Source organism: Oncorhynchus kisutch, linkage group LG6 (assembly GCF_002021735.2).
Source record: "Oncorhynchus kisutch isolate 150728-3 linkage group LG6, Okis_V2, whole genome shotgun sequence".
NCBI lineage: Eukaryota > Metazoa > Chordata > Actinopteri > Salmoniformes > Salmonidae > Oncorhynchus > Oncorhynchus kisutch.
Window position 1 is genome coordinate 50,499,969 of NC_034179.2, and position 72,089 is coordinate 50,572,057.

General features: G+C 41.1%; 2 protein-coding genes across 6 annotated transcripts; both read left to right on the forward strand.

The window, feature by feature from the left end:
• Positions 1-1,564: 1,564 nt before the first annotated feature.
• On the forward strand, positions 1,565-19,093 carry LOC109892953 (voltage-dependent anion-selective channel protein 1-like). Of its 4 annotated transcripts, XM_031826905.1 has the most exons (11): positions 1,785-1,929; positions 3,693-4,244; positions 4,997-5,073; positions 5,344-5,413; positions 6,326-6,375; positions 8,603-8,755; positions 9,138-9,190; positions 9,421-9,648; positions 13,889-14,039; positions 14,225-14,282; positions 18,095-19,093. In XM_031826905.1, the coding sequence occupies exons 3-11, from the start codon at positions 5,056-5,058 to the stop codon at positions 18,184-18,186; spliced, it is 873 nt and encodes a 290-aa protein (XP_031682765.1). In that variant the 5' UTR covers positions 1,785-1,929; positions 3,693-4,244; positions 4,997-5,055; the 3' UTR covers positions 18,187-19,093. The 4 variants fall into 4 exon arrangements, with proteins under 4 accessions (XP_020341468.1, XP_031682764.1, XP_031682765.1 ...); XM_031826904.1 differs by lacking the exon at positions 3,693-4,244 and having other exon boundaries at positions 1,731-1,929; XM_031826906.1 differs by lacking the exon at positions 4,997-5,073 and having other exon boundaries at positions 1,787-1,929.
• A 538-nt stretch (positions 19,094-19,631) lies between these two features.
• On the forward strand, positions 19,632-50,933 carry LOC109892954 (keratinocyte-associated transmembrane protein 2). Of its 2 annotated transcripts, none has more exons than XM_020485880.2 (3): positions 19,632-19,798; positions 42,007-43,115; positions 49,345-50,933. In XM_020485880.2, exons 1-3 carry the CDS (start codon positions 19,687-19,689, stop codon positions 49,477-49,479), a joined length of 1,356 nt encoding a protein of 451 aa, XP_020341469.2. In that variant the 5' UTR covers positions 19,632-19,686; the 3' UTR covers positions 49,480-50,933. The 2 variants fall into 2 exon arrangements, with proteins under 2 accessions (XP_020341469.2, XP_020341470.2); XM_020485881.2 differs by having other exon boundaries at positions 19,658-19,798; positions 42,010-43,115.
• Positions 50,934-72,089: the final 21,156 nt, after the last annotated feature.

Consider the following 72,089-nt stretch of genomic DNA (forward strand, 5'->3'; position numbering starts at 1 on the left):
TAATCAATTATTACAGAAATTAAATGACAAAAACAGGTCCTACTTACTTTGAGGAATTAGCTCAAATGAAATAACATAAATGCCACAAAGTATTATCAATTAAAATAATAATTGAAATGTTGCTATTAAGATTAAGGCAAATGTAAATGAATCGATCAGATGGTTAGGTAGCTACATAACACTGAAATCATTTTCATAGTAGTCGTTATGTTCTGGCTGACAGTATGAGAATGTTTACATAAATGATTTGAAAATGCTGAGACTTTTTATTTAATTTGAGGTGTTGCTATTTTATGTGATATTAATGTGTTTATTAGTCAGAGAAATACAACATGTTCCTTATTCTTTTCAACTGAGCTAAAACCCAACAGTATATGTTATTTTTAGCAGTATATTCATCTTATCATCTAACATTGAAACCAAATCGATTTTCTTTTTTAGAAATACAAATAGTTTAAGTTCATAGAGTAACTAACCTTTTCTAATCAATCAAATAACTTCAAGAAAATACTAGATGAATATTTCGAGAGTGACTGATTACCACAACATATCAAATTATTCAAATGAATTTGAAGTTTTTCGTTTTTTTTAAATTTGAGGAGACTTTCACTGTGCTTTCTGGAAACAGAGAGGAGTCACATTACATTGCTTACACTGTCACCTACTGGCCAAAGCAGCTCAAAGCCTCTTCCATTCCCTCATTCAGTTTGCGGCCTCTCCTTTGGTTCTTTGATTAGGCAGTTTCATGGTCTCCTTGTCCTCTGAAGATATTGTAGTGCTACTAACCTTCCTAGAAGCCACTCTAGCACATTTGGTATTGCAAATGTTCATAAATGCTTTCAAAACAAACCGCTTTCCAAATGTCTTTATTTGTAGGGTATTTTGCCTGTTTCGTAGCAGCAAAGATAGAAACATAATTCGATAAAGGGAGACATAATTACCGTAGGTGCATATCATAGTTTCGAAGATGAGAATGCTCTCTATTGGCCTAGCTTTGCATTTCTACTTCCTGGGTTACCTGTGTGCCTATAGACACGTACTGTAACCAGCGATTTAATTTATATTTAAAAATATATATATATATAAAATATGTTATCTTGAGCATAATATAACTGATCTGACATCAAACGTGAACCGCTATAGACATTGTACACATTGTAGTTATTTTCACTAGATAATACCTGGAGGTATTTGCTGCCAGCTGCACCCTAACTATGACAGAGGAAGTGATGGGGTTTGGCAGGGTTCCACACAACCACTTCCACACTATTCTATGAAAACAAGTTACACACTACTTCACAAAAAGCTTTGCACCCATGCTGCCATACACTACACTCATAAGGCTCACAAGAATGCAGAACACAGTATGAATACTGGCACTGAGGTGATTTGTATATGACAAAAAAAAGTTCAAAATAGCAACTGCATGATAGGGTTACAGATACAAAGGCCTTCACAATATGCACATTTTGATTATATAAACTGCGTTAAACAGCCAGGATTTGCTGGGGTTACAGATAGTGCCGTACAGAAGTCGACTGTGACGAGTGCTCAACGTCACATCCTGGCTCTTCTCTTGTGCAGCGTTGATGCGACATTCCTGCATTCCAGCGATTAGACTACTCGTTGACTATGGACGGTTTTGTTATAAGCACATAATGATGGGGATTGGTGATGAGGTGGGACGAGCTGATTCTAGATCGGTTGTTAAAGGTGGCGGGGTTTGAAGCCTACCGATGACGCGCTATGCGGACGTCAAACGATCAACAGCGCGTGCGCCACCAAGACAACGCCAGAGTCATGCCTCTTTTTTTTCATACGCTTGTTTGACTTCTAGCGTGTGTAACGCTGTTGCACCTCCTCTCACCCCTCCCGTTGTCTAGTTGACAGGAATCTCCTCAGGCAGGATTGGAAAGCACTGACAGAGAGGTATGTTGAAATGAAGCTAATATTGTGGCATATTATGGTGCACTATTGTATCCCTGTTGTGATAGACATGGACCTCTTTCTTGGCTTGAGGCAGCACGCTCATCCACCACCAGTAACGTTGCGTTAGAAGCTGTCCAGGAGGAGAAATGCTGATCAGCATACAGCTAGCTAGCCTGATGAGTTAGCTCTGTGGCTAGCTGGCTATGTGAACATGGCCTCGAGTAACTAGCTAATAACCTGACTCATTATTATTTGAATTTAATGAGCCTAGGTACTGTTCTCTGCAATTTGATTAAAGTTACTCGCTATAGCCAGCGATCATGTGCAGTATGCGCTTGTCCCGCTCTCCACCAATTGCTTGCTAACCTCAGCAGCTAACTAGTTTTCTACTTCGTTAGCAAGTAAGCTAAAGATGTTCAAGCGCAAGCAGTGATGTGTCTGCCGCGTTGTTGCATAACCCCTTGGACATCATCAGGCAGCCAGGAAGAAGAACTGCTCGTATCAGGCAGCAGGTTGCAGACTCTGTGACAACTGTCTGGGAAACATGTACATTGCATTTCCATCTCTCTAGTGCATGTGGAACGTGAAACCTGCCTGACACGGGTCTAATGCAACAATGCTAACGTTCTCAATCTCCTATCTCAAGGTCCTTTCAGTCGACGTTCCCTTAATATTTCTGTTCAGGTATGCTTATTTGAAAATTAAACGACGCAAGAAAATCTAGCTATAGTAAAAGCTATCGTCTGATGAGATTTCATTGACTTTCTGCAATGGAGTATTTCTGTCTCAAGAGGGACCAGAAGGACACATTGTGTGGCTTTCCTTGAAGACCCGGTTATGTAGACTAGTGCATTCCTCAAGACTTTCTCTGTATGGCCTAATATTCTAACCTCTCCCACCAATAATGATCCTCAAAGGTTCAGTGCTCCTCCCTGTGTGTGTATTCTGGAATGCCTGATGTTTGACACTTCCTGTCTCCTACCGTGGTCCCTTTCGAGCGAGTGCCTGTTGGTCACTGAAGGTGGCTTGTATTAAAAACTGAATGCCTTCAACTGAAATGTGCCTAACTCATTTAACCTAACCCCAATGAATCAGAGAGGTGCGGGGGGCTGCCTTAATCGACATCCACGTCTTTGGCATCAGGGGAACAAATCTGTCGTTCTGCCCCTGAGCAATGCAGATTTTTACCTTGTTAGCTCTGGGATTCGATCCAGAAACCTTTCGGTTACTGGACCAATGCTCTAACCACTAGGCTACCTGCCACCCCACTGAATTTCAAAGCGTGTAGAAATGAGAGCTGTGTAATAATTGGTTTTGATTTTGGGTGTCACTAAACCATGCATTTACACTGAACAAAAATATAAACGCAACATGTAAAGTGTTGGTCTTATGTTTCATGAGCTGAAATGAAAGGTCCCAGAAATGTTCCATATGCACATTATTATAATATTTTTCTTGTTTTGTGCACAAAGCTGTTTCCATCACTGTTAGTGAGCATTTCTTCTTTACCAAGATAATCCATCCACCTGACGGGTGTGGCATATCAAGAAGTTGATTTAACAGCCTGATCGTTAACAGCCTGATCACTGCACCCTGTGCAGGGAACAATTTTTAAAAAAGGGTCACTCTATAATGTGCAGTTTTGTCACATCACGATGCCACAGATGTCTCAGGTTTTGAGGGAGCATGCAATTGGTATGCTATTGCCAGAGAATTTTATGTTCATTTCTCTAACATGTACCACCTCCAACATCGTTTTTCAGAAACCGTCTCAGGGGAGCTCATCTGCGTGCTCGTCATCCTCACCAGGGTCTTGACCTGACTGAAGTTCGGAATTGTAACCTACTTCAGTGGGCAAATGCTCACCATCGATGGCCACTTGCATGCTGGAGAAGTGTGCTCTTCACGGATGAATCCCGGTTTCAACTGTACCAGGCAGATGGCAGACAGTGTATATGGCGTTGTGTGGGCGAGCGGTTTGCTGATGTCAACTTTGTGAACAGATAACCCCACCACCACTATGGGGAAATTGGTATGGGCAGGCATAAGCTACGGACAATGAACACAATTGGATTGTATCGATGGTAATTTGAATGCATAGAGATACTGTGACAAGATCCTGAGGCCCATTGTCGTGAATTCATCCGCTGCCATCACCTCATGTTTCAGCATTATAATGCACGGCCCCATTTCGCAAGGATCTCTACAAAATTCCTGGAAGCGGATAATGTCCCAGTTCTTCCATGGCTTGCATACTTACCAAACATGTCACCCATTGAGCATGCTTGAGATGCTCTAGATCGACGTGTACGACAGTGAGTTCAACGACTTCGCACAGCCATTGAATAGGAATGGGACAACTTTTCACAGGCACAATCAACAACCTTATAAACTCTATGCGAAGGAGATGTATCGGGCTACATGAGGCAAATGCTGGTCATACCAGATACTGATTGGTTTTCTGATCCACACTCCTACCCTTTTAGTTTAATATATCTGTGGCCAACAGATGTCTTTATTCCCAGTCATGTGAAATCTATAGATTAGGGTCTAATTAAAGTATTTAAATTGACTGATTTCCTTATGAACTGTAACTCAGTAAAATCTTTGAAATTGTTGCATTTAAATTTTTGTTCAGTGTATGACCTGGAGAAAGGTGTAGTAATTATCATTAATATTCTATTAAATAGTATTTGAAGGAAGTGATCGAGGCTGTAGGCTATGTGGCATGCGCTGATGTACAAAATAGCCATTTGGGCTATAGGCTATTCTATTTGCAAATTAGCATTGTGCACATGGGCAGAGGGCAAGTGTTCCAGTTTAAGCCTAGTCTTGGATGAAAAAGCACGATCAATGCTGAAATCCTTTTTGGAATCTGCAACAAGCAGATTTTTTCCTCCTGTTACTCAACATTGAAGTCTCTGCCCACACATTCTCGTATAGTAAGAGTGGAGTTGAGGTCATCTAACAAATATTAAATCACGTCTAACCTTCCATTTAGAAATCACTTATTGATTCATAAGCTGACCCTTCTGTGTTTTGTGTTTTAATTTGGCTGTCATTTCAGGTTTGGCTGCTGTTGTGAAATCTCTAGCCTGGCAAGGCAAGCACATCACTCTTTTTCTGATGAGTCAGAGCAAACGGGTTAGTCTGTTCAGGCAGATGTGAGGCATGTCTGCCTGCCCCTCCCCCTACCGGCCCACCCCGTCCATCAATGACCTCAATCCTCTCCCACCTCCTCCCCCACACGCAGTGCTCTCTCCTCAGTTGCTATGTCAGTGAAGGCCTAGCACACTGCTAATGCTTTATGTATGCCATTGCCCCATTGCTATCTCACAGCGCTTTGTGCTAAGCAGTAGCCTAACACAAAGCTGTCTCCTTTTTTTCTTATGATTTTTATTTTATTTTTTACAGATAATGGCCGTTCCTCCTACCTATGTTGACCTTGGCAAGTCCGCCAAGGATGTCTTTACCAAGGGATACGGTGAGCACTGAGCAGTACTACTTTCTACACACTATTTCCTAGATCATTCTTCAACTCAGCCTTTGCTCCTGTCCTGCAGAGAATCAGGAGTGGACTGTAGTCGTACTAGCCTAGTGTTATAGCCATTTGGTAAACCCTCTAGTTTAGACTGTCTGTCCTTAGGCAGCTTATTGACTGAGAGACACACAGCTGTACTGAGCTATTGAGGTCTAGGCCTTACTGTGGGGATTTCCAGGTAAATCCCAACCAGGTGGGGGTGGGACGACCAGCACACTGCCTCCCAGAGATGGATGGGAAGGAAGCTGAGGCGGTGAACTGTGCCTGACGTGACAATGGACTCCAGTTTAGAAACTAGGGCCGGGAAGATACCAGTATCGCAATACTTGTTAGTATCGTGGCAAGGAAACAAAGCAGATTTAACTTTAGGACAACAGCCCAAATGTTGGGAAACAAACATCCATTATGTAGTCATCCTGAGTCACATTTCTGGAAAAGAATATTGTGATACTGGTATTGTCACAGCCCTAGTAGAAACCACATCAAATCAATAAACTCTATCTATCAATGTTATGTAATAGTTGTAATGTGTGATAGCCTAGACTGGTATTTCTCAGAGAGGGATTTATTGAACAGTGGTTTACAGTGCATTCGGAAAGTATTCAGACCCCTTGACTTTTTCCACATTTTGTTACGTCACTTCATAAGCACTATGTGTTTATGAAGTGATAAAATAAGTCTGCAAGAGACGGCATGCTTATTTTGAAAACAACAGAGGCCATGCGTTAACGGGAATTGCTAGGAATGTTAGTGGAAATAATGAACTGAACAGGAATATATCATCAGTTTAAAAAGCACTCATAGAATATGTTGTAATTACAACAGTTTGATTTCATTTTCTTCCATGCCTTTCAGGTTTTGGTCTCATCAAGCTGGACTTGAAAACAAAGTCAGATAATGGACTGGTAAGTTCCACTGCAGTCCGTATACCCCTTGAGCCAAAAGAGGTGAACAGGTCAGGGATCCATAGCCGCAGGCAGAACAGTTGAAAATGGAGTAGCAGCACGACCAGGTGGACTGGGGACAGCAAGGAGTCATCAGGCCAGGTAGTCCTGAGGCATGGTCCTAAGGCTCAGGTCCTCCGATAGAGAGAGAATTAGTGAGAGAATTCGAGAGAGCATACGTAAATTCACACAGGACACTGGATAAGACAGGAGAAATACTCCAGATATAACAGCATATAATAGCATCCCGGCACAAACTATTGCAGCGTAAATACTGGAGGCTGAGACAGGAGGGGTCGGGAGACACTATGGCCCCGTTTGACAATACCCCCCCGGACAAGGGCTAACGGGCATGATATAACCCCACCCACTTTGCCAAAGCACAGCCCCCACACCACTAGAGGGATATCTTCAACCACCAACTTACCATCCTGAGACAAGTCCGAGTATAGCCCACGAAGATCTCCCCCACCGCACAACCCTTCGGGGGGGGTGCCAACCCGGATAGGAAGATCACGTCAGTGACTCATCCCACTCAGTGATGCACCCCTCCTAGGGACGGCATGGAAGAGCACCAGTAAGCAGTGACTCAGCCCCCGTAATAGCGTTAGAAGCAGAGAATCTCAGTGGAGAGAGGGGAACCGGCCAGGCAGAGACAGCAAGGGTGGTTCGTCGCTCCAGTGCCTTTCCGTTCACCTTCACACTCCTGGGCCAGACTACACTCAATCATAGGACCTACTGAAGAGATGAGTCTTCAATAAAGACTTATGTCGAGACCGAGTCTGCGTCTCTCACATGGGTAGGCAGACCATTCCATAAAAATGGAGCTCTATAGAAGAAAGCTCTGCCTCCAGCTGTTTGCTTAGAAATTCTAGGGACAATTAGGTGTCCTGCGTCTTGTGACCGTAGCGTATGTGTAGGTATGTACGGCAGGACCAAATCCGAAAGATTGGTATGAGCAAGCCCATGTAATGCTTTGGAGGTTAGCAGTAAAACCTTGAAATAAGCCCTTGCCTTAACAGGAAGCCAGTGTAGAGAGGCTAGCACTGGAGTACATTTTTTCGAGTCAAGATTCTACCAGCCGTGTTTAGCACTAACTGAAGTTTATTTAGTGGTTTATCCGGGTAGCCGGAAAGTAGAGCATTGCAGTAGTCTAACCTAGAAGTGACAAAAGCACGGATTCATATTTCTGCATCATTTTAGGACAGAAAGTTTCAGATTTTTGCAATGTAACGTAGATGGAAGAAAGCTGTCCTTGATATGTTCGTCATATCAAAAATATGAACAAAAATATAAACGCATCATTAAACAATTTCAACGATTTTACTGCGTTACAGTTGTTATGAGGAAATCCGCCCTAATCAATGGATTTCACATGACTGGGAATACAGATATGCATCTGTTGGTCACAGATACCATTAAAAAAAATGGGACTCACAATGGGCTTAAGGATCTCGTCACGGTATTTCTGTGCATTGAAATTTATAAAATGCTTTGGGTTTGTTGTCCATAGCTTATGACTTCCCATGCCATAACTCCTTCTGCCACCATGGGGTACTCTGTTCACAAAATTGACATCAGTAAACCGCTCACCCACACAACGCCATACACCTGGTCTGCGGTTGTGAGGCCGGTTGAATGTACTGCCAGATTCTCTAAAATGACATTGGAGGCAGCTTATGGTAGAGAAATTAACATTAAATTCTCAGGCAAACGCTCTGGTGGACATTCCTGCAGTCAGCATGCCAATTGCACTCTCCCTCAACTTGAGACTTCTGTGTCATTGTGTTGTGACAAAACTGCACATTTTAGATTAGTCTTTTATTCTCTCCAAAACAAGGTGCATCTGTATAATTATCATGCTGTTTTATAAGCTTCTTAATATGTCACACCTGTCAGATGGAAGAATAAATGCTCACCAGTAGGGAAATAAGCAATTTGTGCGGATAGCACATTTTTTTTTTTTGGCTCATGAAACATGGAACCAACACTTTACTTGTTGTTTTTATATTTTTCTTCCGTTTAGTTATCTGACTCATCAACACCCGTGAAAGACCTCTCGGATTGTCTCCGTCACTTGTGACGTGCCAATGTGGTCCTCAGCCATCCAAATCCTCACTAATAATGTCTGATGCTAAAATAACGTGATCACATCTCACCGCTGACCTCTGTTTGACCCCAATCCCAGGAGTTCACCAGCACGGGCTCTGCCAACACCGAGACCAGCAAAGTGGCCGGCACCCTGGAGACCAAGTACAAGTGGGCCGAACACGGACTGACCTTCACTGAGAAGTGGAACACCGACAACACTCTGGGCACTGAGATTACTCTGGAGGACCAGGTCAGGACTATGTGTTCTTTAGATCAGGGTGTACTCTCTTCCGTTTTCTTCAATCTGTCATTGTTTGAAGGGTGCTATAAGCCAATGAGTAATCCCTTCGTGTAAATATAAAAAAGATCAGCAGTCACTGACTTGTTTCATTGATTTTATTATATATTTTAAGACAATATATACATAACTTTACATGTTTAGTCTTCGTGTCGGAGTCTGTTCCCTATGGGCCCCCCACCCTATTAAGGGGTGAAATGCTCAGAGCAATATACCATTTAATTACGCAACAAAGCTTTCTTAATAGTTCTTTCCGTCTGCCTCGGAAATTAATTTACTTATGAATCATTCATGCTTTCTTATCCTCCATCTTTCTCTCACCTTCTCCCTTCAGTTGACCAAAGGGCTTAAACTGACGTTTGATTCCTCCTTCTCGCCAAACACTGGGTAAGAAGTGGCTATCCAATTAATTCAGTGAAGGTAGCATTTAATTGTTTCACAATGTTAATTCATTGTAATCAATGATGTCACACAATACATGTTGCCATTTTATTTTGTCCTGCTCAGCTCAATGTAGATTGTTGGATGTATTTGCCATTCTGTCACTGTGATTCCTATATTACCTCATACTCACAAGTTTTTCCTTCCTTCCATTCCTCTCATATCCCTACCTCCAGCAAGAAGAGTGGTAAGATCAAGACTGGCTACAAGAGGGAGCACATCAACCTGGGGTGTGATGTGGACTACGACATTAACGGGACGGCTGTGCACGGCATGGCGGTGGTGGGCTACGAGGGCTGGCTGGCCGGCTACCAGATGACCTTCGAGGCCGGGAAGAACAGGGTCACCCAGAGCAACTTCGCCGTTGGCTACAAGACCGACGAGTTCCAGCTCCACACAAATGTGTGAGTAGATATATTTATTTAACTAGGCAAGTCAGATAACAACAAATTCTTATGTACAATGACGGCCTACCCCGTCATTGTATAGATGCAAAAATATGGTTCAGGTAGGCCTCCGCGCTTCAGCAAACAATGGAAGTAAGAAGGTGGCTCAACAACACTGACAGTCAGCCAGCGATGGGGCTCAACAACACTGACAGTAAGCCAGCGATGGGGCTCAACAACACTGACAGTAAGCCAGCGATGGGGCTCAACAACACTGACAGTAAGCCAGCGATGGGGTTTAGGGACCATATTTATGGTCTTTAAGACCCTTATCCAAAATGATTTACAGTGAAGTATTTTGTATTTTTGGCACACCCCCCAACTTTGTTGCAAGCACCATGCTCCAACCAACTGAGCTTTTTGAATGACTAGTCACGAACATTTTGTTTCCAGCTCTGAACTATGAGAGCTGACTTTGTCTGGACACTAGCAGCCCCAAGCACTTGCTGTCTCTCTGGTCCCCTCAGATGCAGACTGGCAGTTATTTTATGTATCCCACAGTGATGGGATTTGTCATAGGGCTTTGTTGGTAGGAGAGTATAGGATAGTAAGCTAACCTCCTGCCGCGACTTGGCCTTCCATTCATGATCACTTTTTTGACAAGGTCAATTAGCTCTGAGACATGGCTATTTAATCCTTTGACAGCTGATCCTTGATATACACTGAGTGTACAAAACATTAGGAACACCTGCTCTTTCCATGACAGACTGACCATGTGAATCCAGGTGAAAGCTATGATCCCTTGTTGATGTCACCTGTTAAATCCACTTCAATCAGTGTAGATGAAGAGGAGACAGGTTAAAGAAGGATTTTTAAGCCTTGAGACAATTGAGACTTGATCTGTGTTCGCATCCCCATACGAACATACTGTATACTACATAATGAGTGTATACTACTCACTATATACTTACTTACTCTGTCTACTGGAAGTTGATGCTGTTGCTATGCAACCTCTTGCTTGCTTGTTAGCATAACAAATTACGATCTAGACTTCAGGTGTGTTTGTAAATTCAATCTGGAGTGTCAGAGTGCGTTCTGGAGCGCATACTGGAATCTCTGGCCGAGGATTAGGATCTAGGAATGATCCGAGTGTTCTGACCTCACACTGGCAGTCAAGCACCCAAGCTAACTGGCTAGTTGCTTCCAGACACAAATGAGAGAACACCTCACTCTAACCATTTTACTCACCCTAGCAGAGCTGGTTAGGCAGTTATCCAGAGTGTTGGTAACTGTAATGGTGCTGCTGGCAACCATTTAATTACACTTTTTTGCTGACATTTACTGACACAGGCCACATTCAACGGCTGTTGAGCTTTTTGTAAATTCATCAGTTATTCTGCGCTCTGGCACAGTCAGACCAGAGTGCTCTGAAATCGGAGTAGGTAGCCAGAGTGAATTTACAGTGACACCCAAACCACTTTACCACTTAGCTAAGCTATAAATTACGTGAATAATCAAGTGAATAAATGTTGGGTAGTTAGATAGCATAAAGTAAATATACTGGCATGTCCGACTTATTAGTATCCAACTGACGTTACAGTAGGTAGCTAAACATAGCATATCATTACACCAGTATGTACTGGATATGCGGTTCGTAAGGATAGCGTAGCTAGCAAATTGTCAGCCAACATAACGTGTAACGTAATTTATTTGAAAAGTAATGACTTTATTACATTGCTCAACATTTTCTTAACATTTGTCATAATTTGTTAAAGCAACAAATAAATTGGTATCCGTTTTCGTCAGACTTCGGCTGGATATTTTCCTCCATTTTCCTCTGAAAACGTTGTGAAGCAATGCCTATTTTCTGAAGAATTGCATTATGGACCCGAAAAGTACGGAACAAGTGTCCATTGCTTGTATACTTTGTATTTTGGCGAATGTAGTACGACATCTGGGAACTTTGGCATGCTAACTATATCCATACTATGACCAATGAGCATATCCAAACTAGAGGTCGACCGATTAATCGGAATGGCCGATTAATTAGGGCCCATTTCAGGTTTTCATAACAATCGGAAATCGGTATTTTTGGGCACCCATTTGCCCATGTTTAAAAAAATATATATATTTAAATGTATTTTTTATACCTTTATTTAAATAGGCAAGTCAGTTAAGAACACATTCTTATTTTCAATGACGGCCTAGGAACGGTGTGTTAACTGCCTTGTTCAGGGGCAGAACAACAGATTTTCACCTTGTCAGCTCGGGGATCCAATCTTGCAATCCTATAGTTAACTAGTCCAAAACAATAACGACCTGCCTCTCTCTCGTTGCACTCCACAAGGAGACTGCCTGTGACCCCGAATGCAGTAAGCCAAGGTAAGTTGCTAGCTAGCATTAAACTTATCTTATGAAAAACAATCCATCTTAATCACAAGTTAACTACACATGGTTGATGATATTACTAGATATTATCTAGCGTGTCCTGCGTTGCATACAAGTATCTAAGTATCTGACTGAGCGGTGGTAGGCAGAAGCAGGCGCGTAAACATGAATTCAAACAGCACTTTCTTAAAAAAATAAAAAATAAATTATTTACCCCTTTTTCTCCCCAATTTCGTGGTATCCAATTGTTTAGTAGCTACTATCTTGTCTCATCGCTACAACTCCCGTACAGGCTCGGGAGAGACGAAGGTTGAAAGTCATGCGTCTTCCGATACACAACCCAACCCAACCTTCTTAACACAGCTCGCATCCAACCCGGAAGCCAGCCGCACCAATGTGTCGGAGGGAACACCGTGCACCTGGCAACCTTGGTTAGCATGCACTGCGCCTGGCCCGCCATAGGAGTCGCTGGTGCGCGATGAGACAAGGATATCCCTACCAGCCAAACCCTAACCCAGACGACGCTAGGCCAATTGTGCGTCGCCGGTTACGACAGAGCCTGGGCGGGAACCCAGAGTCTCTTAACCCACTGCGCCACCCGGGAGGCCCTCCAAACAGCACTTTCTTTGCGTTTTGCCAGCAGCTCTTCGTTGTGCGTCAGGCATTGCGCTGGTTAAGACTTCATGCCTATCAACTCCCGAGATGAGGCTGGTGTGACCGAAGTGAAATGGCTGGCTAGTTAGCGCGCGCTAATAGCGTTTCAAATGTCACTCGCTCTGAGCCTTCTAGTAGTTGTTCCCCTTGCTCTGCATGGGTAATGCTGCTTCGATGGTGGCTGTTGTCGTTGTGTTGCTGGTTCGAACCCAGGGAGGAGCGAGGAGAGGGACGGAAGCTATACTGTTACACTGGCAATACTAAAGTGCCCATAAGAACATCCAATAGTCAAAGGTTAATGAAATAGTCCTATAATAACTACAACCTAAAACTTCTTACCTGGGAATATTGAAGACTCATGTTAAAAGGAACCACCAGCTTTCATATGTTCTCATGTTCTGAGCAAGGAACTTAAACGTTAGCTTTCTTACATGGCACATATTGCACTTTTACTTTCTTCTCCAACACTTTGTTTTTGCATTATTTACATGAAATTGAACATGTTTCATTATTTACTTGAGGCTAAATTGATTTTATTGATGTATTATATTAAGTTAAAATAAGTGTTCATTCAGTATTGTTGTCATTATTACAAATACAATTTTAAAAATCGGCCGATTAATCTGCGTTGAAAAATCATAATCGGTCGACCTCTAATACAAACACTGTTATGGATTGTGTATGTGAGCTGTTCAGAGGGTGAATGGGAAAGACAAAAGATTGAAATTAGTAGGTGCCAGGCGCACTGGTTTGAGTGTGTCAAGAACTGCAACGCTGCTGTTTTTTTCATGCTCAACATTTTCCCGTGTGTATCAAGAATGGCTCAACACCCAAAAGGACATCCAGCCGACTCGACACAACTGTGGGAGGAATCGATGTCAACATGGGCCAGCATCCCGAAGGAACGCTTTTGACACCTTGTAGAGTCCGTGCCCTGACGAATTGAGACCTTTTCTGGGGGCAAAAGGGGGTTGTAACTCAATATTAGAAAGGTGTTCCTAATGTTTTGTACCCTCAGTTTGCTAGTTTAGACTGTGAATATTAATCTTCTGATTGCAGTTCATGTGATATTTGGTAGTTGTAACAGATCTCGTTTCAGTTTTTTTGTTGAACATGAATACTGGAATGAATAGTGATGTTGCAATATACTTGCATACATGTTAGTTCCCCATTCTCATCGTAATAATGGCCAACCGTTTTTTCCCCCCTATGACAGAAATGACGGCACCGAGTTCGGGGGCTCCATCTACCAGAAGGTGAACGACCAGCTGGAGACAGCAGTCAACCTGGCCTGGACCGCTGGCAACAGCAACACCCACTTTGGCATTGCAGCCAAGTACCAGATTGATGCCGACGCATCTTTCTCGGTAAGGGGCCACTCTAGCTAGTCCTCTTACTGGCTGAGACATGACCTCCGCCTGGGGTCACATTCAGGGGATGGGTAGAGGGAGTTACTAGGCTAATAAGTTTAAAATTTTCTGTGGAAGTATTGTTGAGTACATTTTGAGTCCTATTTTTAATCCTGTTTCTAATCTATACATTTCTCCAACAGGCCAGAGTGAACAACTCTAGCCTTGTGGGCCTGGGATACACTCAGACTCTGAAGCCTGGTTCGTAATTTTAAAACGTTTTATTAAAATGTTTTGCGAAATATTATTTTTCTCCATGCTAGTGTAGATTAAATGTGCAGTTGAAATACCTTTCTACTGTATTTTGGGAAGAAATGACAGAACAGCAGCATGCACTTGATCTTTGACCTCCTCAGCCAGTCAATGGACCCTGATCTTGTCACTAGGGCTGTTGCGGTGACCTTATAACCACCACTCCAACGGTCACGAGTAATGAAGGCAGGCAAATTCCACATGACTGTTTAGTCATGGTAATTAGGCTTCTCCAAGCTTTGATGTTGCTAATGGTCATTAGCAGCCTACCAAACTTGCTAACTGCCTCGTTCTCAGCACCCTATTGTCCCTTTAATCACTCTGACATCAATGCAAATGTATTTGAAAATCTAATCAAACACTTCTTGAGAGCCCATGAGCTCATGTTGCGCAACATTTCAATAGAGTGATGGCCTCTATTAAAAAGAGGAGCATCAGCTTTCTATAGGCTAGGCCTATTATATTTATTTCTCAACTTCCCTAATATTAATGTTTATATTTACAACAGGAGTATAGCCTACCTGGCTGGCATGAAAATAAACCACAGGGAAAAGCGTCCTCCATTCTCAAATCAAATTTATTTGTCACATACACATGATTAGCAGATGTTAATGCGAGTATAGCGAAATGCTTGTGCTTCTAGTTCTGACAATGCAGTAATAACCAACAAGTAATCTAACCTAACAATACCAAAACTAATACCTTATACACACAAGTGTAAAGGGATAAAGAATATGTACATAAAGATATATGAATGAGTGATGGTACAAAATGGCATAGGCAAGATGCAGTAGATGGTATTGAGTACAGTATATACATATACATATGAGATGAGTAATGTAGGGCATGTAAACAAAGTGGCATAGTTTAAAGTGGCTAGTGATACATGTATTACATAAAGATGCAGTAGATGATATAGAGTACAATATATACATATACACATGAGATGAGTAATGTAAACATATTTAGTAGCATTGTTTAAAGTGGCTAGTGATATATTTTCTATCAATTTCCATCAATTCCCATTATTAAAGTGGCTGGAGTTGAGTCGGTGTGTTGGCAGCAGCCACTCAATGTTAGTGGTGGCTGTTTAACAGTCTGATGGCCTTGAGATAGAAGCTGTTTTTCAGTCTCTCGGTCCTTGCTTTGATGCACCTGTACTGACCTCGCCTTCTGGATGATAGCGGGGTGAACAGGCAGTGGCTCGGGTGGTTGTTGTCCTTGATGATCTTTATGGCCTTCCTGTGACATCGGGTGGTGTAGGTGTCCTGGAGAGCAGGTAGTTTGCCCCCGGTGATTCGTTGTGCAGACCTCACTACCTTCTGGAGAGCCCTTACGGTTGTGGGCGGAGCAGTTGCCTTACCAGGCGGTGATACAGCCCGACAGGATGCTCTCGATTGTGCATCTGTAGAAGTTTTTGAGTGCTTTTGGTGATAAGCCGAATTTCTTCAGCCTCCTGAGGTTGAAGAGGCGCTGCTGCGCATTCTTCACGACGCTGTCTGTGTGGGTGGACCAATTTAGTTTGTCCGTGATGTGTATGCCGAGGAACTTAAAACTTAATACCCTCTCCACTACTGTCCATCGATGTGGATAGGGGGGTGCTCCTTCTGCTGTTTCCTGAAGTCCACAATCATCTCCTTTGTTTTGTTGACATTGAGTGTGAGGTTATTTTCCTGACACCACACTCCGAGGGCCCTCACCTCCTCCATGTAGGCCGTCTCGTCGTTGTTGGTAATCAAGCATACCACTGTAGTGTCGTCCGCAAACTTGACGATTGAGTTGGAGGAGTGCATGGCCACACAGTCGTGGGTGAACAGGGAGTACAGGAGAGGGCTCAGAACGCACCCTTGTGGGCTATTTAAGTGCATAGATTCCATGTATTTTTTTTCCTGCTGCGCCTGTTTCGATACAGGTGCATGATAAGGATCCATTCACATATTATTCAGTATATGTAAAGACAAGATTAAGTCAATAATAGTCTGATGGGTGACAATGTTGGGCTATGACTTGTGAATTATATATTATCAATTTTTGTGTGACTTTTTCGAATCAGTCGCACACCTCATGTAGCCTAGCCCATAGGCCTATATGTTTTAATAAGGTTTGTATCACAACTTAAGAGAACAAATAACTTCTTAAAATGAAGCACATTAATCCGCTTTACAAGGGGTGTAGAGCCTAACGCATACATAAGCAGCACGTGGGTTTCAAGTTTGGGGAAGATCATTTTCACCATAAAATTCACTTTTTATAATAAAATAATTGCATTTGTGGTCACTTGATAATGGTGTTTTCTGTTAATGGAACATTTGCTCTTATAGCCTACTACCATGTGCAGATTGCTGCGCCTATAATGTGAAGGAATAGCCTAATAGTTTATCAACATTTAAAGCTAAACGTTCTGATTTGATGCAAGTGGTTGTATTAATTTTGGATCTATCGAATCCCACAACTGTCCCAGACTGTTTGGAATATTTATTTCTCGCTTAGAATATAATAGGTCAATCTTTTTATGATGGGGAATAGTATATTGACATTGGATAGTGCTTTTGCTGTTCGTTAGGCATACTCATCTTGTTGGCTGACGAAAAGTAAATGTGGACAGTTCTTCCAATATCTTCAATATGCACCTCGGAATTGGATAAGGACGTCTGCAGTTGTGTCCCCGATGTGTCTAACTTCACTTGTAGCCTGTGAGAAAGACCCGATCATGTGATGGAGTGCGCAGCACTCAGGGAGAAGGGCACAACACTTTTAGCCTGTGAGAAAGACCTGATCACGTGATGGAGTGCGCAGCACTCAGGGAGAAGGGCACAACGGCCACTGGCCACAAACGTCCTGGATTTTTTTAGGGTGCATTATGGCCACAGAAAGGGGATGCCGCTGTGAAATTCTAGGCAATATCAAGTGTGAATGAGTGACTGATGTAGCGTGTACAGCCTGCGCAAGAAACAAGGCAGAGCTCATGACTTTCACGCTACTTTTTTTCAAATCATCATTAGTCGCATCATGCAGCCTTACAATGTTTTAAAAATCAAACATATACCCCAATGTTTGTAGAACAACTAAAGTTATATTAATAACTGTAAATGAAGCATATATGAGGACCTATTTCTTTGTTAACCGCTCAACACAGAATAGCCGCATGTGCGCACTCCCTCAAATAGTTTGGAGAAAATATCCTATTTTATTCAGCTTTTTTCAATTGCATTCTTCATACTATAAAATACAAATAATTCCACCCGAATTCTTAGCAAATCTTGTCTGCTAAATGAACTAGTGTAGCCTATAGCCATTTGGCATAGCCAGATCAGGACCTAACATAAGGGCAACTCAGAGTATGCTATTCTGTTCTTCTGAAATAGACTACATTTGATTCATATCATGCTTCTTTAGATCTGTATAAAATAAATAATGGATGTATTGTGAATCAAATCAAATCAAAATCAAATCAAATTTATTTATATAGCCATTCGTACATCAGCTGATATCTCAAAGTGCTGTACAGAAACCCAGCCTAAAACCCCAAACAGCAAGCAATGCAGGTGTAGAAGCACGGTGGCTAGGAAAAACTCCCTAGAAGGTGTAGGCTATGTTACATGGATTTATTAGACTTTTTAAAAAATGTAGATGTTCCAAAGGTCTGGAAGCCAGGAGATGCTAAATGTTAATTTTACATTAACTTGACAATTTCATGATCACCACAGCTGAACTTGTTACTCCCCCTTGTTGATGTATTGTCTCTGTCTCTCTGTCTACAGGCATTAAGCTGACCCTTTCTGCTCTCCTGGATGGGAAAAACATTAACACAGGTGGGCACAAGCTCGGCCTTGGCCTAGAGTTTGAGGCATAAGAAGGCAAGGAACACAACAACAACCCCAAACCTTTTACAACAACCAAATATGTTATTGAAATAGCTATCCTCACAACCTTGTTTCCCTTACAGTAGATGTGCTTTGGTTGAGGTGAGCCGGCACACGTGGTGAAATCGCACTACAGTTGATATTCCACTTTTACAGGACCATTTCAGATAAAATATTTTGGAATACAGGGCCCAGTTTAGAATAAAACTAAGATGTTTTAATGGTCGGCAAAATGTAAAAATGATAAAGGTCTGTTAAGGTCTCATGTAAACACTAATTTATTTATATATATTTTCAAAGTGGATAAGAGAAAATAAGATACTGTAGATTTAAGACAAATTAAAGGATTTGGTAAACAGTTTACTTTTTGTCCACATGGTGGGGCTGTTGCATTAAACAGATCACTGGTACTGGATTACAACATAAACATTCCTTGGCCAAGGTGAAATATTCCTCTACTGGAGAGTTCTCTCCTTGTAAACCCTCTGACAAAGAAGGGAAGTGTCTAAGATATTATATTATTATGGGATGGGTAAGTGGTCCTTCACTTAAGCAGCATTAGCTCTGAGGCACTAACTACTTTCTGGGAATATGGGGCCATTTAGGATCAAACTTGTTTTTGACTCGTCTGTCTGTGCATTTGGTGTGAATTATTTTTTATTACATATAGCAAAAATATATTAACAATGTTCTTGAATACTTAACCTGTCTGTGAAGTGTAAGGCAAACCTCAATTGTTCCCAAATAGAAAGGTAACCTGTCCTGCACACTATACAACATCCCTCTTAACACAAATGATTTTACAAGGAATGTTAGTCTTCCGATGATGGTGTTGGAACAGACAAACTCTGTGTACCTGACGTTGTTACTCCGTTAAATAAAGAACAACATCTTGAATGCCTCTGCTTTTCTTCCCACCCATAATGCAATGATAATGGAAATAAAAAGCCTTGGATTTGCTGTAGGCCTATATTCATATCTACTTTAGACTATAACTGTTCAATTCTCTACGATAAGACTCCTCCAACATTGCTTTAGAGAATTTGAAAGTATGTCCAACTGGCTTTACAACCGCAGACCACGTGTGACCATGCCAGCCAAGAACCTCCACATCCGGTTTCTTCACCTGCGGGATCGTCTGAGACCAGCCACCAGGACAGCTGATGAAACTGAGGAGTATTTCTGTCTGTAATGATTGGCTGGGCCTGGCTCCCGGTGGGTGGGCCCCAGCCCAGGAGTGAAATCCATAGATTAGGGCCTAATTAATTAAATGTACTAATTTCCTTATATGAACTGTAACTCAGTAAAAATGTTGATGTTACGTTTATAGTTTTGTTCAGTATACATAAAGCTATCTTTCCAACTGATCAGACAGTCCTAATCCCCACTCAGGTGTCAAGTACAAAGGACCGTTCAGTTTCGGGTGTCATCTGTTTTACGTCACCTTTTTGCATTTTAGCCACGCCCCTTAAATAGCCCTCACAAACAAGATGGCGACTTGCAGGAAGATGAGACGTAGCTGGAAAATTCAATGTTTCGTGTTTATCTTGTTACAACTGTTTACTCCCAACTGTATTTCGGCTCCGCCGGCAACCCAAAACGGTATGTTTAATATTCAAAACGAAGTTACCATGTTTTATGGTTAGTTTTATGTTTAGAGGGAGCTATATGAGTGAATGTAGCTAGCTTTCACCTGAACCAGTATCTGCTTTCACCTGAATTAGTATCTGCGTTCAGCTTTCACCTAGCTACAGTAGCTAGTCGACGACCAGCTCCTGCTGTGCCGCCGACTGAGGTATATGGGTGCCGCCTAGTAACTTGCCAATGTGTCAGATGAGGAGCATGGCAGCAAACTCTGTCAGAAATAGAAGTCCGGGTTAAAATTTTACAGGCCTAATCATCTAATCTGTCATCAGTGACCATTAACCTTACCTAATGAACGTTAGTTTCCAATCCTAGCCACAGCGGGTTCGCTAGTTTGGCGTCAGAGTGAAAGTAAAGATTCATTTTGTCAACGATTCTGCTGATAATTGGTAGTTAGCTAGCTAGTAGCACAATGCTTTCGTGTTAGAATCATATAATTAATTATTCGAATATGAATTTAATATCTCAATGGTTAGAAAACCCATTTTATAGATACTATTTTGGTGGTAACAAGCCAGCTACAGTTAGCGAGATATTTTGGGGTCTTGGACTCTAATTCCAGGTTTGACTGAGAGAAACTGGACTGGACTGTCCAACCAGGTGTCCCTCACCATGTATCTGAAATAATAAGCATTCTGTCAGTGAAATGGAAACACTTCTCTAAGCGGAGACCCAATAAGGAAATGTCAACAAAATGATTTCCTTATCACAAGCCTACTTATAAAATATTTTCGTTGTCTCCCTGTACATCATTTTAATATCAACATGTTTTACTTGATAATGCTGTATTGATATAGAGCTTATCTTCATGGGAATACTTTTCCAAGGTCCTTATTGCCTTCTGAAAATGTCTTGAGGACAGGGAAAATATAATTTTTCGATACCAGAGCAGATTGTTTTGGAGAAAAAACTACAACTCTGGCCTTATCGTCTCATATAGCTAGTCATGTCCCTTTTGTGCTAAAGCCGAACTGCTATGAGTTCCTTTTTTAGGATCATTGATCCTCTTTTAGGAGCATTGCATGATGCCACATTCATGGAAAGTGAAACCATGTGGCCTATTCCTACCATCCAAATTGACATGACATGCTATCCATAAGTCATTCTCAACAGTAGCCCATTCACTGTGCCTTGTGCCGGCAGATGTGATTGCCCCCATAGTTTCTTGAGTTACGGAAAGAGCCCATCTGTCGACCTGTCATCCTACTGCATTTAACCTGTTCTGAGAGCATTTCTTTACCATGTTAAGTATCACAATACTCAATACCAAAACGATACCACAGCAAAAAAAAGGCATATTAGCCAAAGGCACAGAATGACACTTGATCCAGACATAAACTCAGCTACTGCTCTTTGCAATCGTTGGGCATCATTACATTAGAAAAATGTTACGTCAATATTTTTCAGAAAAGGCCATGTATTCATTAAATCAATTGGACTTTTACCAATTTAACGACATAACATAATGGTAATTTATTTGAATGGCAAATCTCTGGGTAAATCAATACAGGTGAATGTGTATTCAGTAGGAGTGTGTGCATGCATTGAGTTATTGAGCTTGTTTTGGCTGATGTCATCTTTAGCCTCATGGAAATCTGTTTCTCTGAAATTTGGGACTTATTTGTATAGAAGTAGCTTATTTTTAAACATTTTGCACTGTCTTTAACCAATAATCTTGGGATGCAGTTTATCAAATTGACATCAAGTTTTTTTCTTCGTTTTAGCTAAAACTAACCCTCAACCTAATTATCCTTGCAAAACTACCATTCCAGGGTTTTACTTGCTATATTGTATTTACTTTGCCACCATGGCCTTTTTTGCCTTTACCTCCCTTCTCACCTCATTTGCTCACATTGTATATAGACTTGTTTATACTGTATTATTGACTGTATGTTTGTTTTACTCCATGTGTAACTCTGTGTCGTTGTATCTGTCGAACTGCTTTGCTTTATCTTGGCCAGGTCGCAATTGTAAATGAGAACTTGTTCTCAACTTGCCTACCTGGTTAAATAAAGGTAAAATAAAAAATAAATAAAAAATCCTAACGTGCTACGTTAATTCTACTAACCCGATACCGAGTGGTGCAGTGGTCTAAGGCACTGCATCTCAGTGCTAGATAGATACAGCCTGGTTTGATTCCAGGCTGTATCACAAACGGCTGTGATTGGGAGTTCCATAGGGTGGTGCACAATTGGCCCAGCGTTGTTAGGGTTTGGCCGGGATAGGCCGTCATTGTAAATAAGAATTTGTTCTTAACTGAGTTGTCTAGTTAAATGAAAAATACAAAATGATCCTAACCTTATGTGTAAATTCTCCTAACCTGCTACGAAAAGTAAATTCTAAGATCCCTTGTATCCAAATCTGCCCATCGGAGCCCTACAGTCAGTTAGTTCGCTGAGGCAGTAGATCATCTTAGAGAGATGTGAGAAAGAGACCGATTTAAAAAAAAAAAAGTTGATTAGTAATGTTTTTGTGGCAATCATCTTTGAAACCAGCATATGTTACTTTATGGTTTGCACATTATCAACAATAAACTACTAGGCTAGTGAATGTGTTAGTTTTAGCTGTCAGGTAGCATAGCAAGGAAAGTTGGCTTACAAAGCTGGAAGCTACTGGTATCATCTTGCATTATAAAGTGTTCTAGCCTTTATGGACATTGTTTTGTGAAGAGTAATTAAATTTCAACTAATTAAACTGCTGCACCCACTAGGGAGCCAGGCCCAGCAAATCAGAATGAGTTTTCCCCATAAATGTTTATTAAAGATAGAAATACTCCTCAGTTTCATCAGCTGTTTGGGTGGCTGGTCTCAGACAAACCTGCAGGTGATGAAGCTGGCGTGGTTATACGTGGTCTACGGTTGTGAGGTCAGTTGGATGCTCTGCCAAATTCTCTTTTAAGATTTTGGAAACAGCTTGTGGTAGAGAATTGAACATTCAATTCTCTGGCAACAGCTCTGTTGGATATTCCAGCAGTCAGCATATCAATTGCACGTTCCCTCAACTTGGCATTGTGTTGTGACAACTCCATATTTTAGTAGCCTTTGTGCACCTATGTAATGATCATGCTGTTTAATCAGCTTCTTGATATGCCACACCTGTCAGATGGATGGATTATCTTGGCAAAGGAGAAGTGCTCACTAACAGGGATATAAACAAATTTGTGCTCAGAATTCGAGAGAAATGAGCTTTTTGTGCATATGGCAAATTTTCGAGATCTTGTATTTCAGCTCATGAAACATTGGACAAACACTTTAGATATTTTATATTTTTGTTTCGTATATTTTGGATGAATGTGCGCAAGTAGCCGACAGGAGACTTTTGAACTAGCCTAACCAGATTACAACTTTGACTGGTTGTGTTTATGACACACATAAAGAATAGCTGGTCAGAACGGAAAGGCAGAGCAAGCTTTCCTGAATAACCTGCTGGGAGCATACAGTGACAAGGAAAAGTATGTGAACCCTTTGGATTTACCTGGATTTCTGCATACATTGGTCATCAAATTTGATCTGATCTTAATCTAAGTCACAACAATAGACAAATATAGTGGGCTTAAACTAATAACACACAAATTATTGTATTTTTCTTGTCTGTATTGAAAACATACTTTTCCCAACCTACACTATGAGTGTTTAAATTGTGTGAATCCCTAGGCCTTCTCCAAAAGCTAATTGAAGTCAGGAGTTAGTCAACCTGGAGTCCAATCAATGAGACGAGATTGGAGATGTTGGTTAGAGCTGCCTTGGCCTATAAAAAAAACTCACATAATTTGAGTTTGCTTTTCACAAGAGGCATTGCCTGATGTGAACCATGCTTCGAACAAAGGAGATCTCAGAAGACATAAGATTAAGAATTATTGACTTGCATCTAGCTGGAAAGGGTTACAAAAGTATCTCTAAAAGCCTTGATGTTCATTAGTCCACGGTAATATAAATGGAGAAAGTTCAGCACTGTTGCTACTCTCCCTAGGAGTGGCCTTCTTGCAAAGATGACTGCAAGAGCACAGCGCAGAATGCTTAATGAGGTTAAGAACAATCCTACAGTGTCAGCTAAAGACTTCTAGAAATCTCTGGAACATGCTAACATCTCTGTTGACGAGTCTACAATACCTAAAACACAAAACAAGAATGGTGTTAATGGGAGAACACCACAGAAGAAGCCACTGCTGTTAAAAAAAACTGTGCTGCACGTCTGAAGTTTGCAAAAGTGTGTTACTGGCAAAATATTCTGTGGACAGAAGAAACACAGCACGGTATGTGGAGAAAAAAAGGCACAGCACACCAACAACCTCATTCCAACTGTAAAGTATGGTGGAGGGAGCATCATGGTTTGGGGCTGCTTTGCTGCCTCAGGGTCTGGATAGAAAAATGAATTCCCAAGTTTATCAAGACATTTTGCAGGAGAATGTTAGGCTGTATTAGAGGTCGACCGATTATGATTTTTCAATGCCAATACCGATTATTGGAAGACCAGAAAAAGCCCATACCGATTAATCTGCATATTTTTTAAAATATATTTTTTTGCTTTTAATTGATTTATAATAATGACAATTGCAACAATACTGAATGAACACTTATTTTATCTTAATACATCAATAAAATCAATTTAGCCTCAAATAAATAATGAAAAATGTCCAATTTGGTTTAAATAATGCAAAATCAAAGTGTTGGAGAAGAATTGTAAAAGTGCAATATGTGCAATGTAAGAAAGCTAACGTTTAAGTTCCTTGCTCAGAACATGAGAACAAATGAAAGCTGGTGGTTCCTTTTAACATGAGTCTTCAATATTCCCACGTTTGAAACGCTATTAGCGCGCACTCCGCTAACTAGCTAGCCATTTCACATCGGTTACACCAGCCTAATCTCGGGAGTTGATAGGCTTGAAGTCATAAACAGCGCAATGCTTGAAGCACAATGAAGAGCTGCTGGCAAAACGCACGAAGTTGCTGTTTGAAAGAATGCTTACGAGCCTGCTGGTGCCTACCACCGCTCAGTCAGACTGCTCTATCAAATCATAGACTTAGTTATAACATAATAACACACAGAAATACGAGCCTTAGGTCATTTAATATGGTCGAATCTGGAAACTATCATCTCGAAAACAAGACGTTTATTCTTTTCGTGAAATACGGAACCGTTCTGTATTTTATCTAACGGGTGTCATCCATAAGTCTAAATATTCCTGTTACATTGCACAACCTTCAATGTTATCTCATAATTGTGTAAAATTCAGGCAAATTAGTTTGCAATGAGCCAGGCTGCCCAAACTGTTGCATATACCCTGACTCTGCGTGCAATGAACGCAAGAGAAGTGACACAACTTCACCTGGTTAATATTGCCTGCTAACCTGGATTGCTTTTAGCTAAATATGCAGGTTTAAAAATATATACTTCTGTTTATTGATTTTAAGAAAGGCATTGATGTTTATGGTTAGGTACACATTGGAGCAACAATACGCACCGCATCGATTATATGCATGCAGGACACGTTAGAGAAACTAGGAATATGTGTAGTTAACTAGTGATTATGATTGTTTTTTTTATAAGATAAGTTTAATGCTAGCTAGCAACTTACCTTGGCTTACTGCATTCGCGTAACAGGCTGGCTCCTCATGGAGTGCAATGTAATCAGGTGGTCAGAGCGTTGGACGAGTTAACTGTAAGGTTGCAAGATTGAAACCCCCCAAGCTGACAAGGTAAAAATCAGTCGTTCTGCCCCTGAACGAGGCAGTTAATCCACCGTTCCTAGGCCGTCATTGAAAATAAGAATGTGTTCTTAACTGACTTGCCTAGTTAAATAAAGATTAAATCAAGGTGTAAAAATCGGCCAAATCGTTGTCCAAAAATACCGATTTCCGATTGTTATGAGAACTTGAAATCGGCCCTAATTAATCGGCCATTCTGATTTAATCGGTCGACCTCTAGGCTCATCTAAAACCAAGCCCATAGGAACATGGGAAATTCATACCTTACATATCCTGTACATCCACCTAATATACCACTCACCTTTGTCCCTGCCCGTTCTAATGACAGAAACCTCTTCTCAGGGAACTCCTATAGACTTATTTGACAGGATGTCAGCACTGATTACTAAATCCTATTCTCTTTATCTTACTTCAATTTTTTTTTTGTTAATCAGAATTTGACCTCTATCTTAATTTCCCATTTTATGGTGTCAATTTGAAAGTTTGAAGCTCAACACCAATTGAAGCTCAACAGAAGTTGGGTGATTCAACAGGACAACAACCTAAAACGCAGAAGTAAATCTACAACAGAAGAAAATACGCCTTCTGGAGTGGTGCAGTCAGAGCCCACCTCAACCCGATTTGCGATGCTGTGGCATGATCTCAAGAGCAGTTCACACCAGACATCCCAAGAATATTGTTCAACTGGAACAGTTTTGTAAAGAGGAATGGTCAAAAATTCCTCCTGACCGTTGTGCAGGTCTGATCTACAACTACAGAAAGCATTTGGTTGAGGTTATTTCTGCCAAAGGAGGGTCAACCAGTTATTAGATCCAAGGGTTCACATACTTTTCCCACCTTGCACTGAATGTTTACACGGTGTGTTCAATGAAGACATGAAAACTTATCATTGTTTGTGTAGCAGACTGTTTGTTGTGATCTAGATGAAGATCAGATCAAATTTTATGACCAATTTATGCAGAAATCCAGGTATTTCCAAAGGGTTCACATTGCCACTATGTGGCAACTGTTCACATTATTATCAGTAGCAGGGTAAAATCACTGGGGAAGCCAAGATGTTCATTCATATGCCTTGCGACGTGATATATACAGTTGAAGTCAGAAGTTTACATACACCTTAGCCAAATAGTTTTTCACAATTCCTGACATTTAATCCTAGTAAAAATTCCCTGTCTTAGATCAGTTAGGATCACCACTTTATTTTAAGAATGTGAAATGTCAGAATAATAGTAGTGATTTTATTTCAGCTGTTATTTATTTCATCACATTCCCAGTGGGTCAGAAGTTTACATACACTTAATTAGTATTTGGTAGCATTGCCTTTTAAATTGTTTAACCTGTGTCAAATGTTTTGGGTAGTCTTCCACAAGCTTCCCACAATAAGTTGGGTGAATTTTGGCCCAATCCTCCTGACAGAGCTGGTGTAACTGAGTCAGGTTTGTAGGCCTCCTTGCTCGCACATGCTTTTTCAGTTCTGCCCACAAATTGTCTATGGGATTGAGGTCCGGGCTTTGTGATAGCCACTCCAATGCCTTGACTTTGTTGTCCTTAAGCCATTTTGCCACAATTTTGGAAGTATGCTTGGGGTCATTGTCCATTTGGAAGACCCATTTGCGACTGATTGAGATGTTGCTTCAATATATCCACATTTTCCGTCCTCATGATGCATTCTATTTTGTGAAGTGCACCAGACCCTCCTGCAGAAAGCACCCCCACAATATGATGCTGTCACCCCCGTGCTTCACGGTTGGGATGGTGTTCTTCGGCTTGCAAGCCTCCCCCTTTTTCCTCCAAACATAACGATGGTCATTATGGCCAAACAGTTCTATTTTTGTTTCATCAGACCAGAGGACATTTCTCCAAAAAGTACGATCTTTGTCCCCATGTGCAGTTGCAAACCGTAGTCTGGCTTTTTTATGGCAGTTTTGGGGCAGTGGCTTCTTCCTTGCGGAGTGGCCTTTCAGGTAATGTCAATATAGGACTCGTTTTACTGTGGATATATATACTTTTGTACCTGTTTCCTCCAGCATCTTCACAAGGTCCTTTTGCTGTTGTTCTGGGATTGATTTTCCCTTTTCGTACCAAAATACGTTCATCTCTAAGAGACTGAACCCGTCTCCTTCCTGAGCGGTATGATGGCTGCGTGGTCCCATGGTGTTTATAATCGTGTTCTATTGTTTGTACAGATGAACGTGGTACCTTCAGGCATTTGAAAATTCCTCGTAAGGATGAACCACACTTGTGCTCTATAATTTTTTTTCTGGGGTCTTGGCTGATTTCATTTGATTTTCCCATGATGTCAAGCAAAGAGGCACTGAGTTTGAAGGTAGGCTTTGAAATACATCCACAGGTACACAGCCTAATTTACATCATTTGAGTCAATTGGAGATCAGAAGCTTCTAACGCCATGACATAATTTTCTGGAAATTTCCAAGCTCTTTAAAGGCACAGTCAACTTAGTGTATGTAAACTTCTGACCCACTGGAATTGTGATACATTGAAATCATTTCTGTAAACAATTGTTGGATAAATGTATTGTCATGCACAAAGTAGAAGTCCTAACCGACTTGCAAAAAGTATAGTTTGTTAATAAGAAATTTGTGGAGTGGTTGAAAAATGAGTTTTAATCACTCCATCCTAAGTGTATGTAAACTTCCGACTTCAACTGTAGGCCTAAAGGCCATAAGATGCCACAGTGGCAGAATAAATGGTCATGTAAGTTAATGTTTCCTATTTTTTTCGGACCACTAAACAACTATTGATTTAGAACCACAGAGGGTTACCGCAAGTTGTAAAGAAAACAGGAGCTGCCTCCACTCTTCCAGCACCATTTCAACATCATCAAATCACCTCTGCTTTGTCTAATCTAGTGACAACTGAAATATCAAAAACCATTTAGTCCAATTAAATGTAAGCTAAATATGATGTGGCTGTCCATGATTCTGATTTCTGTGTGCGTGCAAGTAGAAAAACATGTTGACTCACCCTACTTGTAGAGAAACGCCAATGCCATACTCTTTCATGTTGATCACTCTGTCATACAGTACACACTTACATTTTTTTGTTGTCCAAGGCTACCTGGCTAAAATGCATGCTCACTAGCCTAACTTCCTTTCATGGGCAACTTTAGCTACTTAACATTAGCCTTCTACATCTAGCTACATATTGAACTTCCATCCTCTCAGGCCAGGGGCACAACAATGTATGAATTAATGATTGGATCAGAATCGCTGGCCAGTACAGAGAATTAAGTAAAACCACAAGTCCTTATCCCTATCTCCATCCATGTGTAACAGTATAGCTTCCGTCCCCTCACCCGACCCGGGCTTGAACCAGGGACCCTCTGCGCACACACCAACAGCAGTCACCCACGAAGCATCGTTACCCATCGCGCCACAAAAGACACGGTGTTTGCAAAGCAATGGGAACAACTGCTTCAGGTCTCAGAGTGAGGGACGTCACCCGATTTGAAACGCTATTAGCGCGCACCACCGCTAACTAGCTAGCCATTTCACATCGGTTACAAATGGCTAATTTAGGAAAGGGCCAACTTTAGCTAGCTGGCAAGCTAACCACTGGAGGACAGCAACATAAAGAGATGCAACAATTCAAGTTTTTCTGCCACTGATGTATGCTCTCAATAGGATTAGTTGGGAGTGATGCCAAATCCAAGCGGGCTTCCCTTGACACTTTATTATATATATTTTTTGGTGCGCCAGGACCATTCACAGTTGAGCTTGCTCAGTTTAGCACAACACTGATTAGCAAATTTTTTTTTAAATCATTTTTTTGTCAAGGGAGGCCAGATGCTCCGTGGCTTGCCTTGCCTTCAATTCTACGGGCGGCAACAACGTCATACTCGTTTGGAACAGACGGCATCAGATAATGGCCTACACGTAGAGAGACAGAGGGGCGCTGTTTCACTCGCTCGGAGGCTTTCTCCTGTGAGATGCATTCAGCCTCTTGCGAATTGAAGCAAAATGGTAAAACACAGAGAGCGGAAAGATACATTTTATATACAGACCAGTCAAAAGTTTGGACACCTACTCATTCCAGGGTTTCTTTATTTTTACTAATTTATACATTGTAGAATAATAGTGACGACATCAAAACTACAAAGTAACACATGAAATCGTGTAGTAACCAAAAAAGTGTCAAATCAAAATGTTTTTGCGATTCTAAAAAGTAGACACCATTTGCCTTCATGACAGCTTTGCACACTCTTGGCATTCTCTCAACCAGCTTCATTAGGAAGTAACCTGGAATGCATTTCAATTAACAGTTGTGCGTTGTTCATTAATTTGTGGATGTGACAAGGTAGGGGTGGTATACAAAAGATAGCCCTATTTGTTAAAAGACCAAGTCCATATGGCAAGAACGGCTTAAATAAGCAATGAGAAATGACTCCGTCATTACTTTAAGACATGAAGGTCAGTCAATGCAGAACATTTCAGGAACTTTGAAAGTTTCTTAAAGTGCAGTCGCAAAAAACATGAAGCACTATGATGAAACTGTCTCTCATAAGGACCACCACAGGAAAGGAAGACCTAGAGTTACCTCTGCTGCAGAAGATAAGTTCATTAGATTTACCAGCCTCAGAAATTGTAGCCCGAATAAATGTGTCACATGGTTCAAGTAAGACGCATCTCAACATCAACTGTTCAGAGGATTCAAGCCTTCATGGTCGAATTGCTGCAAAGAAATCACTACTAAAAGACCACTATAAGAAGAAGAGACTTACTTGGGCCAAGAAACACGAGCAACATTAGACCGGTGGACATTAGACCGGTGGAAATCTGTCCTTGAGATTTTCGGTTCCAACCACCGTGACTTTGTGAGACGCAGAGTATTTAGAATTCAAGGCACACTTAACCAGCATGGCTACTACAGTATTCTGCAGCAATACGCCATCCCATCTGGTTTGCGCTTAGTGGGACGATAATTTGTTTTTCAACAGGACAATGACCCAATACACTTCCAGGCTGTGTAAGGACTATTTGTCCAATGAGGAGAGTGATGGAGTGTTGCATCAGATGGCATGTCCTCCACAATCACCTGACCTCAGCCCAAGTGAGATGGTTTGGGATGAGTTGGATTGCAGAGTGAAGGAAAAGCAGCCAACAGATGCTCAGCATATGTGGGAATTCCTTCAAGACTGTTGGAAAAGCATTCCAGGTGAAGTTGGTTGAGAGAATGCAATGCTGTCATCAAGGCAAAGAGTGGCTACTTTGAAGAATCTCAAATATATAAAATGTTTTCATTAACACTTTTTTGGTGTTACTACATGATTCCATATGTGTAATTTCATAGTTTTAATGTCTTCACTATTATTATACAATGTAGAACATAGTAAAAACAATAACCCTTGATTGAGTAGGTGTGTCCAAACTTTTGACTGGTACTGTATGTTTGTTAGCTGGACAGGCAAACACTGCTGAGTACTAAACTGTAAACCAATTACAATTTGTGTACTATCTTTGCTGATCACATCTGCCAATCACTTTATTTGTATCGAAGGTAGTAGACAGCTGCTCACATCTTGAGAGTAATCTGTCTAACAAACTGCTATCAAGTATTTTTTTTATTTGTAATCAAAACTATGAAGTTATTGATTGTATTACGTTTCTATGCAAGCTATACAATGACTCCCTACTCTGCACACCGAAACCTTAGCTAAATTACTATCTTGCTAGTTTTATCAAGTAGATCTGTTGCTAGCTAGCAGGATAAGATCACTTTATCGCTAGCTAGTCATTTTGGTACGAGGAGCATTTTAGCTTTCTGTTCATTCCAAGTAATGAATTAATTAAGACTACAAAAATCTATAGGTAGTCTAGCGGTTAAGCTTGTTGGGCCCGAGCCAACTAGGTGGAAAATCTGTCTGTGCCCTTGAGCCTCCTGTAAGTCGCACTGGATAAGAGTGTCTGCTAAATGACTAAAATGTAAACGCCCCTCTCTGCATCGTTCACCATGGTGGGATCCTTTCAGTATGCGTATGTGGCCTGGGCACACAAATGCTACTAAAGAGAAGCATGTGTTGATGACAGTTCTACAGTCTTCATCAAGAGGCCCAGGCTTTTGGCATAGATGGCAAACCTCTTTTCTGGACTGTAAGATTGTGCCCTCCATTGCACTCCATGACTCCAACACCATCATTAAGTTTGCCGATGACACAACAGTGGTAGGCCTGATCACCAACAATGACGAGACAGCCTTTTGGGAGGACGTCAGAGACCTGGCCGTGTGGTGCCAGGACAACAACCTCTCCCTCAACTTGATCAAGACAAAGGAGATGATTGTGGACTACAGGAAAAGGAGGACCGAGCACGCCCCCATTCTCATCGACGGGGCTGCAGTGGAGCAGGTTGAAAGCTTCAAGTTTCTTGGTGTCCACATCACCAACAAACTAATATGGTCCAAGCACACCAAGAAGGTCGTGAAGACCCCCCCCCCCCCCCCCCCCCCCCCAGGAGACTGAAAAGATTTGGCATGTGTCCTCAGATCCTCAAAAGGTTCTACAGCTGCACCATCGAGAGCATCCTGACAGGTTGCATCACTACCTGGTATGGCAACTGCTCTGCTTCCGACTGCAAGGCACTGCAGAGGGTAGTGTGTACGGCCCAGGACATCGCTGGGGCCAAGCTTCCTGCCATCCAGGACCTCTATACCAGGCGTGTCAGAAGAAGGCCCTAAAAATTGTCAAAGGCTCCAGCCACCCTAGTCATTGACTGTTCTCTCTGCTACTGCATGGCAAGTGGTACCGGAGCACCACGTCTAGGTCCAAGCGAATTCTAAACAGCTTCTCCTGAACATCTAATCAAATGGCCAGACTATTTGCATTCCCCCCCTGCTACTCTGTCATTATCTATGCGTAGTCACTTTAATAACTCTACCTACATGTATATATTACCTCGACTAACCGGTGCCCCCGTACATTGACTCTGTACCTGTACCCCCTGTATATAGCATCGCTAATTGTTATTTTACTGCTGCTCTTTAAATATTTGTTCTTTTTTTTAGGTATGTTTCTTAACTGCATTGTTGGTTAAGGGCTTGTAAGTAAGCATTTCACTGTAAGGTTGTTGTATTCGGCGCATGTGACAAATAACATTTGATATGATAAACATTGATTGGTAGGTACTTTAAATACTGCCTGCGATTTGTTTCCCTGCTCAATAAATGGGGAAACACTTTGATGGTATTTTTTTCCCGCATGTATGTGCATGAAACAAACATTGTGGAAAACATGTCTCATGGTTAATAGAATAATTAATGGATTGGCACCGTTAACTTTTAGGTTAGTAGGAAAGTTAATCATTTAAACCACCTAAATATACTCGCATTCACTGAACAATTAGTATTTGAAACTCAAACATTAGTTTCCCAACTACTTTTTCTATAATCATACAGCCTCTTTATCATTCTCCATATATTGTATTCTAATGCATCCAACATTAAGCACGCCCACCATGAAATTGGGCAGCTGCTGTTTGAGAACTCATCTGGTTTAGAAATCAAACTCTGATTTATATTATTGCAGAGCATGAATGGTCCACCACCCAAAGGACATCCAGCCAACTTGATACAACTGGGAAGCATTGGAGTCAACATGAGCCAGCATCCCTGTGGACCGCTTTCGACACCTTGTTGTCCATCCCTCAATGAATTGAGGCTGTTCTGAGGGCAAAAGTGGGTCCAACTCAATATTAGGAATGTGTTCCTAATGTTTTGTGCACTCAGTGTATAGCCAAGGCTTCTAGTTTACAAGCTAGAGAGAAGGGGAAGAGATGGGCGACTTGCCAGTGGCGATGCATGAATTACAGTGAAATATCTGCCAGAGTTTAGGCTACCCTTTTTCATTAAGTGGTTGCACCAATTTTAGATAAAGCACTCAAATTAAAATGTAGGCCTAGTGTCAACAGAACCACCCATTGCTTCACTAAAATGTATTGATCAATGTCTGATAGGCTATGGACCTGTTGCATGTATGTTTTGTATTTAATGGTTGTCAATTTACAATTCATATCGCCTAGGCCAGTGTTTCCCAACCCTGGTCGCCGAGTACCCCCAACAGTACACCGTTTTGTTGTAGCCCTTAACAAACACCCCTCATTCAACTCATTGAGGGCTTGTCGGTTAGTTGACAAGCCGAATCAGGTGTGATTGTTCACTGGCCTAAGCCTATCACCAACCTGTTCTCAGAGCATTTCGTATTATTCTGTACGTAAATGCGGGACACTCCATTTAGTATTATATGTTACGTTTCACATGGTATGTATTAATTTGTGGATTTCTATCCATTTCATATATGTTACAAATGACAATTTGTATGATAATTTGTGAAACGTACAATATGTAACGCTTTACGCTATAGCTTGCTCAAGTGGCCTTGTGGTTAGTCTGCCCTGAGATTGGAAGGTTGTGAGATCGATCCCCCGGCTTATACCAGACTGTAGAAAATGGGACATGAGGCTTCTCTGCTTGCCACTCCGTATTAAGGGAATAGACTAGCATCCTGTCCAGGGGGTGTACTTGTAGATCTAGCTGCCTCACGCTATAGAATCAGGAGATAGGGCAGGAGGCTATGAACGTTCTGGCTTGCTCTAGCCAAGGCTTGTGCAAGGCCACTTACTAACATTAGCTAGAGGTTAGGTTAAAGGGTTAGGGGAAGGGTTAACTAAAAGGATTAGGGGAAGGGTTAGCTCACATGCAAAGTAGTAAGTAGTCGAACAGTTGCTAAAATGCTTAAGTTGTCCGTGATGAGATTCGAACATGCAACCTTTGGGTTGCTAGACGTTTGCGTTATACGCCTACCCATGCACACTCCTTTTTGTTTTTGCCTTAAGTAACCTTCTTTTGTATGTAACCATACCAAACGTAACTTCTTACTCATTTGAATCTTGGATTTACATTTACTATGTTATATCTGGACTGAGACCAGACTAATATCACTGCTGTCTATCTTCCCCTTAACTTTCCTTGTTAATTTATATGATAGGCTACATTGGTTTAACATTTTCCTATAATGTAGACTCATTTTTGATTACCTACAGAAAGGATTTGAAGCTAAGGCAAGGCTTTAATATGATTTGCTTGAGTCTGAGTGAGAAGCGCTGCAGGCGGCTATGATTGATGGATCATTTTAGATGGGTGGGTGTGAGTGTATGATTTGCTAATTCTCTCGCTGTCCATTCCAGAAAGGTTCCTAAAATAGGGCCCTCTTTAATTAGATAGAAAGAGAACTGTAGGCAGCGCCAAGTCTAGGTCCAAGAGGATTCTAAACAGCTTCTACCCCCAAGCCATGACTCCTGAACGTCTAATCAAATGCTACCCAGACTATTTGCACTGCCCCCCCCCCCCCCCTTTATGCTGCTGCTACTCTGTTATTTTCTATGCATAGTCACCTTAACTCTACCTACATGTACATATTACCTCGACTAACCGGTGCCCCCGCACATTGACTCTACCCCCTGTATATAGTCTCACTATTGTTATTTTACTACTAATCTTTAATTATTTGTTACTTTTATTCCTTTTTTTTGTATTTTTTCTTAACTGCATTGTTGGTTAAGGGCTCGTAAGTAAGCCTGTTGTATTCTGCACATGTGATATTTGATTTGAATGACGACAGCATTGGTGTCAGTTTTGCATTTCGTCTCTTATTAAATGGGGCGCAAAGAATGAAACGTAGCGAAGCTCCTGTATTGACCTCGCCTTCTCGATGGTAGCGGGGTGAACAGGCCATGGCTTGGGTGGTTGATGTCCTTGATGCTCTTTTTGCCCTCCCTGTGACATCGGGTGCTGAAGGTGTCCTGGAGGGCAGGCATTGTGCCCCTCCTGATGCGTTGGCTAGACCGCACCACCCTCTGGAGAGCCCTGCGGTTGTGGGCAATGTAGTTGCCGTACCAGGCGGTGATGCAGTCCGACAGGATGCTCTCAACTGTGCATCTGTAAAAGTTTGTGGGTCTTAGGGGCCAAGCTGAATTTCTTCAGCCTCTTGAGGTTGAAGAGGCGCTGTTGCACCTTCTTCACCACACTGTCTGTGTGGGTGGACAATTTCAGATTGTCGGCGACGTGTACGCCGAGGATCTTTAACCTGTTCACCTTCTCCACTGCGGTCCCGTCGATGTGGATAGGGGCATGCTCTCTGCTGTTTCCTGAAGTCCACGATCAGCTCCTTCATTTTGTTGAGGCAGCCGATTGCCACTGAAAATGACCCCTGCAGTATATACTTTGCAAGTGACTGACTGCTGACGTATTACATTTTTCTAAATATTATTTTAGGGGGGGAGGGGGGGGTGGGCTAATGACATGACTATGGCACATCTATCAGGCTGTAACCACTTGATCAATCGATTCGAGTTGGAATGTCAGCAATATAATCATGTTGATATGGCGAGGTAGAAAGATCCCAGCTATATATAGGCTAGGATGATGATCATGTATGCATTATTAGATAGGCCTAGAATGGATTGATGCATGTTGCATATAATTAATCTTGGAGTGCGTAATTGCCATGCTGTTTACATCAAATGCATTGGTGCCAAAAATGTAACAAATTGCGGAATTAAAGCTACAGTTGCCAGTATGCTTCTTTTGAACCCAAAATAAATCTAATCTAATCCAAATTCAGAGGTGTAAAAAGTACTCAATTGTCATACTTGAGTAAATGTAAAGATACCTTAATATAAAATGACTGAAGTAAAAGTGAATGTAACCCAGTAAAATACTACTTGAGTAAGTCTAAAAGGATCAGATTTTAAATGTACTTAAGTACAGTGGTGGACAAAGTACTAAAATGTCATACTTGAGTAAAAGTACATGATGCTATACATCAAATTCCTTATATTTAGCAAACCAGATGGAATAATTTCCTTTTTTATTACTTTTTTTGACAGCTGTTGCTAATTCCAACACTCACACATAATTTACAACGGAAGCATTTATGTTTAGTGAGTACACCAGATCAGAGGCCGTAGGGATGACCAGGGACGTTCTCTTGATAAGTGTGTGAATTGGACTTTTTGTCCTGTACTGCTAAGCATTCAATTTGTAACTTGTACTTTTGGGTGTCAGGGAAAATGTATGGAGTAAAAAGTACATAATTTACTTTAGGAATGTAGTGAAGTAAAAGTAGTCAAATATACAAAGTACAGATACAACTAAAGTATTTTTACTTAAGTACTTTACACCACTGTCAATTGTGTGAGTAGACCCTCCCGCAGTTGAGAGGTTTACTGTATTATAATAGCCTGCAGATTAACAATATAGCTCAATGCTATTTTTTTAAGACGACGGTGTCACGCAGATGTGAGTCAGGTGTTGGTATCACAACACGTTATTGGCTCTTTCCCCCCGTGATAATGACGCAGCCCAGACTCCCAGTGCAGGCTAACTTCTCGATCGCACTGACGGCGTCATTGCGCAAAAAATGGTATGCGGCATCATCTGGATATGGGTGCAACAAAAGTTCAACATTCACCTTCTGCTACCATTTGTGTCAAGCAGTCTGCATTAGAGGTCGACCGATTAATCGGAATGGCCGATTTAATTAGGGCCGATTTCACGTTTTCATAACAATCAGAAATCTGTATTTTTAGGGCGCCGATTTTTGCCCAATTTTTTTGTTAAACATTTTTTACAATTTATATATATATATATTAAAAAAAAAACATATTTATTTAACTAGGCAAGTCAGTTAAGAACACATTCTTATTTTCAATGACTGCCTAGGAACGGTGGATTAACTGCCTTGTTCAGGGGCAGAATGACAGATTTTCACCTTGTCAGCTCGGGGGATTCAATCTTGCAACCTTACAGGTAACTCGTCCAACGCTCTAACCACCTGCCTCTCATTGCACACCAATGGAAGCCTGCCTGTTATGCGAATGCAGTAGAAGCCATAGTTGATATTACTAGTTTATCTAGCGTGTCCTGCGTTGCATATAATCGATGCAACGCTGGGCGACGATTTAACAAAAGCGCATTTGCAAAAAAAGCACAATCGTTGGACGACTGTACGTAACCATAAACACCAATGCCTTTCTTAAAATCAATACACAGAAGTGTATATATTTTAAACCTGCATATTTAGCTAAAAGAAATCCAGGTTAGCAGGCATTATTAACCAGGTGAAATTGTCTCGTCTCTTGCGTTCATTGCACGCAGAGTCAGGGTATATGCAACAGTTTGGGCAGCCAAGCTCATTGCAAACTAATTTGCCAGAATTTTACGTAATTAGGACATAACATTGAAGGTTGTGCAATGTAACAAGAATATTTAGACTTAGGGATGCCACCCGTTAGATAAAATACCGAACGGTTTCGTATTTCACTGAAATAATAAACATTTTGTTTTCGAAATGATAGTTTCCGGATTCGACCATATTAATGACCAAAGTCTCGTATTTCTGTGTTATAATTAATTCAATGATTTGATAGAGCAGTCTGAGCGATGTTAGGCAGCAGCAGGCTTGTAAGCATGAATTCAAACAGCACCTTCATGCGTTTTGCCAGCAGCTCTTCGCAAGCACAGCGCTGTTTATGACTTCAAGCCTATCAGCCTAATGTCTGGTGTAACCGATGTGAAATGGCTAGCTAGTTAGCTGGTTGTGCGTTAATAGAGTTTCAAACGTCACTTGCTCTGAGACTTGGAGTAGTTATTTCCCTTGCTCTGCAAGGGCCGTGGCTTTTGTGGAGCGATGGGTAACGCTGCTTCGAGTGTGGCTGTTGTCGATGTGTTCCTGGTTCGAGCCCATTTAGGGGCAAGGAGGGGGATGGAAGCCATACTGTTACACTGGCAATGCTATCGTGCCTATAAGAACATCCAATAGTCAAAGCTATATGAAATACATATGGTATAGAGAGAAATAGTCCTATAAATACTATATTAACTACAACCTAAAACCTCTTACCTTGGAATATTGAAGACTCATGTTAAAAGGAACCACCAACTTTCATATGTTCTCATGTTCTGAGCAAGGAACTCAAACGTTAGCTTTTTTACATGGCACATATTGCACTTTTACTTCTCCAACACTTTTTTTGCATTATTTAAACCAAATTGAACATGTTTATTTATTTGAGGCTAAATAGATTTTTATTGATGTATTATATTAAGTGTCCATTCAGCATTGTTGTAATTGTCATTATTACAAATAAATAAATAGAAATTGGCCGATTAATCGGTATTGGCTTTTTTGGGCCTCCAATAATCTGTATCGGCGTTGATCATAATCGGTTGACCTCTAGTTTGCATACCATTTTGATGCATGCATTAGATAAATACAACATACTGTATGCACTGCAACTGCTTTTTCAACGCAATGCAGCGTTCCGTTGAAAATGAATGTACTTCTGGTGTACCAAAATGCAATGATGCTGTTGGTGTGATCGAGATGTAAGTGGAGCAGGCACGTTGCGCGCTCCAACTATGTAAGGGAGCTGCGCTGGTAGACTTGAACCGTGACAACAACAAACATAGATCTACTACCGAACCGTTTTGGTATGCTAGACTAGGTACAGAGATTGCAATGCAATGACAGATTGCAAGAGGGAAGAAATCGTCCCACTTACGGATATTGAGTAGACAACGTGTTGCGTGATGTCTGGATGTCCCTACACAGAGCAGATGGGCCATATTTTCCAGCCATTTACTTGGCTATTTAAAGAGTGTTTTGTCTCACACCCCTCTTTCCATAGCCACGGGAAGTAGGGTTGCTGAGCGTGCTGCAGCACTCCCTGATTTTACATTTTTTTTTAATTTTATTCCCACAAAAGTAGTGCACTGGGCCTTTACTGTTTGAGCGGATCGAAATAGCCGCCTGCAGCATGGGGAGAAGTAATTATCCCAACCCAACCCACCCCCATCCCTAATCATCTTCTGACGGCCTTGCCTCTTCTTATTCAATGTTGATGCTGGCAGTAGCTTCCAGGAATGAATACTCCCATTATTTGTGGCGACTGCTAATTTGGCATGAGTATAAAATCATGTTGACTCTGGTTGAATCGGGTCATTGATTTAAGAGGACCGGCCAAAGGCATGAGATGGCAGGAGCTAGAACAAACATCCCTCTCATAGGACTGAACGTTTAGTACAGTGACAGAATGCATATGAATTAAGTTGATATTTACTGTATAGTACACTGCACATTTCTACAGTGAGAAGTGTATACTGATAAACTCAGAGTAGGGTGTCCACCCACTCTGCCCAGCGTGTGTGAAAACACGCTTTGGTGATGAAATTTCACTTAGTCAAATTTGTTTTAATAACATAAGACAAGTAAGACTATTCATGTTCTGAATTGCTGAGTGGGGTCTTTTTCTAACATATTTTAACGACCCTGGGTATATAGGCGAGGATCTCAACACTGCCGCACGAGCATGTTCCTGCGGCACAGTCGATGGCGCGCCGGACTTCGGGCTAGACGGTCGAGGGTTCGAGACCTGCTCCCTGCCTGTTACATTACAATATCATTAACATTATATCCCAAAATTTAGATTTCATAACATAAGCACCGAGCTCTGATATACAGTACCAGTCAAGTTTTTCCTTATTTTTCCTATTTTCTACATTGTAGAATAATAGTGAAGACATAAAAACTAAGAATTAACACCCATGGAAACATGTAGTAACCCAAAGGTAAACAAATCAAACACATTTTATATTTGAGATTCTTCAAAAGCCACCCTATGCCTTGACAGATTTTCACACTCTAGGCATTCTCTCAACCAGCTTCATGAGGTTGTCACCTGGAATTCATTTCAATTAACAGGTGTGCCTTCTTAAATGTTAATTTGTGGAATTTCTTTCCATAATGCATTTTGAGCCAATCAGTTGTGTTGTGACAAGGTAGGGGTGGTGTACAGATAATAGCCCTATTTGGTAAAAGACCAAGTCCATATTATGGCAAGAACAGCTCAAATAAGCAAAAAGAAATAACAGTTCATTACTTTAAGACATGAAGGTCAGTCAATGCGGAACATTTCAAGAACTTTGAAAGTTCCTTAATGTGCAGTCGCAAAAACCATCAAGCGCTATGATGAAACTGGCTCTCATGAGAACCGCCCCAGGAATGGAAGACCCAGAGTTACCTCTGCTGAAGAGGATACGTTTTTAGAGTTAGCTGCATCTGAAATTGCAGCCCAAATAAATGCTTCATAGAGTTCAAGTAACAAACACATCTAAACATCAACTGTTCAGAGGAGACTGTGTGAATCAAGTCTTCATGGTCAGATTGCTGCAAAGAAACCACTACAAAGGACACCAGCTGAATCAGATGACCTGGTCTCCACAATCCCCCGACCTCAACCAAATTGAGATGGTTCGCGATGAGTCAGACCGCAGAGTGAAGGAAAAGCAGCCAACATGTGCACAGCATATGTGGGAACTCCTTCAAGGCTGTTGGAGAAGCATTACAGGGGAAGTTGGTTGAGAGAATGCCAAGAGTGTGCAAAGCTGTCATCAAGGCTACTTTGAAGAATCTGAAATATAGAATATATTTTGCTTTGTTAAACTTTTTTTAGTTTTTTTGTTTACTACAGGATTTCATGTGTTATTTCATAGTTTTGATGTCTTTAATATTATTCTACAATGTAGAAAATTGTAAAAATAAACACCCTTGAATGAGTAGGTGTGTCCAAACGTTTGACTGGTACTGTAGGTTTGGAGGTTTCTCATAACTTTTGAGGATTTTACATTTTGTTGTCGTCAGTTGTTTCCACGGGTCGGAAAAAGCTAAATAAGCATGATACGAGCTGAATTAAATGTAATCGGCTTTGAAAATAAAAGCAGTTGACATTAGAGAGATGCTTGTTTTTGAATAATCTTTGAAAAAGGACCGGGATTTCAATTTAATATGAAAAGCATATACTAAAATGCTACATGTCATGTCTCAATCGATATCCCATCATACGTCTATTGCTTTATGTTCTGCGGATTCGAGAAGATGAGTTCAACTGGAAAGTGAGCATGTCAGGTAGCAAGTAACCTTCATTTTTGCACAGAATTCAGCCAATTTTTTTTTCCACTTTCTCTGGCCTCCATTGATTTAGTCACCATACTTTTAGCCATCTTACAAGGGTGAAAACTTAACGGATTATGAGGTTTGGACCATTGGTACACTTTTTTTTTTTTATATGCATTTTTGATCGGACACCCAACTCCGAGGGGAAAGTGAACCTATTTATTTTCTTTTATCGAACACAAAATACATTCAACCATTACAGGTCAGATGTAGAATGATAAGATGTGTGTATCATGTACAATTTGATGATTAGGCCTAGGCTATATAACTTGGCTACATTTTTCCACTAAAGATTTCACCACGCTTATTTTCAAATGTTCTGTAGGCTACAAAAAGATGAAACCTCATGACTTGTTTTGTAAAGTGTAGAATGTGAACAGAGGTTCAAATGAGTGTGGTGACTGTTTTGTTTTCAATTCCTACCTTTCTAATTTTCAGCAGTTTCTCTGGATCCAGGAGTTGATTTAGAACCCTTGCCTTTGGCAACAGCCAGCAAGGATGCAGAAACAGCCATCGGCACTGGTACAACAGACGGCAAAGCAGACACAGTAACCAGTGACAATGCTGCAACAGTAATGAAGGCTGTAACAGCAGATGCAAAGGACGCTGCCACCCCACCCATCAAGGACGCTGCCGCCCCACCCATCAAGGACGCTGCCGCCCCACCCATCAAGGACGCTGCCGCCCCACCCATCAAGGACGCTGCCGCCCCACCCATCAAGGACGCTGCCGCCCCACCCATCAAGGACGCTGCCGCCCCACCCATCAAGGACGCTGCCGCCCCACCCATCAAGGACGCTGCCGCCCCACCCATCAAGGACGCTGCCCCCACACCTATAGAAGACACACCTATCGATGGTGTAATAGCACGTGATGATGCACCATACACCAAAGGGGAGGTTATAGCTGAATCCACTGCCATTATTGCTGAAACAACTGTTGGCAAGTATGAAATAACTACAGACGAGAACAAAACCAAATTTGATAAATCAGGACTGACTCCTGAAAAACTACCTCCCAAACCTGCTGATTCAGATGCTGATGCTGCCATGACTGCAGCTCCAGCCACCAGCACCACCACAGTCAAAGCCCCAGAGCCTACCAAGCCCATCCTGGAGAAACCAAGCCCTGCCTCTAACACCAAGCTCGTCAGCCCCATGGACACAACAGAGGATGAGCAAGAGAGCGATCAAGTGCCTATCAACACACTGGAGTCCCAGACCGAGACAGACATGTACGACAGAGAAAATGAGGAAGAAGGTGGTGAAGACTATGACATGGGACCAGCTGTTAAGGTCCCTCTGGACCACGATCAGAACTTTGGTGGCCAAGACCTCAACGAGGAGAACGATGACGGCATGGTGGACGCCGACGATGATGACCAGGTGGTGCTCAGCCCAGCAAAGAGTGCTGGGAAGATAGATGTACGTATGAAGGACACCAACATCTACACCACCCAGGACGAGGACTCCCACTTCTTCTTCCACCTGGTCATCCTGGCCTTCCTGGTGGCCATTGTATACATCACCTACCACAACAAGAGGAAGGTAAGCAAAGGGGGAGTACTTTATTAATCCATACGAGACTGTTTGATTTCTGCTGTTGTGGGGTACTCAGACTTGGAAAACACCTGGCCTAGGCTATAAAATGGACAACAATTAAATAGAAACAGGCTATGGACAGGTTGCATGCATATCAGCCATTGATCAATACATTTTAGTGAAGCATTGGGTGGTTGTTGACACTAGGACTACATTTTAATTGGAGTGCTTTATCTAAAATCGGTGCAACCACTTATTGAAAAAGGGTAGCCTAAACTCTGGTGGATATTTCACTGTAATTCATGCATCTCCGGCTGGCAACTCGCCCATCTCTTCCTCTTCTCTCTAACTCGTAAACTAGTAGCCTTGGCTATACACTGAGTGCACAAAACATCAGGAACACATTCCTAATATTGAGTTGCGGCTAGGAACGTATTACCGCCACACCGGCGGTCACGAATCACGAAGGCAGTCAAATTCCACGTGACCGTTTTAATCATGCAAATTTATTTATTTTTAACCTTTTTTTTATTTAACTAGGCAAGTCCGTTAAGAACAAATTCTTACTTACAATGACGGCCTAGGAACAGTTGGTTAACTGCCTTGTTCAGGGGCAGAATTAAAGATTTTCACCTTGTCAGCTCGGGAATTCGATCTAGCAACCTTTCGGTCACTGGCCCAATGATCTAACCACTAGGCTACCTGCCACTCCAATTAGGCCTCTCCAAGCTCTGATGCTGCTGCTGGTCATTAGTAGCCTACCAGACTTGCTAACTGCCTGGTACTCAGCACTCTATTGTCTCTTTAAATCACTCTGACATCAATGCAAATGTAATTGAAATCTAATCAAACACTTCATGAGAGCTCATGATGCACAACATTTCTATAGGCTATGCAATTACTTGAAAACTGAATGATGGCCTTTTAAAAAGAGGAGGATCCTATCAGCTTTCTATCGCCCAGCCTTACTATATTTATTTCTCAACTTTCCTAATGTTAAGCACATTGCTTATCTTTACAACAGGAGTATAGCCTACCTGGCTGGCATGAAAATGAACCACAGGAAAAGTGAACTCCATTTGCTATTTAAGTGCATAGATTACATGTATTTCTTCCTGCTGCCCCTGTTTCAATACAGGTCCATGATAATTGTCCATTCTAAATCAAAACAAATTTCACACATACACTACCTGTCAAAAGTTTTAGAACGCCTACTCATTCAAGGGTTTTTCTCTTATCTTTACTGTTTTCTACATTGTAGAATAAGAGTGAAGACATCAAAACTATGAAATAACACTTAACGAATCATATAGTAAATAAAAAAGTGTTAAACAAATCAAAATACATTTGAGATTCTTCAAATAGCCACCCTTTGCCTTGATGACAGCTTTGAACACTCTCAACCGGCTTCACCTGGAATGCTTTTCCAACAGTCTTAAAGGAGTTCCCACATGCTGAGCACTTGTTTGCTGCTTTTCCTTCACTCTGCGGTCTGACTCATCCCAAACCATCTCAATTTGGTTGAGGTCGGGGGATTGTGGAGACCAGGTCATCTGATGCAGCACTCCATCCCTCTCCTTCTTGGTAAAATGGCCCTTACATAGCCTGGATGTGTGTTAGGTCATTGTCCTGTTGAAAAACAAATAATAGTCCCACTAAGCCCAAACCAGATGGGTCGGTGTATTGCTGCAGAATGCTTTGGTAGCCATGCTGGTTAAGTGTGGGGAAACGATGGGAAATACACATACACGGAGATCATCTGTTCACCCACACTGCGTCTCACAAAGACATGGCGGTTGGAACCAAAAATATCCAATTTGGACTCTAAACCAAAGGACAAATTCCCACAGGTCTAATGTCCATTGTTTGTGTTTCATTGCCCTAGCAAGTCTCTTCTTCTTATTGGTGTCCTTTTTAGTAGTGGTTTCTTTGCAGGAATTCAACCATGAATTCCTGATTCACGAGTAACTCGAATGAACTTACTTCTGCTGCAGAGGATAAATAACTCTGGGTCTTCCATTCCTGTGGCAGTTCTCATGAGAGCCAGTTTCATCATAGCGCTTGGTTTTTGCGACTGCACTTGAAGAAACCCTCAAAGTTCTTAACTTTTTCTGGATTGACTGACCTTCATGTCTTAAAATAATGATGGACTGTCGGTTCTCTTTGCCTGTTTGAGTTGTTCTTGCCATAATATGGACTTAGCCCTATTTGAGAAAAGACCATCTGCTGTATACCACCCCTACCTTGTCACAACACAACTGATTGGCTCAAACGCATTAAGAAGGGAAGAAATTCCACAAATTAACTTTGAAGGTACACCAATTAATTTAAATACATTCCAGGTGACAACCTCATGAAGTTGATTGAGAGACTGCCAAGAGTGGGCAAGGCTGTCAAGTCGAAGGGTGGCTACTTTGAAGAATCTCAAATATAACATGTATTTTGATTTGTTTAACTTTTGGTTACTACATGATTCCATGTGTTATTTCTTAGTTTTGATGTCTTCAGCATTATTCTACAATGTAGAAAATAGTAAAAATAAGGAAAAACCCTAGAATGATTAGGTGTGTCCAAACTTATGTGTGTGTGTGTAAAGACCAGTTTAAATCAAGAAAAGTCTAATGGGTGACTCTTAGCCTTTCACTTGTGAATGATGCCCAGCACAACGCAAGGAACAATGCCTTTTTTCGAATCATAGTCGCATACCTCATGTTGTCTAGCCCATAGGCCTATATGTTTTGATAAGGTTTGTATCACAACTAAAGTGGCCAAATAACTTCTTAAAATGAAGCACATTTATCCGGTTTTACAAGGGCTATAGAGCCTAACTGGCATACATATGGGGTGGTAGGTAGCCTGGTGGTTAGAGCGTTGGACAAGTAACCGAAAGGTTGCAAGATTGAATCCCCGAACTGACTCTGTCGTTCTGTCACTGAACAAGGCAGTTAACACACTGTTCCTAGGCAGTCATTGAAAAAAAGAATTTGTTAATAACTGACTTGCCTAGTTTAAATAAAGGTAATCAATAAATAAGCAACGTATGTGTTTCAAGCTTGGGGAAGTTCATTTTTCACTGTAAATTGCACCTTTATAACAAACAATACAAGCATTATCGCATTTGCTGTCACTTTTGATAATGGAGTTTTCCCGCTAATAATAATTTATCAACATTTTAAAGCTAAACGTTCTGATCTGTTTCGTCAGCCACATTAGCATTAAACAAAAAAAAATGACGTAGTGGTTGTATTAATTTGGGATCTATCGCATCCCACAACTGTCCCAGACTATGTTTGGAATATTTATTTCTCGCACAGAATAGAATAGGTCTTTAAAAAAATTAAAATACATTTTTTACTATGGGGGATAGTAGATTTACTTAGGCATTTGCTGTTTGTTTGGCCTACTCATCTTGTTGGCTGACAAAGTAAATGTGGACAGTTTTTCCAGTATCTTCAATATGCACCTCGGAATTGGATAAGGATGCGCGCAAATGCGTCCCCGACGTGTCTGTCTTCACTTGTAGCCTGTGAGAGACCTGATCGCCAAGGGCACAATAACCACTGACCGCAAAAGGCATGGATTTTTTTAGGATGCATTATGGCCACACCGAGGAAGTCGCCGTAAAATTTGAGGCATTATAAAGTGCTAGTCAAATTGTGAATGAGTGATTGATGCAGTGTGTACAGCCTGCGCAAAAAAACGAAGTAGCAACTTTTTTCAAATCATCATTAGTCATGTCATGCAGCCTTACAATGTATTAAAAATCAAAACATATAGAGTTTGTAGAACAATTACATTAACTCTAAATTAGGCATATAGGAGTATCTATTTCTTTCTGAACCGCTCAACACAGAATAGCTGCATCAAATTGTTTGGAGAAAATATAATTTCTATTTTATTCAATTGTATTTTTCATACTATGAAATTCTAAGCAAATCTTGTCTCCTAAATAAACTTGTGTAGCCCACAGCCATTTGGCATCGCTAGATCAGGACCTAACATAAGGGCAACTCCGAGTATACTATTCTGTTCTCTTGAAATAGACTACATTTCTTCTTATCATGCTTCTTCAGACCTGTCTAAAATAAACAGTGGGATTATTGTGAAGGTGTAGGCTATATTACATGGATTTGACTTTTTTAAATGTAGATGTTCCAAAGGTCTGCATCAGTGGCTTGTAGGCTATGTGTGGAAGCCAGCAGATGCTAAATGTGTTTATGTTAATTAATGTCAGTTACCGTGAGACCAACAGTTATTTGCTTGACAATCACCGGCTGACAATTTCGTGACCGCCACAGCCCTAGTTGCACCCCCTTTTGCCCTCAGAACAGCCTCAATTCGTTGAGGCATGGACAAAAAGGTGTCAAGCGTTCCACAGTGATGCTGGCCCATGTTGACTCCAATGCTTCCCACAGTTGTCAAGTTGGCTGGATGTCCTTTGGGTGGTGGACCATTCTTGATACACATGGGAAACTGTTGCGCATGAAAAACACAGCATCGTTGCAATTCTTGACACACTCAAAATGGTGCGCCTGGCACCTACGACCAGATCCCGTTCAAAGGCACTTAAATCTTTTGTCTTTCCCATTCCCTCTCTGAATGGCACACATACACAATCCATGTATCAAGGCTTAAAAGTCCTTTAACCTGTCTCCTCCCCTTCATCTACACTAATTGATGTGGATTTAACAGGTGACATCAATAAGGGCTCATACTATAGCTTTCACCTGGTCAATCAGTCAGGGAAGAGCAGATGTTCCTGATGTTTTGTTTACACACACTGTAATAGGAATTTCCAGGTGAACAAAAGAGAAGAGCAGCCGCAGATAATGTCAATCAGGTTTATTTACAAGTTGCAATAGGGAGACGCCACCCAGCACAGATGCAGAGAAAATGTCTAACTGGCCTCTTGTAGATAGGTCCTTTATCCTCCTAATCAGGCTGCACCAAATGTTCTCCAAACACAAGCCCAAGAGGCTTGTGGGGAGTCCAAACAAAAGGGTGTCTTTGTCAGCTGCTACAGAATCACAGTGTTCATAGAATGTCATCAATACAACAGTGAATAATCAGTGTGTCCTCGGTCCTTGTACCTCCAGTCTGGCGTCAATCACTATCAACATATGAGAATAGTCCATTCCAAATCTAGTGACCATCAACCCGCACCTTGAGTGTTACAAACAGAACACAGAAAATGTGATGTATTACAGAAACGAAATATTGTTTTGATCACCAAATCAGGGATGGGCATCTCAGGGCCCCCCTTTTTGTAGGCCTGTGGATCAATTTACAACAAAAAATAATAATTTGTGGGGGAAGGGACTCGGTCAAGGTCTCAACTTACTGTTGAGAGAGAGAATAGTACAATACACAAAGTGCTGTTTTAAAAAATATATAAATATTTGCTGAATTTAAAAAAAATCTTACGTCAGCTGTTGACAGTCACTTAATCAGCTAACATTTTTAAGGTAGTCTAGACTGCTATCTAAACTTGTAAACATGGTTGAATTACAGACCAGGGGGCCCCCATTAGATTTTTTTTTTTATTCAGATAGAAAAATGTTTGCAGTTTAATATATCTACCCTATATCAAAAGGTGTAGAATTTCAAGAAATTAGCTGTAAAACTGAAAAAAAATTCTACCCCATGGCAGAATTTGTAAAATTGCAAAATATTCTCTACACCCATGACAAAATGTGTATAATTGCAGCATATTTACTTTGAAACAAATTCACTTAGGGCCGGCTCTGACTGCCTGTGTGTGTATGCATGTGGGTACACAGTCCCGTGAGCCATATTTATTTTTGTGGGCCCCACCCCTATCAAAGTTGCCCAATTTAAATATGAACTTTAGTCATCTTAAATAGTAACATTATGCAGAAATGCATATTGAGTTGGAGTTACCTTTTTGTTATTGAGAGACTATTTACTTCCCTTTTAGGTAGCCTAGCTACATTGTTAGTCTCCATTCATAGCCTTTTTTGTGTTCCTTTGAATATCACCCTGATAGCGCTTATTTTAGCGACTTTTGGGTCCGTATGTATCAAGCATCTGAGTAAGAATGCGGAATTAGGATTAGCTTTGCCTTTTTAGGTCTTGATGAATAGGATTACATGGACAGTGGGGACCTGATCCTAGATCAGCACTGCTACGCTGAGACGCTTTATGAACGGACAGCCCAGAATTCAATAAAAAAGGTTAAAGGTTAACTTGAATATCCACTCTCCCCTCTCTCCAGATCTTCCTGCTAGCCCAGAGTCGGCGCTGGAGGGACGGCCTGTGTTCTCGCAACAATGTGGAGTATCATCGGCTGGACCAGAATGTCAACGAGGCCATGCCTTCCCTCAAGATGACTCAAGATTACATCTTCTGAGCAGAGAAGGAAGTTGAAAGAACTAATACGAGCCTTTTTCCAGCTGCATTGTTGAAACGCCTGCTTGCCCACAAGCTTGCCCCACTTTTTTTTTCTTGCTTCAGGAAAAACCTGGGCAGGAGGGAGTTTGATGGTACTACCACTCTGTAATCGATACACGTTTTCGATGTTTGCCCACGTATGCTGGAAATATTAATTTCTGTTTTGTTAACCATAGTCCTACGTTTTTGAAATGAATTATTATTTAGTATTTGATTTATTTGGGTGGCCTATACTGGTCTGTATGAAATATGTTCTCACCATGTTTAAGCCTTACTATTCTTCTACACTTATTGTTTTGCACACTCTTAAGTGTTTGTGCTGATTGCAGATTACACACTCAGAAAATTGGAATGTAAATATTGTCAATCAATACCAAGATAAATAACCAATGATGCTGTACTTTACTTGCTCGTCTCTAATCTGCCCTGCCATGAGTGAAGGCTATTTGTAGTGGTTCGCCTCAAAGCCCTCATTCCACAAGGCGTTGCAGTACAATTTGCAGTTGTAAAAGTTAATATTGTACGTATGTAGCGTACTACACAATATACATTCATGTTCAGAACTTGTGGTTATTTCTTATGCTAAATCCATTAGACAAGTGAGGACTTTTGACATGACAGAGCCCACCACATTGTGATATGGTGGCAGTAATTCCCTTGCCTGAAATTGTATTTTTCCATAATCTGGCATTTTACTGGTTTTCTTATTAAAACGTTGGCCAGATTGTGCTATGCACTAATCCCAGTGCTGCCCCCTTTTTGTATTTGGTTTATGACTTTGAAGTCTCGGATGTCAGGCAAAGATTCCTCACTGAGATTTCTCAATTCGTTTCTCAATGAGAATGTGGACTCGACCGGAGTGCATGTGAAACACTACTTCAACACATTACTTTAGGGGACAGAGAACTGATTGTCGAATCTGGGGACGTACCCTATTCCTTATGTAGTGCACTACTTTTGAACGGGGCACTAGGGCTCTGGGTCAAAAGTAGTGCACTATAGATATAGGGAATGTGGTACCATTTGGGAATCAACCTCAGTCTAGAGGAAACGATGACAACCACCGTCGCTCACTCGTCATTACCTTAACTAGTCTTCAATTCTAATGCCATATTCTGTGACGTGAATCCAGAATCAATCAATTCTCATGCACTTTCTCAATTCTCAATCCCCTATACTTTTTACAGCTGTCTTTTCAGGACCGTGGAAAAGCATTGTAATCTGAGTGTCACAACAATAGCTAAAGCATGGAGGGGAGGTTTTGTCATGCATGGAACAGGACGTATATTGTGTAGCTTTCATATGGCATTTGGTGGATGGACACTGCCTTTGCAATCAACTGTAGAGATTGTACAATCGTTTGCCGATGAAGCACAATTGTATTTGTCAATAAAGCACAATTGTATTTGGGGGCCCCTTTTTGTTTTTCCTCTTGCTAATGCTTCGTTTTTGAAGAAATACATATTGAAATTTCTGTTTTAGTTTGTTTCTTGTAAATTAACGTAACATCCACACCAGGTTTTAAGAGTCATCAAAAAACTGTTTGTCGTGAGTATTGAATGCTTTGGAAATATCCTTGGAAATGAGCCTGTGGTGACCACATGACTACCCTATCCACTCAATCATTCCATTGCTATTGTTTTGTATGAGGACAGCCATGCTTACATCTGTCATATCCTTGTTTGTTCATCCATCCAAGCACCCCAGTGAGTAATCCTGAATCCTAAGTAGTGTCAATAGCGTTTTGAACTTGCATGGTGGTTCTGCGTTAGAAGCTGTCTGTCTGATGTTATTGAGAGAGGTTGGTATGAGCTGGGTGTGTTCTTGAAGGAGGCACATACCAAAGGGCCTGTACGACAGGTAAGGCTGCAGTTAGTCATATCGCCCTAGGATGGCAGTAGAGACCTTCCAAGTCAGTGGCGATCAGACAATTGAACAGCAGCTCAACCATTGAAGAGAACGTTCAGAAATGCACTTCCAGCTTGAGTACAAGACTGTTTTAGATTGAAATATTATTCCATCATCCTAAAACCTAGTATGTTAATAACCGTGTAAGCAAGTAGAATGTACTTATGAAGTTAAATAAAAAATATGTATATTTACATGGTTGATTTCATAAACCTCAAGCACTGTCAATTTAATTGAAACCAAAGATTCTATTCATACATGAAAGCACAAGATGGTGGGTAAATGACAAACCAATGCAGTGATATTGATTACAATTGGGATGTCAAGGTTATGCTGGGTGGTTGATTCTGGTTGATATTGAGTGTATAGAGCTTGTCAGTTTCTAGTCCTAAAAAGCGGAAATGAAACTGGTTCGTTCAGCCTTTCTTATGGGGGAAAGAATGGGGTTTTGGGATGAATGCCGAAAATAAGGTCTGAGGTTAACACGGGCTTAGGCGATCTTAAATGTATTGTTCTATGAGATATCAGTCAGTTAACATGGCCTTTAAGAATGATGAATCTTGTATGTGCTTTATGGACTTTTTTTGATTACATAAATTCACAAAAAGTTACTTTAGCTGACGAAGATTATCTCATAGAACAACATTTTTAAGATCTAAGCCTGTTTACCACAGACCTTATTTTCGGCATTTATGTTTATCCAAAACCCCCATTAATTTCCCCATAGGCTTTGGCCAGCGAGCCATGGCGGAGTCAACCCCCGTTAGTGCCTACAAAAATAAAAAAACAAATCCACACAAACTACAAAAAAAGGAATTAACAATAATTAAAAATATATATATACTCATATACCCTGCTCAGGCTCTAGGGCCTGAGAGGGTGGGACCGCACAAGACAGTACTCCGTATAACTCGTCAGATGTGAAGTATTTTAATCCCAGAAGTGTTTCAGCTGCATAAACAAGGAAGTCGATCTTTCTTGACTTCGTTTCGACTTGTGCAGTGCCGTTTACCACCATCGCTATAAAAGACACTAAGTCCACTTTCTTCACATGAAGATTTTCTAGGTCCTGTTGGTGATTCACTACCACTGGACCTTCAGAGATAATCTCTCTACCCTTTTGACAGTCTCTGCATTGGAGACACTTTCAACTGCCCAGATTTTGGCAACCTCAGTCTCTTTCACCCTACTCAGGCATTCCAAGGATTTTGCCCTATGTTCTCCACCACAGTCACATTCGGAATCACCTTCAAAGTCATCTTTCCCACACATCCCAACATCTCGGCTTCTTCTGTCTGCAGACACTTCCTACAGGTCCAAACATTTTACAATGATGACATTGCAAAGGCCTGGATACAAAAGCTCTGACAGGATAGTGCACATATCTCAGCTGCACTCATGTTGGGAGGGACTCCACATAAAAATAAAAACTTTACTGCCAATTGACCACCATTAATATTCTTTAGTATATCCAGAAATTACTCCCTTGACAGGTGCCCTTCTCCGTAGCTCAAAGAATGACACAGCATAATCATCAACTCGAGTGAGACCCAACCCACACTTTTACTGATCAGCAGAAACACAAGAAATCAAAACAAGCACACTTCTCATAATCTTTTACTGATTTTACTTCACCCAAGGCTTTCTCCACCATTTTGGATATTTGCAACAGATTCACCAAGTCGGGCACCAATACTCCCTGAAAACGTACTCCTACCAGATATGATGGGGGTATTATCAACACTACACATTTTCTTTTCAACTTAAATTTGGCTTATTTTCCCATTCTTTTGGACAAAAGTCTCTTCATCCTCACTTCCACCGCCATCCGATTCAAGCTTCCGCCATCCTTCTGGATTGCTCCTTAAAAAAATATAAATCACGAAATGCTCTCATTAAACCTGGATATTTTGGCAGAACAGATGCCACGGGGGCTCCCCGGTGCTGACATGTCAATATATGGACTGGAAACTGGGGGGGGAAGCCTCCCCCTCGCAGATAAAAAAATCTGGAATAAAATCAAAGCATACCTATCCGATATGTTCTGGCTGTTGTTTTATCATCAGAGGGAGGTCAAGGTGTGCGAAAGTTTGCTCTTGACGGAAATAATTGGCATTTATGGTATTTTCATAGGTGCTGTATGTTTCAATGTGTGTGCACATGGGTGAATGCAATGTGTTAATGCAGAAAAATATCCCTTCTCTTCATGTCCTCAAAATGTTGTTTCAGTTCACAGAGGCCTGTGTCGTTATGGATCGTTATTTTTTATTAAAATCTCTGTAATTGATTTTCATGTTGTGTGAGACTTGGTTCCGACGAGGGACTAGTACGAAAAAATATCGGAACATTTATCCACTCACTACGGTAAGTCACTCTGGATAAGAGCTTCTGCTAAGTGACTAAAATGTAAACGTGGTTGATGCTCCACAGGAAGTGCCGTTTACCTTAATTTTAGAAATGAACATAGCCAAGTAGCCCTACCACAAAATGTGACAATTGTCAGTAGTATGCAGTAAAATGGATATCTCTGATCTCCTCTACCCTCTAATTACTTCACTGACACTTAAAATGTCCTGTCCCTTTTGCTTTCAAACTAAAAATCACCTGGATGGCATATAGTGTACTTTTCTTTGTCTATACCAGTGTTCCCCAGCTGGCAGGCTGCAGATTATTATTTTTTGGGGCCCCCCAATTTTTATACTCTGCAGATCCTCTCAAGCTCTGTCAGCTTGGATGGGGAGCATTGCTGCACAGCTATTTTCAGGTCTCGCCAGAGATGTTCGATCAGGTTCAAGTCGGGGCTCTGGCTGGGCCACTCAAGGACATTCAGAGACTTGTCCGGAAGCCATTCCTGCTTTGTCTTGGCTGTATGCTTAGGGTTGTTGTCCTGCTGGAAGGTAAACCTTTGTCCCAGTCTGAGGTTCTGAGCACTTTGGATCAGGTTTTCATCAAGGATCTCTCTGTACTTTGCTCCATTCATCTTTCCCTTGATCCTGATTAGTCTCCCAGTCCCTGCTGCTGAAAAACATCCCCACAGCACAATGCTGCCACCACCATGCTTCACTGTAGGGATGGTATTGGCCAGGTGATGAGCATGATCCCTGGCATTCAGGCCAAATAGTTTAATCTTTGTTTCATCAGATTTTGTTTATCATGGTCTGAGAATCCTTTTGGTGCCTTTTTTGAAAACTCAGAGCAGGCTGTCATGTGCCTTTAACTGAGGAGTGGCTTCTTTATGGCCACTCTACCTTAAAGGCCCGATTGGTGCTGCAGAGATGGTTCTCCTTCTGGAAGGTTCTCCCATCTCCACTTATGTAAATAAGATATTTCTGTTTTTTATTTTTAATACGTTTGCAAAATAATCTAAAACCTCTTTTTACTTTGTCATTATGGGTTATTGTGTGTAGATTGATGAGGACAAACATAATTTGAATCCATTTTAGAATAAGGCTGTAATGTAACAAAATGTGGAAAAGTGAAGGGGTCTGAATACTTTTCAAATGCACTGTATGTGATACAATTGATAATGCCCAAGAAGCTGGTGTATTGGCACTATATCCAATACATCCTCCAAACACCGGCTTCGAGCGCATTATCACTTTCATACAATGGGTTACCAACATATTCAAATAATGATTGACATATTTTCATTAAAAACGTTATTTTGATGACTTTATTCATACTATTTCATTTTTCCACAAGATATAGTCCCGACATAAATCTAGGGTTACTACCAATCCGGCTGGTCGTTTGTTCTATCGGTTCGGTTGCTAGAGACACGACCTAGTCGTTCGTTCTAAATGTTCCATTGCCATACCGGCTGGCAACATTCTTATTCCCTTGCTTGATAGCTAGCCAACTACGGCTAACTTACAGTCTCGTAAAAAGTGCAGTCAGAATCACAGCAAAGTAGCAGCGTTTACATTTGTTTAAGCTGTTTTCTAGAGACATTTATTTGGACACATCCATAACAATAAGGCACGATTTCACCTGGCGTAGAAAATTTGCTCGCTCATCAGGACACTGTTGATCAGAGGAGCTAGCCAACAACACAGCTAACACAATCAACTGAAGCTGGAAAGACGGCAAACTAGCAGCACTTCGTTTCGTGTAACCTTTTTTCAATTGACATTTCTTTGTATATATCCATAAAAAGCTGATTCATGATTTTGACTGGTTGAGAAAAGCTGCCTGCCTGCCTGTCTGTCTGTCTGTCTGTCTGTCTGTCTGTCTGTCTGTCTGTCTGTCTGTCTGTCTGTCTCATCCCGACTCCCGACACGTTCATTACTATGGGACAGCTGTAGATCAAATTTGAATATTGAAACAATGTTGCAAATGTCAGAGACAGACAGCAAGGTTTATACAAATCTGCTGTTGAAAACGAAATATTAGTCTAAAAGAAATGTGACATAATGTCTCGATGCTTTTTATAGTGGAGATCAAGTTTATTAATTGTTTGGCTGGGCTGATGTGACAGTGAATAGGCATTTTAATGTCATAGATTTAGCCGGTGGTAACTTGTGGAATAGACACCTGCTGGAATGCGGTCTTAACCAATCAGCATTCAGCATTAGACCCACTCGTTGTATAAATGTTAGCAAGGTTTGAAATGATGATGTTTTACTCAAATACAGTATTATATCTGTTTGGGCTTGTTGCGGTCAATTTGCAGTCTACAAATGATTTTTTATGATGTTCCTACCCCCTGACCATCCGCTCAAGAAAGAATCAGCCCGTGGCGGAATCTAGTTGGTGATGCGTGGTCTAGACTGTCTAGTCCTGTGTGCCTTGTTTTATCTGGGTGTGTGGTTTTAATATTGACTATAGCTTTACTGTCCTGCGTTTCTGTCTGGGGAAAGCCGACCGAGTGTACAGTGTTGACTCTTGGATTACCTCTTGTTTATAAACACCACACCATATGTCTTCTTTACTGTAATGAAGACTGCCTGCCTTCTTCTCTGAGGGGCCCGTTCCCCTGGAGCCTCCCTCGCTTCTCTCATTATGTTGTCATCCTCCCCTTCATTACTCACTCACCATCAAAGCACCTCCCTTCCTTCAAACCCTCCTCCTCCTTCTCTAACAAACTGTTAGCTCAGAGGTTGTCATTGGTTTGTTGATTTAAGATGATGAAATGGTTATCATCCGTTAAAAACAAAATGTTTAAATGTAACCTTCCGTCTTCTTCAGTAACTCTTGCGTATTAGCGACACCCCCTTCGTAGTCTTAATCAGCATGTTGGTCCGGCTACCTCCAGTTCTACTCTCAGCTGATTGCTGTTAAGCATCCATTGTGTTTGTGTGTGTGTGTGCTTCTCCTCGCTCAATAAACGAAAATCGACCTACCTCTGAAACTAGTTGATGATCCCTGCTATATGGCTTAGCTTGGGATGGTTGGTGGAGGCCAGAGGAGGCTGGTGGGAGGAGCTGTAGGAGGAGGGGCTCATTGCAATGGCTGGAATCGAATACATATCTGTGTGTGTGCTTCTCCCCTGCCTCCACCTACCTTCCCATGCTAAGCCATACAATGTCTGGCTGCTTGGTTCTGTCAGACCTACTATGTTAGCTGCTTCATGCTTCATACCTTAAGTTCCTCGTCAGCATCTCCCCAATTTACTTTTCTCCTTCGGTCCTCTCAGAACAGGATATTAGCTCTCGTCGTTTGTCTTATATTTCCTCTTCCCTTTCTCTCTTGTAGGAGTAAGTTAGCCTACGCTGTCTGTCAACTCTGTATGGGCTATTCAAAATCCTTTATACTCTCTCTACCAGTAGTGTCTTCAGAGTCCTGCAGGGTCCATATACAGTGGGGCAAAAAAGTATTTAGTCAGCCACCAATTGTGCAAGTTCTCCCACTTAAAAAGATGAGAGAGGCCTGTAATTTTCGTCATAGGTACACTTCAACTATGACAGACAAAATGTGATTTTTTCCTGAAAATCACATTGTAGGATTTTTTATTAATTAATTTGCAAATTATGGTGGAAAATAAGTATTTGGTCACCTACAAACAAGCAAAATTTCTGGCTCTCACAGACCTGTAACTTCTTCTTTAAGAGGCTCCTTTGTCCTCCACTCGTTACCTGTATTAATGGCACCTGTTTGAACTTGTTATCAGTATAAAAGACACCTGTCCACAACCTCAAACAGTCACACTCCAAACTCCACTATGCCAAGACCAAAGTGCTGTCAAAGGACACCAGAAACAAAATTGTAGACCTGCACCAGGCTGGTAAGACTGAATCTGCAATAGGTAAGCAGCTTGGTTTGAAGAAATCAACTGTGGGAGCAATTATTAGGAAATGGAAGACATACAAGACCACTGATAATCTCCCTCGATCTGGGGCCCCACGCAAGATCTCACCCCATGGGGTCAAAAAGATCACAAGAACGGTGAGCAAAAATCCCAGAACCACACAGGGGGACCTAGTGAATGACCTGCAGAGAGCTGGGACCAAAGTAACAAAGCCTACCATCAGTAACACACTACGCCGCCAGGGACTCAAATCCTGCAGTGCCAGACGTGTCCCCCTGCTTAAGCCAGTACATGTCCAGGCCCGTCTGAAGTTTGCTAGAGAGCATTTGGATGATCCAGAAGAAGATTGAGAGAATGTCATAAGGTCAGATGAAACCAAAATATAACTTTTTGGTAAAAACTCAACTCGTCGTGTTTGGAGGACAAAGAATGCTGAGTTGCATCCAAAGAACACCATACCTACTGTGAAGCATGGGAGTGGAAACATCATGCTTTGGGGCTGTTTTTCTGCAAAGGGACCAGGACTTTTGATCTGTGTAAAGGAAAGAATGAATGGGGCCATGTATCGTGAGATTTTGAGTGAAAACCTACTTCGATCAGCAAGGGCATTGAAGATGAAACGTGGCTGGGTCTTTCAGCATGACAATGATCCCAAACACACCACCCGGGCAACGAAGGAGTGGCTTCGTAAGAAGCATTTCAAGGTCCTGGAGTGGCCTAGCCAGTCTACAGATCTCCACCCCATAGAAAATCTTTGGAGGGAGTTGAAAGTCCGTGTTGCCCAGCAACTGCCCCAAAACATCACTGCTCTAGAGGAGATCTGCATGGAGGAATGGGCCAAAATACCAGCAACAGTGTGTGAAAACCTTGTGAAGACTTACAGAAAACGTTTGACCCCTGTCATTGCCAACAAAGGGTATATAACAAAGTATTGAGATAAACTTTTGTTATTGACCAAATACTTATTTTTCATAAAAAATCCTTCAATGTGATTTTCTGGAGAAAAAAAAAATCACATTTTGTCTGTCATAGTTGAAGTGTACCGATGATGAAAATTACAGGCCTCTCTCATCTTTTTAAGTGGGAGAACTTGCACAATTGGTGGCTGACTAAATACTTTTTTGCCCCACTGTATCTCTCTTATTCCGTTTGGAGCTATAATCTTAGCTCTGTCCAAAGCTCTCAGACTAGACACCTTCTCGTGGCTTTATATGCTACTTTGATCTTCCCTTCAGTCTCTGATGATGAGGTGGAGTTTTTTCTGTCTTGTGTATTTGTAGGTATGTCTATGCATTAATTGGAGGGAGATTTCTCACTGACACCATCTGCAGTTCCCTCAACATCTTGTCCCTCCCATTTTAAATCCATGGGATCACCTTGTGACGAGGCAGGGTGAATTTATTGGGGAGTCGTGGCCTCGACGTTATAACTTCTTTCCAAACACACTGTTTGTCCCTTGTCAGTCACAACAACATGGACATGCGTCACCCTCTGTCCCCCGGGCAATAAAACACCTGATTAACAGGCTCAGGCATGACCACTGACTAGAACACTGAGCAATCTCAGCATTCTGAAGGAAGTACGTGGTCTCTGGGCAATTCGTATTATTCTGTAAGTAAAATCTGTAGCACTCCATTTAGTATCATATATTACGTTACGTTAGGTTACATTATGAATGGAGTAGCGGTCGTACAATATCATACAAATTATCGGATGCATAGTATCATACGTCTTACCCGATTGTACAATAGCATACGAATTGGATGACATAACTTATCATACAATTTGGAGGACAGGTTGCTTGTTGTACTGTAACAACAAATTAAAAATACAGGGATAATTTACGTTGGTGGTTAGGGGAACTAAAATGACGAAGGTTACAGATGTAGGATCTTAATTTGAGCCAGTTTGCTACAAGAGGAAAATAATTCTGCAGCAACAGGAAATGCAAATTATTATATGTATTATAATTAATGGAAATTTTTGTAGGGGTTGATACAATTTCCATTAGGGCAAATTAAGTCTGAAGTTTCAAAGTGGAAATTAAAAACTTTAGAAGCCTTTTTAAAACTCAAATACACTAGATGTTTGCATTTCTGCTGTACAGGAAGATTCTCTGCAACAAAATAGTTATCAAACAAAGATCCTACATCTGTAGGTAAATTTACTTAGCAGGATAGGTGAATTGGGTTAATTTTAGAATAAGGGTTAGGGGAAGGGTTAGCTAAAACGCTACATACTCAAACACACAACCTTTTGATCGCTAGACCGTCACGGATTACGCCCACCCATCCTTCTCCACCAACCTCCCTACTTTCCTCTCTGTCTAAAGTAACTAGACCATTAGTAGGTATCATACGCCTTGGAGGTGTTCAGAAATACGTAAAGTGTGTTTCATATGGCTCTGAGGCCAGACTGAAAGGAACACCATTAACATTCCAGTCATTGACTCTGTGGAGTTCCTTTTGGTTGATGCAGTTCCTATAAGAAAGAGGGGGAAATACAGCTGAGCATGTGGGATGGAGGTACGAAGGCCCGTGGTCATGCCAACGCTGCAGAGGAACAGCAATAATGAAGAACAATATATGGATGGAGGTGTGCAAAGGTCACACGCTGCAGCCGAAATAAGAATGAAGTAAATTCCAATGCCCCCCCCCCCCCCAGTGAGCTGGTGCATATTCAGCAAAGGAGGCCCCTTACACACCCTCCTCTCCACCCAACTGGCGGACGTTCCCTCATGTAACAGTATTTCTGCTGCGTTCTGCTGTCACACAGACGACCTCTCCACCAGCTCTCAATGTGACAGCGATTACCAACGCCTGAGTAAGCAAGAATTTCACTCATACCAGGTCAAACACAATGGTCCCAAATTATTGCCCCTATTAATGTTTTATGGTCGCTATGAAATCCTGATATATACATTATGCAGACCTTGCTTGGTGAGAGATTTTTTTTAGGGGGGTCCTCAATGTTTCTGACTATATTGCATTTTGGGAGTAGAAAAAAAGGGATCACCTTGCTTTCCATGTGTTGAATGAACTTTTGTGGTTTGATGATATTACTTCTCCCTAGAAGAAATACAGGTTATTGAATTCACTGTGAAACCTAACCCATGTCTACTATTTATTCGCCTATCGAAACCTTTTACAACTGGTCAGAAAAGCAAAGATTTGGCTCTTGATCAAAGACTTCGATCCATTTAAAATATGTGTGTGTGTGTGTGTTGTGTGTGTGTGTGTGTGTGTGTGTGTGCGTCTGTGCGTGTGTGTGTGTGTATTGTAGATGGACAGAGTGTACATACAGCAGGAGTGTAGTGTATGTCTGAGTGGATGAGTTGACTCAGGATTGTAGAAGAAGTTGTATTCAGGCAGTCAGGAGGGAGGCCCGGGTCAGTCTAGACAGCCCTGGAACAGTGGGGCCCATTGACATGATTGTGTAGTGGTGGTGGTGCTGTCAGCTGCTGGCAGAGAGGGCACCAGGGGACACTGTTCGCTCTGAGCCCTCCATAGGCCATTTGCATGGCTTTAAATAATGAGTTCATTCATGTTGTACAATGGAGCTCCGGGGATCGAGGAAATTGCTTTTCTGGAGGAGAGAGGGAGAGAGCTATTGATGGGTGTGTTGATTGTGCACACTCAAAGGACAAACGCTCTAAGAAAAAACAACAACAACAACAGAATAATGTGAACTGAAGAACTCTACAGGACAAATAGTTCCTGAACGCAATTTTGAGTTCTGTGTAACTTTTTATTTTCTTTAATAAGAACCACTGCTGTGTCAAAAGCGAACCCCCCTCTGTCCCACCATCCAATTTCCGATATTGGTTTTCTACTTCCTCTCCTGTAGCTGCAGTGATTACACCAAAGGTAATCTAAATAGATTCATCTAGCCTGCCTTTTAAGGTTTTTAATTGAGTACAACATTTTAAATTGAAAAACTGCTTTATATGTAGATGGGTGATCTATACTTATTGATCAGGTCGACCAAACTGGTTCAAACAATGACGTTTGGTTTGGCACACCAGGACCACTAAGGGTCAACCAAATCTCTCTTAGGGCCCCCATAATGCTGCTCATATTCAAGTTATTAGCCTTATGAACATAGAAACCTGGTTGCAAAATGTTTAATAAATCCAAATCAAATTGTATTGGTCACATGCGCCAATGCAACAGGTATAGATTTTACAGTGTAATCAAATCAAATTTATTCGTACATCAGCTGATATCTCAAGGTGCTGTACAGAAACCCACCCTAAAACCCCAAACAGCAAGCAATGCAGGTGTAGAAGCACAGTGGCTAGGAAAAACTCCCTAGAAAGGCCAAAACCTAGGAAGAAACCCAGAGAGGAACCAGGCTATGAGGGGTGGCCAGTCCTCTTCTGGTTGTGCCGGGTGGAGAGATTATAACAGAACATGGCCAAGATGTTCAAATGTTCATAAATGACCAGCATGGTCAAATAATAATAATCACAGTAGTTGTCGAGGGTGCAGCAAGTCAGCACCTCAGGAGTAAATGTCATTTGGCTTTTCATAGCTGATCATTAAGAGTATCTCTACCACTCCTGCTGTCTCTAGAGAGTTGAAAACAGCAGGTCTGGGACAGGTAGCACGTCCGGTGAACAGGTCAGGATTCCATAGCCGCAGGCAGAACAGTTGAAACTGAAGCAGCAGCACGGCCAGGTGGACTGGGGACAGCAAGGAGTCATCATGCCAGGTAGTCCTGAGGCATGGTCCTAGGGCTCAGGTCTTCCGAGAGAGAGAAAGAAAGAAAGATTACTTACGAGCCTGTTCCCAACAATGCAGAGTTAAAATGTAAGACAAATATTTACTAAACAAAAAAGGAGATAGTAACACAATAAAAACAATAATGAGGATATGTACACAGAGTACCAGTACCGAGTCAGTGTGCAGAGATATCGAGGTAGTTGACGTAATTGAGGTAATACAGTATGTACATGTAGGTAGAGGTAAGTGACTAGGCATCCAGGATATATTATAGATCTGACGATAGCTGCGTCTATATAGGAATTGGATGAAGCTCAGTGTTAAATTCAAATCTCCCTATCATTATATCTAAGCCAATATGACACCAACCTCTATGAAAATGTGTACACAACACAATCCCTGCCTCTTGTAATGAGCCATCTGTTACCGAGAACCACATACCAGATTTCTTAACAGCGTCGTTAGCAATTGAGTTTTAAGAGTATGACTTGCTGCTGTCACGTCCTGACCTTAGTTCCGTAGTCTTCTGTGTTAGGCTTGGTATGGTTCTAAATCAGAGGCAGCTGTTGTCTCTGATTGAGCCTGTTCCCACCTGTGTTTGTGGGTAGTTGTTTTCTGTTTTGTGTGTATTCATCTTACAGAACTGTTTCGTTTCGTTCACTCTCTCCCTTTGTTGTTTTTTGGTTATTGCAGTGTTCAATTTATTTATTAAAATGAACATGGACACTTACCACGCTGCGTTTTGGTCTGATACTTCCTACTCCTCATCAGATGAAGAAGTTTGTTACAGCTGCTATCTAGCTCAAATTATAGATGTCAGATTAATTGACTAAATTTGTAGGTGCAAACAAGGCATATCTATTTATTATTTATCTAACAATAATATTAAGGGATAGAAATCCATGGCTTAAAAACAAAGGTGTCATTGTACGCTGATGATTCATGTTTTCTTTTAAAACCACAATTAGAATCCCTCCACAGCCTCATAGAGGATCTACATAATTTTGCTATCCTCTCTGGATTAAAACCAAAGTGTACTTATTACGTATAAGATCACAAAAAAATGCAGATTTTACATTACTGTGTAGTTTACCAATAAAATGGTCTGACGGGGATGTAGACATACTCGGTATACAAATCCCAAAAGAAACAAATGATCTCACTCCAATACATTTTTATAGAAAATTAGCAAAAATAGATAAGATTTTGCTACCATGGAAAGGAAAATACTTGTCTATTTGTGGAAAAATCACCCTGATGAACTCTTTAGTCATATCACAGTTTACCTATTTGCTTATGGTTTTGCCTACACCTAGTGACCAGCTTTTTAAATTATATGAACAAAAAATATTCAATTTGATTTGGAATGGCAAGCCAGACAAACTTAAAAGGGCCTATTTATATAACAAATATGACTTCGGAGGGCATAAATTATTAAATATTAAAGCATTAGACCTCTCAATAAAGGCATCAGTCATACAAAAGTTATACTTCAATCGAAACTGGTTCTCTAGTAAATTGGTAGGAATGTCTCACCCCATGTTCAAGAATGGCCTTTTCCCCTTTATTCAGATTATAACTGCCCACTTTCAGTTGTTTGAAATGGAAATATCTCCAAAATATTGTTATTTTTTTAAACAAGCCTTAGAAAGTTGGTTGCAATTTCAGTTTTATCCACCTGAAAAGACAGAACAAATAATACAACAAATATTGTGGTTAAACTCAAATATACTAATTGATTAAAACATTTTTTTTAATGAAATATTTAAAAACGGTATAATTTTAGTGAATGATATCATAAATAGGACTGGTGGAGTTATGTCACGCATGCAGCTAACACAGACATATGGAAATGTCTGCTCTACCCAAAACTACAACCAACTAATTGCAGCAATAGTAGAAGGGGAAAAAAGTAAGGAACTTTTCTGTCGGCCCTGCATTAAAGAACATAAATGGTTCAAGAAATGTGTGATAAATAAAAACATATACCAATTTAATTTAAGCACCAACAAATGTACAGCTGTGCCATATAAATTGCAAAATAGTTGAGAAGAGATTGTTGATGTACCCATTCCATGGCACATGGTTTATGAATTGACACGCAAAACAACGCCAGATTCAAAACTTTGAATTTTTCAATTTAAATGACTATACAAAATTCTTGCAACCAATAGAATGTTATATATATGGGGGATACAATCTTCCCAGCTCTGCAGATTTTGCTGTGAGAAGGCAGAGTCATTAGATCATTTATTTTTGTATTGTCCATATGTGTCTCGTTTTTGGTCGCAGGTCCAGGAATGGCTGAAGAATTTCAACATTTGCCTAGAACTAACGCTGCAGATAGCAATACTGGGTGATTTGAAAAGCCATAGTCAATCAATAATATAATAATTATTTTTGCAAAAAATGTTATCTTTAATTTACAATCTGTAGAAGCTATGAGAATAGAAAGGTTCCGTACTTTTGTGAAGCATCACAGCACAGTTGAAAAATATATGGCAAATAGAAGAGATAGATGGGAGGGGTTGAATGGAGCTGAAGGGTGGGACTAATAACAAGATGACCAATGTAAAACATACGGGGTCTGTCAAATGTATATAGGTTCAGGAATTTTGTTAAATAGTACAGTTACAAATGGAAATCAAACTGGATGGACATCAGAAATAGAGGAAGGACTAAAAACAAACAAAATATAACTATTGTAAAATAGATTGTGTCTGTAAAATGTGTACAATATGTATAAACTGAAGGTAGAAGCCTAAGTGTTGTTGTTTATTAGTTTACTCCAATTGGAGGAAGGGTGGTAGGGTTTGCGGGGAACAATAAAAGTTTATTCTAAAAAAAGGTATGTATATCTATGTAGGTATGTGTCAATCCCTGACCTTAGATATCTCTGTTTTTCTATATATTTTGGTTAGGTCAGGGTGTGATTAGGGTGGGTACTCTAGTTTTTGTATGTCTAGGGTTTTGTATGTCTAGGGGGTTTTGTATGTCTATGTTGGCCTGATATGGTTCCCAATCAGAGACAGCTGTTTATCGTTGTCTCTGATTGGGGTTCATATTTAGGCAGCCATTTCTCCTTTGTGTTTTGTGAGATTTTGACTATGTTTAGTTGCCTGTCTGCACTAAGTTGTATAGCTTCACGTTTCGTTGTTTTTGTTAAGTGTTTCATTCATTAAAAGAGAATGTACGCATACCACGCTGCCCCTTGGTCTGATCCTTACGACGAACGTGACAGTATGTATATGTATGAATGTTTATGTATGCATATGTATATGTATGGGTATGTACGTGTATGTATATGGATATATATATTTACCAAAAAAAGATACTGGGGATTGGAAATTATGCAGAAAAGTATATTAATGGAAGCAACAATTTTCTGCAATATTAAGCTGATCCACCCCTAAAAAAGAAAAAGGTTTGTAGGTGCAACAGTTTTTATTACATTTATAATTTATTGCTCTCAGATGCACATTTCCATCCATTAAGAAAAAACGATCTGCTACCTTTTTGTAGCATTTCTGATAATGTTAAATGCTTTTTAGCCGAAGCGCAGAGTTCTAACAAACTAACAACTCTTGCCATTCTAGTAATCAGAATGTGTTGTTAGGTATCAAGTTATATGGCTATGATTTGAATTATGCTTTAAAAAAAAGCTATTGTTTACCTTTTATATTTCTAAATGGATAGTGTCTATTTGTTTGGCCCCGTAGCCCACCAGTCAGATTACGTTTTGACCCACCAAAAGTTTGAGCACCTCTGTAATATTGATAAAGATGCTGCTTTGATTATGGGGCAGAAGGATTTGATAGAGGAGTCTCTTCTAGTTAGCCTTCTCAGTTTTAATTTAAATTCAGCAGGTGATTTGGCAGTGGGACAGCCAGATTAAATATAGCTCTCTGTCAAAACAGGTTATCCTGCAATGCTTTATAGCCCTCTTAAAACCTCAACACTAAAACAACTGCTATCCTTGCTGGGATCTAGTCAGGGAAACCGTTTGATAATTTGAAAGCAGCAGTAGTAAGGGAAATATAATGTGGAGAAGGGAAAGAAGCTCTGTCAGTAGTTTGCTCACCTTGCCTAGAATATCTAACTGTTGATGTAAAGCTAGAAATGTGTAATGATTTCCCGCTGTCTTGTCCTTTGGTATGCTTCTCAATTGATTGTCTTGTTCTCTTTACAAACTCAAAAGGAAACATTTAGCAAGGGTCTGTGACGTGCCGTGACCAAGATGGAGAATAAATCTTTAATTATCCGAGACAGTGGTTAACCATCTCCATTGGAAAAGCAATCGCCGTGATCAGACCTATAGTGTCTCTACACTGTATAAAACAGTCCACCCCTCCTGTGTCCCTTAACCTCCAGCTCAGCTCCTAAAAGGCCATTACAACACTATGATGGGTTTCATCATCTAGGGTGTGTTCCAAGTGGTACCCTATTCTCCATGTAATTCACTACTTTTGCACAAGGCCCATACGGCTCTGGTCAAAGTAGTGCACTATGTAGGGAATATGGTAGCATTTTGGACGAAACACCCTAACTGTAGAAATGAAACACAAGACAATGAAATCTGTGTGGTCCGCTTCTCAACCCGTCTCACTTGATTGGTCTGTTGCTACCGGACGTTTGTTGAAAGGTAATAGAAGTTCCCTATCCTTATCATGGCGTTAATTCCCTCACATAGCCTCCTTGTCCACATTCCATCAAACAATAAACACTTGTCGCGCAAAGTCCCTTTGTGGTTGTCCTCAATAGTACTTCTGTCTGGCAAAGCTGCCCAAAAAATATGTTATTAAGTAAGTGCTGATGGAATCGATAGGGGTGGAGGAGGGTGGATTTGATTCCCCCCCTGTTTTCGGGGTGCCTAACTTTTCCCCTCTACAGTGACTTTACAGCAGCTGCTCCTGTGGTGTGTGGAGACAGGCATTACCTTAGACAGGTGCCTAACAGATGCTAACGAGAAAATAAACAACACAGTGGTGGACAGAATGCAGCCAGAGCTCTGTGAGGAGGAGCAAACCAAGGGGAACAGAGAATGAAGTGGGACATTAGGTTCATCAGAACAGGTACATTAAAGCCACTTAAATGGCGTCCTTTAAATGGTTTCAGACAGAGGATTAATAAAGGTGTATTACTGCTTATTACTGTAGAGTGTGGAGCCTCCATGTGTGACAGGGTTAGCAAGACACAACTCTATGAAGTCATGGGGCTGTGTCCCAAATCGCACCTTATTCCCTATAGTGTACTCTTTTGACTAGAGCCATATGTGCCCTAGTCAATAGTATTGTGGTGTATAGGGAATAGGGTCCCATTTGGGACGCAACCAAGGTGAACTGAAGCAATAAAGTACCTTATACCTTGTGTAGGAATATACTACCGGTCAAAAGTGTTACAACATGTACTCATTCAAGGGTTTTTCTTTATTTTTACTATGTTCTACATTGTAGAATAATAGTGAAGACTTCAAAACTATGAAATAACACATATGGAATCATGTAGTAACCAAAAAAGTGTCAAACAAATCAAAATATATTTAATATTTGAGATTCTTCAAATAGCAACCCTTTTCCTTTATGACAGCTTTGCACACGCTTGGCATTCTCTCAATCAGCTTCACCTGGAATGCTTTTCCAACAGTCTTGAAGGAGTTCCCACATATACTGAGCACTTGTTGGCTGCTTTTCCTTCACTCTGCGGTCCGACTCATCCCAAACCATCTCAATTGGGTTGAAGTTGGGTGTTTGTAGAGGCCAGGTCATTTGATGCAGCACTCCATCACTCTCCTTCTTAGTAAAATAGCCCTTACACAGCCTGGAGGTGTGTTGGGTCATTGTCAAGTTGAAAACAAATGATAGTCCCACTAAGCCCACACCATAACACCTCCTCCTCCATGCTTTACGGTGGGAAATACACATGCGGAGATCATCCGTTCACCCACACCACGTCTCACAGACACAGCGGTTGGAGCCAAAAATCTCCAATTTGGACTCCAGTCCAAAGGACAAATTTCCACCGGTCTAATATCCATTGCTTGTGTTTCTTGGCCCAAGCAAGTCTGTTCTTCTTATTGGTGTCCATTAGTAGTGGTTTCTTTGCAGCAATTCCACAATAAAGGCCTGAATCACACAGTCTCCTCTGAACAGTTGATGTTGAGATGTGTCTGTTACTTGAACTCTATGAACCATTTATTTGGCTGCAATTTCTGAGGCTGGTAACTCTAATGAACTCATCCTCTGCAGCAGAAGTAACTGTGGGTCTTCCATTCTGGTGTCGGTACTCATGAGAGCCAGTTTCATCATAGCCCTTGATGGTTTTTGCAACTGCACTTGAAGAACCTTTCAAAGTTCTTGAAATGTTCTGCCTTGACTGACCTTCGTGTCTTAAAGTAATGATGGACTGTCATTTCTCTTTGCCTATTTGAGCTGTTCTTTCCATAATATGGACTTGATATTTGACTGAATAGGGCTATCTTCTGTATACCTACCTTGTCACAACACAACTGATTGGCTCACACGCAATAAGAAGGAAAGAAATTCCACAAATGTGCTTTTATGAAGGCGCACCTGTTAATTGACTACCTCCACGTGACTACCTCATGAAGCTCGTTGAGAAAATGCCAAGAGTGTGCAAAGCTGTCATCATGGCAAATGGTGGCTATTTGAAGAATCTTAAATATAAAATATATTTTGATTTGTTTAACACTTTTTTGGTTACTACATTTGGTATTTTATTAGGATCCCCATTAGCTGTTGCAAAAGCAGCAGCTATTCTTCCTGGGGTCCACACAAAACAATGACATAATACAGAACATCATTAGACAAGAACAGCTCAAGGACAGAACTACACACAGTTTTAAAAAGGCAATATGGGGCCAATATATCAATGCATACGCACAAACTATCTAGGTCAAATAGGGGAGAGGCGTTGTGCCGCGAGGTGTTGCTTTATCTGTTTTTTGAAACCAGGTTTGCTGTTTATTTGAGCAATATGAGATGGATGGAAGTTACAAGCAATAAGGGCTCTTTATATATATTTTTATTTTTTTATTTCACCTTTATTTAACCAGGTAGGCAAGTTGAGAACAAGTTCTCATTTACAATTGCGACCTGGCCAAGATAAAGCAAAGCAGTTCGACACATACAACCACACAGAGTTAAAAGAAACATACAGTCAATAATACAGTAGAAAAATAAGTCTAAATACAATGTGAGCAAATGAGGTGAGATAAGGGAGGTAAAGGCAAAAGAAAGGCCATGGTGGCGAGGTAAATACAATATAGCAAGTAAAACAATGGAATGGTTGATTTGCAGTGGAAGAATGTGCAAAGTAGAGATAGAAATAATGGGGTGCAAAGGAGCAAAATAAATAAATAAATACAGTAGGGAAGGAGGTAGTTGTTTGGGTTAAATTGTAGATGGGCTATGTACAGGTGCAGTAATCTGTGAGCTGCTCTGACAGCTGGTGCTTAAAGCTAGTGAGGGAGACAAGTGTTTCCAGTTTCAGAGATTTTTGTAGTTCGTTCCAGTCATTGGCAGCAGAGAACTGGAAGGAGAGGCGGCCAAAGGAAGAATTGTTTTTGGGGGTGACCAGAGAAATATACCTGCTGGAGCGCGTGCTACAGGTGGGTGCTGCTATGGTGACCAGCGAGCTGAGATAAGGGGGGACTTTACCTAGCAGGGTCTTGTAGATGACCTGGAGCCAGTGGGTTTGGCGACGAGTATGAAGCGAGGGCCAGCCAACGAGGGTGTACAGGTCGCAGTGGTGGGTAGTATATGGGGCTTTGGTGACAAAACGGATGGCACTGTGATAGACTGCATCCAATTTATTGAGTAGTGTATTGGAGGCTATTTTGTAAATGACATCGCCGAAGTCAAGGATTGGTAGGATGGTCAGTTTTACAAGGGTATGTTTGGCAGCATGAGTGAAGGGTGCTTTGTTGCGAAATCGGAAGCCAATTCTAGATTTAACTTTGGATTGGAGATGTTTGATGTGAGTCTGGAAGGAGAGTTTACAGTCTAACCAGACACCTAGGTATTTGTAGTTGTCCACATATTCTCAGTCAGAACTGTCCAGAGTAGTGATGTTGGACAGGCGGGCAGGTGCAGGCAGCGATTGGTTGAAGAGCATGCATTTAGTTTTACTTGTATTTACGAGAAATTGGAGGTCACGGAAGGAGAGTTGTATGGCATTGAAGCTCGCCTGGAAGGGTTGTTACACAGTGTCCAAAGAAGGGCCAGAAGTATACAGGATGGTGCTGTCTGCGTAGAGGTGGATCAGAGACTCACCAGCAGCAAGAGCGACATAATTGATGTATACAGAGAAGAGAGTCGGTCCAAGAATTGAACCCTGTGGCACCCCCATAGAGACCGGACAACAGACCCTCCGATTTGACACACTGAATTCTATCAGAGAAGTAGTTGGTGAACCAGGCAAGGCAATCATTTGAGAAACCAAGGCTGCGAGTCTGCCGATGAGGATGTGGTGATTGAAAGCCTTGGCCAGGTCAATGAATACGGCTGCACAGTATTGTTTCTTATCGATGGTGGTTAAGATATCGTTTAGGACCTTGAGCGTGGCTGAGGTGCACCCATGACCAGCTCTGAAACCAGATTGCATAGCGGAGAAGGTATGGTGGGATTCGAAATGGTCAACAATCTGTTTGTTGACTTGGCTTTCGAAGACCTTAGAAAGGCAGGGTATGATAGATATAGGTCTGTAGCAGTTTGGGTGAAGAGTGTCCCTCCCTTGGAAGAGGGGGATGACCGCAGCTGCTTTCCAATCTTTGGGAATCTCAGATGACGTTTTCTTGAATTTGAATTTGGAGACTATGAAAATGGAGACTATGAAAATACCCCTGGTGGCATGTCTGGTGGGATAAGTGTGTGTGTCAGAGCTGTGTGTAAGTTAACTATGCAAACAATTTGGGATTTTCAACACATGAATGTTTCTTATAAAAAGAAGAAGTGATGCAGTCAGTCTCTCCTCAACTCTTAGCCAAGAGAAACTGGCATATGTAGTATTAATATTAGCCCTCTGATTACAATGAAGAGCAAAACATTCCGGGCCAGCGTTAGCTTAACTAGGTCTTTCCTTGCAGCACTGGACAATAATCAAGAAAGCAGGGCATCTCTTTATTATGACTAGACCTCTCCCCATCTTGAATCTATGTTTTGACCATGACAGTTTACAATCTAAGGTAATGTCAAGTAATTTAGTCTCCTCAACTTGTTCAACAGCAACATCATTCATTACCAGATTCAGCTGAGGTCTAGCACTTAAGGAATGATTTGTACCAAATACAATGCTCTTAGTTTTAGATATGTTAGGGACCAGTTTATTGCTGGCCATCAATTCCAAAACAGACTGCAACACTTTTTTAAAGGTTTCAGTGACTTCATTAGCTATGGTTGCTGATGCGTATATATGGTTGAATCATCTGCATACATGTGCACACATGTTTTGTTTAATGCCAGTGGCAGGTCATTGGTAAAAATAGAAAAGAGTAGAGGGCCTAGAGAGCAGACCTGCGGTACACCGCAATTAGATAGATAGCTCTGAATCCACAATATGGCAGAGGACGAAAAGCCATAGCACTTAAGTTTTTTCAACAACAGGTTATAGTCAATTATATCAAAGGCTGCACTGGAATCTAACAGTACAGCTACCACAATCTTCTTATTATCT

Bases quoted from the DNA above. Each gene is read 5' to 3' on its own strand.
- LOC109892953 (XM_031826904.1), top strand. The intron at 8,756-9,137 runs GTCAGGACTATG...TTCTCCCTTCAG, and splicing joins AGATTACTCTGGAGGACCAG to TTGACCAAAGGGCTTAAACT. The intron at 14,040-14,224 runs GTAAGGGGCCAC...TTTCTCCAACAG, and splicing joins ATGCCGACGCATCTTTCTCG to GCCAGAGTGAACAACTCTAG.
- LOC109892954 (XM_020485880.2), top strand. From the start codon at position 19,687: ATGGCGACTTGCAGGAAGATGAGACGTAGCTGGAAAATTCAATGTTTC. The intron at 19,799-42,006 runs GTATGTTTAATA...TCTAATTTTCAG, and splicing joins TCCGCCGGCAACCCAAAACG to CAGTTTCTCTGGATCCAGGA. The intron at 43,116-49,344 runs GTAAGCAAAGGG...CCCTCTCTCCAG, and splicing joins CCTACCACAACAAGAGGAAG to ATCTTCCTGCTAGCCCAGAG.